Genomic DNA, 71,479 nt, shown 5'->3' with positions numbered 1-71,479 from the left:
TTCTCTTTATCATAAAAATACCAAAAATATTATCTTATCATATCTATGAGATCTCACTCTCGTAAGTGACCGTGAAGGGATTGACAACCCCTTTATTGCGTTGGTTGCGAGGTTCTTATTTGTTTGTGTAGGTGCGAGGGACTTGAGCGTGGTCTCCTACTGGATTGATACCTTGGTTCTCAAAAACTGAGGGAAATACTTACGCTACTTTACTGCATCACCCTTTCCTCTTCAAGGGAAAAACCAACGCAGTGCTCAAGAGGTAGCAGTGACGAACATGATAGCCCTGAGGAATTTGATAGTCAAATTTTCGACCGTTGTCGTGCTACGCGCCAGCTGTCCCAAAATATCTACCCACCTAACGGTCATATCATTGAAGGGCATTTATGTCTTATCATGTGGGGCTGCTCCCTAGGCTATAAATAGCCGCCCCCTACAACCACTAGCTGGTTGGCTGCTCCGAGAGAAACTGACACTTGTCATTTGAGAGCATCTCATCCTCCGAGGACTTTGAGCGAAAATCATCAAGTGAGGAAAACCCAAACCCAAACACCTACAAACCCAAAGTGATTGAGCATCACTGAAGAGTTAATCCTGCATGGATCCGACGTTTGTTAGCTTTGAAGACTGTGCATCTTCCAAACGGTTAGGCATCATGGTCTAGAGCATCCAAGAGGAAATTGCGGATCGCCGAGTGACCGAGTTTGTGAAGGTTTGGAAGTCACTTGAAGATTTACCACGAGTGATTGGACGAGGTCTGTGTGACCTTAGTTCAAGGAGAATACGGTGAGGACTGTGTGTCCTCAGGTTTAAATACCTAGCCTCTCCAACCAGACGTACAACTGTCGCACCAGTTGGAACTGGTCTACCAAATCATTGTCTTCACCAAGCCTACTGGTTCTATTTCCTCAACTCTTTCATGTCCTTATTACAGTTGTTGTGTGCTTGTTCATGTCTGTTTGAATACTTTGACTGAAGACTTTCTCAATTTCCTCAATTCAATTTCTTCAGTCTGTTTGTCTTCATTCTGTGTTATCCTCTGTTTACGCTTTCTGTACTCTGTGCTTGTTTTCATTTCATCATGATGACCATGTTTATGTTCTGCCATGTTTGCATCTGAGTACTTATTCCGCTGCAAGTAGTTCTTCGCTTAGGAATTTCCTCAGCCTGAAATTCCTCAGTGAAGAATTCATAAAAATCGCCTATTCCCCCCCCCCCCCCTCTAGTCAATATAACGCACTTTCAGATAGAGAGGGGAAAACACCATATGATCCGACTATATTAACAAAGCCTGTGATACATCAAGATCGTGACATCTCAAGAACACGAGAGAGAGAGAGAGAGAGAGAGAGAGAGAGAGAGATTAAACACATAGCTACTGATACAAACCCTCAGCCCTAAGGATGGACTACTCCCTCCTCATCGTGGTTGCCGCCAGGATGATGAAGATGGCCACCGGTGATGACTCCCCTCTCTGGCAGGGTGCCGAAACGTGGTCTAGATTGGTTTCTCGTGGCTACATATCCTTGCGGCGGTGGAATTTTAGATCTAGGTTAACCCCGAGGGTTTTCAGAATATTTGTTAATTTATAGGGTAAAGAGGGGGTGCGGGAGGCCACCGAGGTGGGCACAACCCACCTGAGCATGCCTGGGCCCCCAGGCGCGCCCTGGTGGGTTGTGTCCCCCTCAGGGCACCCCCCAGGTGTTGCTTTGGCCCATTGGTGGTCTTCTGGTCCATAAAATATCCACAAAAAGTTCCGCGGTGTTTGGACTCCGTTTGATATTGATTTCCTGCGATGTAAAAAAATGCAAAAAAAACAGCAACTGGCACTTGGCACTATGTCAATAGGTTAGTCCCAAAAAATGATATAAAGTTGCTATAAAATGATTGTAAAACATCCAAGAATGATAATAGAACAGCATGGAACAATAAAAAATTATAGATACGATGGAGACGTATCAGCATCCCCAAGCTTAATTCCTGCTCGTCCTCGAGTAGGTAAATGATAAAAACAGAATTTTTGATGTGGAATGCTTCCTAACATGTCATCTCATATTCTTTTCGTTGTAGCATGGACATTTGGACTTTTATATGGTTCAAAGCAATAGTCTAGTTTTGACATGAGACTTAAATAATCAAGCATATCAACAAGCAGCCATGTCTTTCAAAAAATCAATGCTAAAATAAGTTATCCCTAGCCCATCATGCTCGATCATTGATCCATTCATGAAACACATGAAGGAAATATGCCCTAGAGGCAATAATAAAGTTATTATTTATTTCCTTATTTCATGATAAATGTTTATTATTCATGCTAGAATTGTATTAACCGGAAACTTAGTACATGTGTGAATACATAGACAAACAGAGTGTCACTAGTATGCCTCTACTAGACTAGCTCGTTGAATCAAAGATGGTTATGTTTCCTAGCCATAGACATGAGTTGTCATTTGATTAACGGGATCACATCATTAGAGAATGATGTGATTGACTTGACCCATTCCGTTAGCTTAGCACTTGATCATTTAGTATGTTGCTATTGCTTTCTTCATGACTTATACATGTTCCTATGACTATGAGATTATGCAACTCCTGAATACCGGAGGAACACTTTGTGTGCTACCAAACGTCACAACGTAACTGGGTGATTATAAAGGTGCTCTACAGGTGTCTCCGATGGTGTTTGTTGAGTTGGCATAGATCGAGATTAGGATTTGTCACTCCGATTGTCGGAGAGGTATCTCTGGGCCCTCTCGGTAGTGAACATCACTATAAGCCTTGCAAGCATTGTGACTAATGAGTTAGTTGTGGGATGATGCATTACGGAACGAGTAAAGAGACTTGCCGGTAATGAGATTGAACTAGGTATTGAGATACCGACAATCGAATCTCAGGCAAGTAACATACCGATGACAAAGGGAACAATGCATATCGTTATGCGGTTTGACCGATAAAGATCTTCGTAGAATATGTAGGAACCAATATGAGCATCCAGGTTCCGCTATTGGTTATTGACTGGAGATGAGTCTCGGTTATGTCTACATAGTTCTCGAACCCGTAGGGTCCGCACGCTTAACATTCTGTGACGATTTGTATTATGAGTTATGTGATTTGATGACCGAAGTTTGTTTGGAGTCCCAGATGAGATCGGGGACATGATGAGGAGTCTCAAAATGGTCGAGACGTAAAGATCAATATATTGGAAGGCTATATTCGGACATCGGAAAGGTTCCGAGTGATTCGGGTATTTTTTGGAGTACCGGAGAGTTACGGGAATTCGTATTGGGCCTTAATGGGCCATACGGGAAAGGAGAGAAAGGCCTGAAAGGTGGCCGCGCCCCTTCCCCATGGACTGGTCCGAATTGGACTAGGGAAAGGGGGCGCCCCCTTCCTTCCTTCTCCTTCTCCCTTCCATTTTTCCTATTCCATGTGGGAGGTGGAATCCTAGTAGGACTCCACACTTTGGGCGCGCCCTATGAGGGCCGGCCTCCTCCTCCCTCCATCCTTTATATATGTGGCCAAGGGCACCCCATAGACACACAAGTTGATCATTGATCTCTTAGCCGTGTGCGGTACCCCCCTCCACCATAATCCACCTCGGTCATATCGTTGCAGTGCTTAGGCGAAGCCCTGCGCCGGTAGCTTCATCATCACCGTCATCACGCCGTCGTGCTGACGAAGCTCTCCCTCGACACTCTGCTGGATCGTGAGTTCGTGGGACGTCACCGAGCCGAACGTGTGCAGATCACGGAGGTGCCGTACTTTTGGTACTAGGTCGGTCGATCATGAAGACGTACGACTACATCAACCGCGTTGTCATAATGCTTCCTCTTACGGTCTATGAGGGTACGTGGACTACACTCTCCCCTCTCGTTGCTATGCATCACCATGATCTTGCGTGTGCGTAGAATTTTTTTTGAAATTACTGCGTTCCCCAACAACACACTCGCATATTAGCTACACCCAATGCTCAAGTACGATCATAGTGCCCCCTAGTTGGTGCTTTTATAAGAGAAGATGGATACTCAAATAAAAAAATAAAAATTGCATAAAGTAAAAGAAAGGCCCTTCGCAGAGGGAAGTAGGGATTTGTAGAGGTGCCAAAGCTCAAAGCGAAAATTGAGAGACAAAAAATTTTGAGAGGCATAATTTTCCCACCTACGAGAACGACTTAGAGCTCCCAACACTTTCCATGCTAGATATATCATAGGCGGTTCCCAAACAAAAAATAAAGTTTATTCCGTTTTCCACCATACTTTCACTTTCCATGGCTAACCGTATCCACGAATGCCCTCCATACCAACACTTTCCAAGGAATTTATTATTTGACAACATAAAGTAAATTCATTTTTCATTTCGGGACTGGGCATCCCTAATACCTTTGCCTTACTCTCGTGCAATGACAAGTGAATAAACACTCATCGTGAGAATAACACATCTAGCATGGAAGATATTGGCCACCCCGCACCGTCTCGCGAGCGGTACGAGCACACAAAAGAGAAATATATTTTGAAAATTAGAGATGGCACGTACAAATTTGCTTAGAACAGCAAAGGAATACCGCATATAGGTAGGTATAGTGGACTCATGTGGCAAAACTGGTTTAAAGGATTTTGGATGCACAAGTAGTGATCATATTAGTGCAAAATGAAGGCTAGCAAAAGATTGAGAAGCGAACAACCAAGAAACGAATAATCTCATAAGCGAGCATTGAGCATAATTAACACCGAATAATGCACCACAAGTAGGATGTAATTTCATTGCACAACTATTGACTTGCATGCTTGCATAGGGAATCGCAAACCTTAACACCAATATTCTTACTAAAGCACAACTACTCATCAACATGACTCACATATCACATCATCATATCTCAAAACTATTACAAGGAATCAAGTTTATTTTGTCCAATGATCTTCATGAAAGTTTTTATTATATCCTTCTTGGATATCTATCACTTTGGGACTAATTTTCATGTGTTGCTTTTGATAAGCTCAAATAAATATAAGTGAAGATCATGAGCAGAATATTCCTTTCTCTCAAATTAATTTAAGTGAAGCAAGAGAGAATTTCTTCAAAAATACTAAAGCACACCGTTCTCAAAAAGATATAAGTGAAGCACTAGAGCAATTCCATAGAAAAGAGCTTCATTGACGGGATGTGAGTGCCGCTTACCTAGCCTCCCTGGCAACTATTTGAGGACTCTATTTTATTTAAAAACTTTCATATCTAAGTACTTTATTAAAACAGCAAGCAAAACAAAACAAAATGACATTTCAAGAATAGCACACATCATGTGAAGAATCAAAAACTTAGGCTCAACCGATACTAACCGATAATTGTTGAAGAAGAAAGGTGGGATGCCTACCGGGGCATCCCCAAGCTTAGATGCTTGATACATCTTGAAATATAAATTTGGGATGCCTTGGTCATCCCCAAGCTTGAGCTTTTTTGTCTCCTTAATTCCTCTCATATCACGGTTTCCCTAAATCTCAAAAACTTCATCTACACAAAACTCAACAAGAACTCGTGAGATAAGTTAGTATAAACCAATGCAAAAACCTTATCATTCTCTATTGTAGCAAATCACTAAAATTATTATTCAACATTGCATAATAAATGCCCCTGCAAATTTAATACTCCTATCCTCAAATAGATTCATTAAACAAGCAAACATATGCAAACAATGCAAACATAACTACAATCTGCCAAAACAGTACAGTGTGTAAAGAATGCAAGAGTATCAATACTTATTTAACTCCAAAAATTATAAAATTTATCAGAGCTTATTGTGCAAAAAGTTTCAGCATTTTATCACATTCTGAATTTTCTCGGGAATTTTTGCAACAACGGTAAACTTTCTGTTTTGAAACAGCAACATGTATACTTGCAAAATAAGCATGGTGCGGGCTATCCTTGACATTTTTATTGAAATGAAAGATGCAAAAATTTATTATAAGTAACAGCAAGCAAATCCTAACAAAACAAAATGACGCTCCAAGTAAAACTCATATTATGTGATGAATAAAAATATAGCTCCAAGTGAGGTTACCGATAATGTTGAAGACAAAAGAGGGATGCCTTCCGGGGCATCCCCAAGCTTAGTTGCTTGGATCTTCCTTGGATATTAACTTGGGGTGCCTTGGGAATTCCCAAGCTTAGGGTCTTCTCACTCCTTATTCTCCTCATATCGATATCTCACCCAAAACTTGAAAACTTCAATCACACAAAACTTAACGGAACTTCGTGAGATAGGTTAGTATGGTAAAGAGCAAACCATTCACTTTGGTACTGTCAAAGACAAGATTCATAATTGTTCTCACACAATGCCTACTTTACCCTATCATTTCTAAAATTTATATTGAGCAATATAAGCCATAGAAACTAGAAAACAAGCAAATTATGCATTCAAAACAGAATCTGTCAAAAACAGAACATTCTGTAATGATTTGGAAAACAACCATACTTCTGGCACTCCAAAAATTCTGAAAAATTAGGACAACGTAGAGAATTTGTATATCTATCACCTGTAAAAATTCAGATCAAAAGCACGTTCCAGTGAATTTTCAGAATTCCTGGACTGAGCGCAAAAGTTTCTGTTTTTGCACAGATTCAAGTCAACTATCATCCACACTATCCCAAAAGCTTTACTTGGCACTTTATTGAAACAAAAGAAATAAAACATGATTACTACAGTATCATAATCGTGTGAACACACAAAAACAGTAGGTAAAAGTGTTGTGTTGTCTCCCAACAAGCGCTTTTCTTTAATGCCTTTTTAGCTAGGCATGATGATTTCAATGATGCTCGCATAGAAGATAAGAATTGGAACATAACAAGAGCATCATGAACCACATGGCAAGCAAATTTAAGTCTAACCCACTTCCTATGCATAGGGATTTTGTGAGCAAACAACTTATGGGAACAAGAATCAACTAGCATAGGAAGGCAAAACAAGTGCAACTTCAAGATTTTCAACACATAGAGAGGAAACTTGATATTATTGCAATACCTACAAGCATATGTTCATCTCTCATAATAATTTTCAGTGGCATCATGAATGAATTAAACAATATAACTATCACATAAAGCATTCTTTTCATAATCCACAAGTATAGAAAATTTATTAAGCTCCACACAAGCAAATTTATTCTCATGAATAGTGGTGGGAGCAAACTCAACAAAATAACTATCATGGGATTGAAAATTAAAATCATGATGACAAGTTTCATGGTTATCATTATTCTTTATAGCATACGTGTCATCACCATAATCATCATAGATAGCAACTTTGTTGTCATAACAAACTGAAACCTCTTCCAAAATAGTGGATTCATCAACAAATAAAGTCATGACCTCTCCAAATCCACTTTTTTCAATATTGTAACAAGATTCAACACCCTCCAAAATAGTGGGATCATTACCTAGAGTTGGCACTCTTCCAAACCCACGTTCATCAATATAATCATCATAAATAGGAAGCATGCAATCATTATAACAAATTTGCACATCAAATCTTGGGGGACTAAAAATATCATCTTCATCAAATATAGCATCCCCAAGCTTATGGCTTTGCATATTGTTAGCATCATGGATATTCAAAGAATTCATACCAACAACATTGCAATCATGCTCATCATTCAAATATTTTTTTCAAACATTTTATAGAATTCTTCTTCTATAAATTGAGCACAATTTTCCTTTCCATCATTTTCAAGAAAGATATTATAAAGATGAATAATATGATGCAACCTTAATTCCATTTTTTGTAGTTTTCTTTTTATAAACCGAACTAGTGATAAAACAAGAAACTAAAAGATTTAATTGCAAGATCAAAAGATATACCTTCAAGCACTCACCTCCCCGGCAATGGCGCCAGAAAAGAGCTTGATGTCTACTACGCAAGTTTATTCTTGTAGACACGTGTTGGGTCTCCAAGCGCAGAGTTTTGTAGCACAGTAGCAATTTTCCCTCAAGTGGATGGCCTAAGGTTTATCAATCCGTGGGAGGCGTAGGATGAAGATAGTCTCTCTCAAATGACCCTGCAACCAAATACAAGAAATCTCTTGTGTCCCCAACGCACCCAATACAATGGCAAATTGTATAGGTGCACTAGTTCGGCGAAGAGATGGTGATAAAAGTGTAATATTGATGGTAGAAATATATTTTTATAATCTGAATAAATAAAAACAGCAAGGTAACAAATAGTAAACGGGCACAAAAACGGTATTGCAATGCTTGAAAATGAGGCCTAGGGTTCGTACTTTCGCTAGTGCAATCTCTCAACGGTGCTAATATAATTGGATCATATAACCATCCCTCAAAGTGCGATGAAGAATCACTCCAAAGTTCCTATCTAGCGGAGAACATAAGAATAAATTTTTTGTAGGGTACGAAACCACCTCAAAGCTATTCTTTCCGTTCGATCTATTCAAGGGTTCGTACTAAAATAACATAAAGCTATTCTTTCCGTTCGATCTATCCTAGAGTTCGCACTAAAATAACACCAAAGCAAATTCATATTCATAATACTCAATCCTACACAAATAACTTCAAAGATTGCCCCAATATTTCTACCGGATAAATAAAGACAAGAACGTGCATCAACCCCTATGCATAGCTTACCCCAATGTCACCTCGGGAATCCGCGAGTTGAGTGCCAAAACATATATCAAGTGAATCGATATGATACCCCATTGTCACTACGAGTATTCATATGCAAGACATATATCAAGTGTTCTCAAATCCATAGAAGTATTCAATCCGATAACAACGAAATCTCAAAGGGAAAACTCAATTCATCACAACAAGATAGAGAGGGCAAAACACCATATGATCCGACTATATTAACAAAGCCCGTGATACATCAAGATCGTGACATCTCAAGAACACGAGAGAGAGAGAGAGAGAGAGAGAGAGAGAGATTAAACACATAGCTACTCATAAAAACCCTCAGCCCCGAGGGTGGACTATTCCCTCCTCATCGTGGTGGCCGCCGGGATGATGCAGATGGCCACCGGTGATGACCCTCCAGCAGGGTGCCGGAACGGGGTCTAGATTGGTTTCTCGTGGCTACAGAGCCTTGCGGCGACGGAACTTCTAATCTAGGTTAACCCCGAGGGTTTTCGGAATATTTGTGAATTTATAGGGTAAAGAGGGGGTGCGGGAGGCCACCGAGGTGGGCACAACCCGCCTGGGCGCGCCTGGGCCCCCAGGCGTGCCTTGGTGGGTTGTGCCCCCTTGGGGCACCCCCCATGTGCTGCTCTGGCCCATTGGTGGTCTTCTGGTCCATAAAAAATCCACAAAAAGTTTCGCGGTGTTTGGACTCTATTTATTATTGATTTCCTGTGATGTAAAAAAACATGCAAACAACAGCAACTGGCACTTGGCACTATGTCAATAGGTTAGTCCCAAAAAATGATATAAAGTTGCTATAAAATGATTATAAAACATCCAAGAATGATAATATAACAATATGGAACAATCAAAAATTATAGATACGTTGCAGACGTATTAGTCGCTAACATAGAAACTAAATGTGAATCATAAAGCATAGGTAACGTGGGGAACCCAACATGTAACTTTACTAGATACACATTTTTAAATGTTCACATATGTGATAAGCGTCGTCTGACCAAGAACTCACAATCTGTGTGCCCAAACTCAAATATGTAATCAATATCGGTGCACAAACCTTGATTTATCGATGTTTCGTTAAAATAGCACAAACATAACATGTTTCCACAACTATCGACGTTGGCAGCTAGTTACTTTTGTATAATGTGAATGAAAGCATGTTATCCTACTGAGTTGAGTAAACACAAGTTGGTAATTTCAAGACTAGCTGGAAACATAGGAGGTGTGCTCAACATAATCGGCACATTTGATAAAAACATAACATATTATCTACTAAGAAAAAATATCAACACCCATAAAAATTGACATAAAATAGGTAGTAAATTTTAAAGCATAACCTCACAGTGTTGGTGGGTGAAACAAATTTTTTTTGTTGTGGAAACATAATGGGATGCACCATGATATTTGTAGGAACCAACAGGGAAAGAAGAGAAAACTGATGAACATGACAGGCACATGGCAAAAACTATAAACATAGATGGTAAAAGACTAAAGGAGTAAGTGATAATATAGCTACACAATCGATAACATGACCATTTCCATGACTTAAAAGACTTATCAATGTGGCAACTTCGTAATAATAATCATAAAAATCACTCCATCTATGAAGGAATATAGAAGCGTTTAGATCACTACTTTAGTGATCTAAACGCTCTTATATTTCTTTACGAAGGGAGTACAAAACAATCTACAGCGGCACGAGTGTTAAAGAAAAGCACATAGTGGCTGATTAAAAGCTATCAACACAAATGATGAAATCATCAAAACGATTGGCAATCACATCACCCTGAGATGGAAAAGTGTGTTACCTACAAACAAAACCATGCATCAAGTCCCTAATCATGTACTATGCATGCTAGACTACAAACAGATCAGACGAAGAAACGATGAAGCACACATAAAAATAAATGGTGTGTAATCAACCAGGAAACCTAGCCCCATAATTCAAAAAAAATCCAATGCACCAAAAGGACCAAGAAAGGAATAAACAAATATAAAACACCAAATGCACTGCAAAACAATTGTCGATATCCAGCCAGTAACTCCCATAAAAATAACATGAGAATAAGAACAAATCCCACCCACCTCCTCTCCTCAATTAGTCCCGCTACAAGAAACCATCAAGAAAGATTCCACTTCCTCAAAGAACTGGCCCTCGTATGCACGAACAGTTGAACCAATTGCATGTTGTTCAACTGTGCGTGTGTGTTGTCGAGATGCATCAACTCCCCACCACCATGTCTCCCCTTAGGCTCCAAATGACCAAACATAAATCCAACCTCTCTATCACTTCATCCCCCACTCGCTCGCAAAAAATCCGGCAAAACCCCAACATCGTGCAAACCATAGCCTTCCTCTAATGGCCCTAACCCCATAGGCCTAGCATCAATATCCCTTGTGGAGAAATCTCATCTCCAAAACACAAGCGCGTCCCATGTCCTCAAATCTTCATATACACATTCGAGTCTATACGTGCCACACCACACAACCCATCCCCACCACCAAATTGTCTATAATAGGAAGGAAAGCATATCATCATGTTGAGTTGACTAGACACAAGTTGGTATTTGCAAGACTAGTAGGGAAGATAGGAAGTGCGCTCAACATACTAGGCACATTTGGTAAACACATAACATATTGTGTAGTAAGAAAAAAAAACGTCACACATAAAAAAAGGTGGCAAAATTTTAAGCATAACCTCACAATGCTAGACTACAAACAGATCAAATAAAGCAACGATGAACCACACATAAAAATGAATTGTATGTAATCAACCAGGAAACCTTGCCCATAATTCAAAAAGTAAAATTTCATTGCGCCAAAGTAACCACCAAAGGAAGAAACCAATATCATCAAACATCAACTGCACGCCAAAACAAATCTCGCATTCCAGCCAGTAACTCCCATAACAACAACAATAAGAAGAACAACAAATCCCACCCACCTCCTCTCCTCAATCATCCTGCTAGAAGAAACCATTGGGGAAGATTCCAGCTCCTCCAAGAAATGTCACTTGTATCCACAAACAGTTGAACCAATTGCATGTTGTTCAACTGCGTGTGTGTGTTGTCCACATGCATCAACTCCCCACCACCCTGCCCCCTTAGGATCCAAATGACCAAACATAAATCCAACCTCTCTATCACTTGATCCCCCACTTATGCGCCAAAAATCCAACACAAACCCAATGTCATGCAAACCATATCCTTCCTCGAATGACCCTAACACCACAAGGCTAGCATCCCCATCCCTTGAGGAGCAATCTCCACTCCAAAACACAAGTACGCCACATGTCCTAAAATTTTCATCTACACATCCGAATATATACAATCCACACCAAACAACCCCCACCCCCAAAAAACAACTCGAATCATCAGGAAAAGGGGCTCTTGTTTCTTACCTCGGTCTCGATGAATGGTTGCATGCACTAGGCTCGACTCCCTACCGGAGACGGCGTCGATGGTCGCCAAGTAATGAAGAGATAATGGGATTGGGGCGAGAGCGATGCAATGAAGAGGAGGAAAGTAAATGAAAGAAACTAATGCCTCCTAGGAATGGATTCGTCATCACTACGAGTCATAAATCAACAATCTCGCTCTTCTTCCGATAACTCTGTCCATTCCATTTGGCACACTGCGAATCACATGGTCCCTACACACCAATTAAAAGGACGACCACGAGCCATGCTAGTGTGTAGCCACGTGAAACGGCAACATAATAAATTTGCGTTCCTCAATGAAGGTTTGACCAATATACTATTTAGCTGTAGTGACCTCACAATTGACAATACATGGTCATCATCCACGAATGCAATGATACATACTAGATGATAGATGCGTTGCATATATATTCAAATACATACTTAAATCAAGCCTGGCATATATGCACTGTATTTATGTAACTCATTAACTTGTGGATGAATGCCATTCTGAAACATTATAAATCTTAAAAGGGCATGCATAGCGCACGAGCATATGCACTATAGGTCTTTAGTGTGACGGTCTGATGTGCGCGAGATGGGATCCGAACGAGCGATCGGACACACACAAGCACTAGATGGGACATGTAGATTTACCTCTCTGCTAGTGCATGTCTTTTTCACTACAGCGATGCAAGATACCGATACCCGCTCCCCCTTGCCAAACCAGAACGTGTTGAGTTGCCATGGAATAGCTTTACCTCACCAACTGCATGGTGGGAATTTGGCAAAAAAACTACCATAGAAAAGTTCGTGAATAGTATACCTCCCCTCGAAAATCACTTAATCCACACCCCTCCTCGTCTCTACTTTCTCGAAATCTTAAAGAGCAGAAAGAAAGGTAAAACACATTCAAATCATTTATACATAGCATAATCATATAATTTTTCATGCAAAAAATTCTAAACTGTTCACTAATGTTATGGAATGTAATTTAGTAAAAAATGAATAGCATATCCAAACCATCACACGCAAAAAAGGTGGGCACATAGATGCAAACAAATTCTTAGGAATGTACAAGCACTTTAATGTCACTAAAGAAAGTTGTCATATTGTAGGTGTTGAACAAGCTAAAATGTCATCTTGCTGGAGGTTCTTTATGCATGCCCCTTGTCCAAAAATCCACAATTAACATCACCTGATTATCAAGAACAACAAATAACACGTGTGTAGCAAGACATACGACAAACATATCGATTCGGTGTTGCTAAGGGTGATTGGGGCAACTGATCACTCTCACCATGGATGTATGTGCGTAAAATATCTTCACCTCGAACAGGGCCTCTCCCTTGAGCTTAAAGACCAACATGTCATTTTACTTGCCATGTATTGCTGCAAATTGAGGCTATCCATGGTTAAATACAAGGTCACCTGCAAATCTCCAAAACTCCACAAACCATGAGCACCTTTCGCATGTCTTCAGCTTGAAAGACCTGGGAATCAAGCCCTTGATCAGTGCCTTAACCCTCTTGGGATGACTTGCATGTAGAGGTCATCCTCGTCCATCAACACACATAACTGTGATGGACAAAATTCAAGTACAAAGTGCCCGGTCCTTGGCAGTTGGCATCTCCCTCTTGTCATTGCCACTTGCCTGCCCGGCGCCATCATCACTTCTACATCACTCTTTGCCTCTTGATGATCTTAGAAGAAAGAAGACTAAATTTTTTCATGTCATCCAATTCATCGGCATATCTCGCTAATATAGAAATTAAGGGTGAATCATAAAGCATAGGTAAAATGGGGAACCCACCATGTAACTTTACTAGATGCAAATTTTTAAATGTGCACATATGTGATAAGCGTCGTCTGACCAGGAACTCACAATCTATGTGCCCAAACTTAAATATGTAATCAATATCGGTGCACAAACCTTGATTTATCATCATGTCATTAAAACTGCACAAACAGAACATGTTTGCACAACTATCGACGTTGGCAGCTAGTTACTTTTGTATAATGTGAATGAAAGCATGTTATCCTACTAAGTTGAGTAGACATAAGTTGGTATTTTCAAGACTAGCTGGAAACATAGGAGGTGTGCTCAACATAATAGGCACATTTGATAAAAAAACATAACATATTATCTAGTAAGAAAAAAATATCAACACCCATAAAATTGACATAAAATAGGTAGTAAATTTTAAAGCATAACCTCACAGTGTTGGTGGGTGAAACTGACTTTTTTTGATGTGGAATCATAATGGGATGAACCCTGATATTTGTAGGAACCAACTGGCAAAGAAGAGAAAACTAATGAACATGACAGGCACATGGCAAAAACTATAAACATAGATGGTAAAAGACTAAAGGAGTAAGTGATAATATAGCTACACAATCGATAACATGAGCATTTCCATGACTTAAAAGACTTATCAATGTGGCAATTTCGTAATAATAATCATGAAAATTACTCCCTCTATGAAGGAATCTAGGAGCTTTTAGATCACTACTTTAGTGATCTAAACGCTCTTATATTTCTTTACGAAGGGAGTACAATACAGTCTACAGCGGCACGGGTGTTGAAGAAAAGCACATAGTGGCTGATTACAAGCTATCAACACAAATGATGAAATCATCACAATGATTGGCAATCACATCAACCCGAGATGGAAAAGTGTATTACCTACAAAAAAACAATGCATCAAATCCCTAAGCATGTACTATGCATACTAGACTACAAACAGATCAGACGAAGAAACGATGAAGCACACATAAAAATGAATGGTGTGTAATCAACCAGGAAACCTAGCCCCATAATTCAAAAAAAAAATTCCAATGCACCAAAAGGACCACGAAAGGAACAAACAAATATAAAACACCAAATGCACTGCAAAAACAATTGTCGTTATCCAGCCAGTATCTCCCATAAAAATAACATGAGAATAACAACAAATCCCACCCACCTCCTCTCCTCAATTCGTCCCGCTAGAAGAAACCATCAAGAAAGATTCCACTTCCTCAAAGAACTGGCCCTCGTATGCACGAACAGTTGAACCAATTGCATATGTTCAACTGTGCGTGTGTGTTGTCGAGATGCATCAACTCCCCACCACCATGTCTCCCCTTAGGCTCCAAATGACCAAACATAAATCCACCCTCTCTATCACTTGATCCCCAACTCGCTCGCAAAAAATCCGGCAAAAACCCAACATCGTGCAAACCATAGCCTTCCTCGAATGGCCCTAACCCCATAAGCCTAGCATCAATATGCCTTGTGGAGCAATCTCATCTCCAAAACACAAGCGCGCCCCATGTCCTGAAATGTGCATATACACATTCGAGTCTATACGCGCCACACCACACAACCCCCCCACCCCCCACCCCCACCACCAAATTGTCTATAATAGGAAGGAAAGCATATCATCATGTTGAATTGAGTAGACACAAGTTGGTATTTTCAAGACTAGTTGGGAAGATAGGAAGTGTGCTCAACATAGTAGGCACATTTGGTAAAAACATAACATATTGTCTAGAAAGAAAGAAAAATCGTCACCCATAAAAAAGCTGGCAAAATTTTAAGCATAACCTCACAATGCTAGACTACAAACAGATCAAATAAAGCAACGATGAAGTAGACATAAAAATGAATTGTATGTAATCAACCAGGAAACCTTGCCCATAATTCAAAAAACAAAATTTCGTTGCGCCAAAACAACCACCAAAGGAACAAACCAATATCAAACATCAAGTGCACGCCAAAACAAATCTCGCATTCCAGCCAGTAACTCCCATAACAACAACAATAAGAAGAACAACAAATCCCACCCACCTCCTTTCCTCAATTCAACCTACTAGAAGAAACCATCAGGGAAGATTCCAGCTCCTCCAAGAAATGTCACTTGTGTCCACAAACAGTTGAACCAATTGCATGTTGTTCAACTACATGTGTGTGTGTTGTCCACATGCATCAACTCCCCACCACCCTGCCCCCTTAGGATCCAAATGACCAAACATAAATCCGACCTCTCTATCACTCGATCCCCACTTGCGCGCAAAAAGTCCACCACAAACCCAATATTGTGCAAACCGTACCATTCCTCGAATGGCCCTAAACCCTACAAGCCTAGCATCCCCATCCCTTGAGGAGCAATCTCTGCTCCAAAACACAAGTATGACCCATGTCCTAAAATTTGCATCTGCACTTTTGAGTCTATATGTGCCACACCAGACAACCCCCCCCCCCCCCCCCCGCCCCCACACACACACACAAATTTCTATAATAGGAAGGAAAGCATATTATCCTGTTGAGTTGACTAGACACAAGTTGGTATTGTCAAGACTAGCAGGGAAGATAGGAGGTGCGCTCAACATAATAGGCACGTTTGGTAAAAATGTAACATATTGTCTAATAAGTAAAAAATATCATCACCACTAAGAAAATACAAATATGTCATAAATTTTCAGCATAACCTCACATTGTTGGTGAGTGAAACAAACAATTTTTGTTGTGGCAACATAATGGGATACACCATGCAATTTGTAGGGCCAACAAGCATTGAAGAGAAAAAACGGATGAACATTACAGGCACATGGCTAAAACTATAAGCATAGATGTTAAAGTACTAAAGGAGTAATTGATATATAACCACACAATCCATAACATGACAATGTCCATTATCAATGTGGAACTTCATAATAATAATCATGACAATTACAATACAATCTACAGTAGCACGGGCGTTAAAGAAAAGTACATGGTGAATGATAACAACCTATCAACACAAATGGTGAAATCATCACAACGACCGGCAATCACATCGCCTCGAGATGGAAAAGTGTATTATCTACAAACAAAATCGTGCATCAAATCTCTAAGCATGTATGCATGCTAGACTACAAACAGATCAGATAAAAAATGATGAAGGACGCATAAAAATGAAAGGTCTGTAATCAACGAGGAAACCTAGCCCCATAACTGGAAAAACAAAATTCCAATGCGCCAAAAAGGCCACCGAAGGCAGAGACCAATATCAAACACCAAGTGCACTACAAAAAAAATCTCGCCATCCAGCCAGTAACTCCCATAACAACAATAAGAAGAATAACACCAAATCCCACCCACCTCTTCTCCTCTATTCGCACTGCTAGAAGAAACCATTGGGGAAGATTCCACCTCCTCCAAGAAGTGACCCTCTTATCGACAAACGGTTGAACCAACTCCATGCTGTTCAACTTTGCGTGTGTGTTCTCTAGATGCATTAACTCCCCACCACCCTACCCACCTTAGGCTCCAAATGACCAAACATAAATCCAACCTCTCTATCACTTGATCCCGCACTTGCGCGCAAAAAATCCGCCACAAACCCAACGTCGTGCAAACCATAGCCTTCTTTGAATGGCCCTACCTCCCACAAGCCTAGCATCCTCAGCCTCATCCCTTGAGGAGTAATCTCTGCTCCAAAACACAAGTACGCCCCATGTCCTAAATTTTGCATCTACACATTCGAGTCTATACATGAACCCCCCCCCCCCCCCACCGCACACACACACACACACAAATTGTATAATAGGAAGGAAAGCATATTATCATGTTGAGTTGACTACACACAGTTGGTATTATCAAGACCAGCACAGAAGATAGAAGGTGTCCTCAACATAATAAGCACATTTGGTAAAAACATAATATATTGTCTAGTAATAAGCTAGTAAGTAAAAATATCATTACCCATAAAATAAAATAAAAATAGGTGTTAAATTTTTCAGCATAACATCACAATGTTGGTGAGTGAAACAAACATTTTTTTGTTGTGGCAACATAATGGGGTACAACATGCTATTTGTAGGAACCAACAAGAATTGATGAGAAAAGAAAAAGAAAAACTGATGAACATGACAAGCACATGGCAAAAACTATAAGCATAGATGGTAAAATACTAAAGGAGTAAGTGATATGTAGCTACACAATCCATAACATGAAAATTTGAACAAGTTAGAAAACTTATCAATGTGGAAACTTCATAATAATAATCATGACAATTACAATACAATCTATAGAGACACCGGTGTTAAAGAAAAGCACACAATGACTGATAACAAGCTATCAACACAAATGGTGAAATCATCACAATGACTGGCAATCACATCACCTCGAGATGGAAAAGTGTATTATCTACAAAGAAGACCATGCATCGAATCCCTAAGCATGCTAGACTACAAATAGGTTAGATAAAGAAACAATAAAGGACACATGAAAATGAATGGTATGTTATCAACAAGGAAACCTAGCCCTATAATTCACAAGACAAAATTCGAATGCGCTAAAGGGACCACCAAAGGCGCAAACCAATATAAAATACTACAAAACAAATCTCGAATTCCAGCCAGTAACTCCTATGACAACAACAACAATAATAAAAACAAATCCCACCCACCTCCGCTCCTTAATTCGTCTCGCTGGATGAAACCATCAGGGAATATTCCATCTCCTCTAAGAACTGGCCCTCGTATCCACAAACACTTGAGCCAATTGTATGTTGTTCGACCGCGCGTGTGTGTGTTGTCCAGATTCATCTAATCCCCACCACCCTGCCTCCGGATCCAAATTACCAAACATAAATCCAACCTCTCTATCACTTGACCCCCCCCCCACCCCGCGCGTGCTTGTGCACAAAAAATCCACCACAAACCCAACCCCGTGCAAACCATAGCCTTCCTCGAATTACCCTAAGCCCCACAATCCTAGCATCCTCATCCCTTGAGGAGCAATCTCTGCTCCAAAACACAAGTACGCCCCATGTCCTAAAATTTGTACCTATGTCTTGTTTTTTACATCGGTCTCGATGAATGGGTGGATGCACTAGGCTTGAACCCCTGCCGGAGACAACATTGATGGTCGTATAGTAATGGGGAGACAATTAATGGGGATTGGGGTGAGAGCGATGCAATAAAGAGGAGGGAAATTAAAAAGTAGCTGACACTCCTAGGAATGGACTCGTCATCACTGCGCGTCGTAAATCAGCAATCACACTCTTCTTCTGATCACTCTGTCCATGCACTTGGCACACTTCGAATCGCATGGTCCCTACGCACCGATCAAATGATGGCAACGAGTCGTGCTACCGTGTAGCCATGTGAAACACCATCCCGAAAATTTTGCGTTCCTAAAATAAAAGTTTACACAAAAATAAGGTGGCAAAGATACCCCTATTTTCTTGGGGCGCATGGTGATGACAGGGTCAGCCGACGAATAAAGTTTCCTCGAGCCGCCTCATCTCGAACGGGAGCGCTTGTAGCAGTGCCGATGGCACATTGGCATAGATTCTTGATCTTTCGCAGTTTGGTCGTGCGGCCTCTTCTATGTCGCACCGGTGTAGGCTTCGGTGCTGGCGTGAGGCCCGTGAATTCTTTCTTTTGGAGGTTAGGATATTTTTTTCCCTGACCACTACACATGGCAAGAGCACATCCTGGTAGTAGTAGAAGATATATGTAAGGTGTAAGGCCAACTCCAATGTTAGACCCCATCCGGTCCGGTTTCATCCCTTTGGGGCAAAACCTGGCCCAACAGGAGTACCCAAACAGACAAAGTTGTCCACAGATGTCCGTTTCGGTTCAGCCCAACCTTAGACCCAGACCAAACTTGGGCCACAATGCATCTGCAAGGACAAAAGCGGACGCTCTCCTCGCCCCCTCTCATCCGCTCGTGTCCGCTAGTGGCCCACAAATCAATGACAGCAACTTGACCCCGCCGCTTGCACTCGCCCGCCGCACTACCAGAAAAACTTGGGTTGCCGACGGCCCCCGTCGGCATATATAGACCTATCCCGACGGCCTAGGACAGGTCGTAGGCGTAGAAAAGCCGTCGGCATACGTCTATCTACGCCGACGGGGCCGTCGGCATAGATGAGGCCGTCGGGACCCTTCGAGATACGCCTACGGGGCCCGTCGGCATAGCCAAGGCCGTCGGCATAGCCCAGGCCCACCTACCCGGGTCAGCGCTGACCGTTTGACGGCGTTGAACCTACGCCGACGGGAGGTAACGGCGGCCGTCGGCATATCTATGCCGACGGCTATGCCGTCGGCATAGAGTTGCTGACATCACCGATCCGTATCGTCGACACGTCATCGATCCGAGCCGGGGGGGCGTTGTGTGGCAGAGATATGCCTACGGCATAGCCGTCGGCATAGGCCTGGCCCATGCCCCTCTGCCACGTCACCGATCCGTGTGCGATGCCGCGTCATCGATCCGAGGGAGTGTACCTCCCTGTGCGCAGCTGCCGTCGGCATACATTTTTTTTATTTTTTTTATACTTTATATTATTTTTTTGTTTTTCCATAAGATAATTATGCCTTATCTAAAAATACATACCCCGATGGTATATCGATTGCCCCCCGTTACGAACGTCGTCGCTGTCGCCGTGTCACGGAGGGGGGAAACGCTCGACACGGAGGGAATCTGGTTAGTGGGGGGATTCGGGGTGTAGCAATGTCACCGAAACATCGCACGGGTCCCGATGCATATGTGAAAGTGTTCAGGCATGCGTAGACGCCGTCGGCATAGACATGCCACGTGGCGAGCAGGCGTTGGTCAGCATTTGACGGCGGCCGTCGTTAGGCGATAACGTTGCCGACGGCCAGGGCCGTCGGCATAGATGTACGGACACCGTCGGGATAGGGCCTATGCCGACGGCCTTTCTATGCCGACGGCCTTTCTATGCCGACGGCCTTCCTGGCTACGCCGACGGATATGTTGCCGACTGAAGGAAATATGCCCTAGAGGCAATAATAAAGTATTATTTATTTCCTTGTATCATGATAAATGTTTATTATTCATGCTAGAATTGTATTAACCGGAAACATAATACATGTGTGAATATATAGACAAACAGAGTGTCACTAGTATGCCTCTACTTGACTAGCTCGTTAATCAAAGATGGTTATGTTTCCTAACCATGGACATAAGTTTTATTTGATTAACGAGATCACCTCATTAGGAGAATGACGTGATTGACTTGACCCATTCCGTTAGCTTAGCACTCGATCGTTTAGTATGTTGCTATTGCTTTCTTCATGACTTATACATGTTCCTATGACTATGAGATTATGCAACTCCCGTTTACCGGAGGAACACTTTGTGTGCTACCAAACGTCACAACGTAAATGGGTGATTATAAAGGTGCTCTACAGGTGTCTCCAAAGGTACTTGTTGGGTTGGCGTATTTCGAGATTAGGATTTGTCACTCCAATTGTCGGAGAGGTATCTCTGGGCCCACTCGGTAATGCACATCACTATAAGCCTTGCAAGCATTGTGACTAATGAGTTAGTTGCGGGACGATGTGTTACGGAACGAGTAAAGAGACTTGCCGGTAACGAGATTGAACTAGGTATCGAGATACCGACGATCAAATCTCGGGCAAGTAACATACCGGTGACAAAGGGAACAACGTATGTTGTTATGCGGTCTGACCGATAAAGATCTTCGTAGAATATGTGGGAGCCAATATGGGCATCCAGGTCCCGCTATTGGTTATTGACCGGAGACGTGTCTCGGTCATGTCTACATAGTTCTCGAACCCGTAGGGTCCGCACGCTTAACGTTATGAAGACAGTTTTATTGAGTTTTGATGTACCGAAGGAGTTTGGAGTCCCGGATGAGATCGGGGACATGACGAGGAGTCTCGAAATGGTCGAGACGTAAAGATCGATATATTGGACGACTATATTCGGACTTCGGAAAGGTTCCGAGTGATTCGGGTATTTTTCGGAGTACCGGAGAGTTACGGGAATACGTATTGGGCCTTATTGGGCCATACGGGAAAGAAGGAAAAGGGCCTCAAGGGTGGCCGCACCCCTCCCCTTGGTCTGGTCCGAATTGGACTAGGGAAGGGGGGCGCTCCCTTCCTTCCTTCTCTTTTTCCCTTCCTCTTTTCCTATTCCATATGGGAGGTGGAATCCTACTAGGACTAGGGAGTCCTAGTAGGACTCCACACTTGGTGCGCCCCCTCCTAGGGCCGGCCTCCTCCTCCCTTACTCCTTTATATACGGGGGCAGGGGCACCCCAGAGACACAACAATTGATCCTTGAGATCTCTTAGCCGTGTGCGGTGCCCCCCTCCACCATATTACACCTCGATAATACCGTTGCGGAGCTTAGGCGAAGCCCTGCGTCGGTGGAACATCACCATCGTCACCACGCCGTCGTGCTGACGAAACTCTCCCTCAACACTCGGCTGGATCGGAGTTCGAGGGACGTCATCGAGCTGAACGTGTGTAGAACTCGGAGGTGCGGTACGTTCGGTACTTGATCGGTCGGATCGTGAAGACGTACGACTACATCAACCGCGTTGTGATAACGCTTCCGCTGTCGGTCTACGAGGGTACGTGGACAACACTCTCCCCTCTCGTTGCTATGCATCACCATGATCTTGCGTATGCGTAGGAAATTTTTTGAAATTACTACGTTCCCCAACACTGACAGCCCTATGCCGACGGGGGCCGTCGGCATAAGCCTGTCCCGACGGCCAGTCAGGGCCTGGCCGTCGGCATAGGGTGCGATTCCGGTAGTGCGCCGCGAGCAAATGCGTCTGCGTCGTCGCCCTCCTGATGCTGGCACGTGCCTGCTGCCAGGGCGACGCTGCAGGGAGGCGGAGGAGCCCGTCCCTCCCACGCTCCTCGTTGAGGCCGCGCCAGTCGCCCGCCGCCGTCCTCCTCCTCCCCGCACCTCACCTCCGAGGCACGGCATCTGTCTGTCGGAGCTGCCGGATGGAGTTCGCGTGTGTTTGGCGGTTGGGGCCTCTCCTGTGTGTTGGACGCAGATGCGTCGCCCGACCGTCCGCCCCTGGTCGCCGCCCATTTCACACCCCAAACGGACAAATGTCCGCGCCCGTTTGGGTCTGCGTTGGAGTTGGCCTAAGCTACGTGCCTGCCTACGTAGTACTAACCCGGACACACGGGCCACGTACCCAACGCATACAGACACGCATATACATGTGGCATCCATCCGTCCGCGAAGATAAACTCAACTCTATCTATCACTCTCGAAAGAGAAGTTTAGCTTAGCTGTGTTGCACTCGCACCCAACACTGCACGCATGCATGACGACGTACCCTTAGGTAGGTAGGTACGGTAGGAACAAAGCTGCTGATGCAGTGCAGATAAACTTCTGACCGACCGGCCCGAAGCTAGCTAGCAGGGTCATGCATGCATGAACCGTCCAAACAAGTACAGCACGTACGTGAGGGAAATGTCGTGCACGGGAGCGCCAACAGCCGGCCGACCGCCGGTCGACGGTGGGCGTATACGAGTCACCAACACTCCCCACCACTACGTCTACGCCTTTTGTTTTTCTGTACGGAAATGTAAATGTGAAGATTTCATTTTGGCCATTCATTAGTACACTATATATTATGTTATTATGGCTAAATATATTATTTGGTACGGAATTAATACCGTATAACTCAGTATTCGATCTAGAAATGTGACTCATACGCGCTTTCAAAGATTTTGTTTTTGGCCATTAATTCATTAGTGCTATACATAGATTTTGTGACCCGCAAAAAAAATAGATTTTGTGATACAAAATCAATGCCACCAAATATTGTGTTTAATAGCGACATATCCACCAATATTAATACGTATCTTGTAACTCACGTATAACCCAAATAAATTCTTGGTAAATGATAAATCTTGGGAACCTCTTACGACTCTTCATTACTACTACTAGCTTCCTTGCGAAGGGAGTACGATCGAGAGTCGAAAGCAAAAAGAAATAGTCAAGTTTACCCACACAAAAAAAGTCATGTGTATCAACACAAAATCTTTTGGATATGCAACATCTTGTTGGTCTACTGTTTCCGAATAGTAATAACGAGTCCAGCGATATTAATACGTATCTTGTAACTCACGTATATATCGAATGAATCCTCCTTAAACAATAAATCTTGGAAATCTCTACCCGCAAAAAAAAATCTTGGAAATCTCTTACGCCTTTTACTAGCTTGCAGACGAAGGGAAGCGGTAAAGCACAAACAAATAGTCAAGTGCATCAACACAAAATCTTTTGGATATGCAACAACTTGTTGGTATATTGTTTTCGAATAGTAAAACGTCCAGCGATGTTAATATGTACTCCCTCCGTCCCAAAATTTTTGTCTTAAATTTGTCTAAATACGAATGTATCAACTCACGTTTTAGTATTAGATACATCCGTATCTAGACAAATCTAAGACAAGAATTTTGGGACGGAGGGAGCATATTGGAACTGACATATTGTATTTCGAATAAATTCTTGGTGAAAGACAAATCCTGAAAATCTTTGATGATTTACACTAGCTTTCAAATGAAGGGAGTCCGGCCGATCCAACGAACCTCGAGAGCGCGAAGAAATAGTCAGGTGAATCAACACGAAAGCATTTAGATCAGCTTGATATCTTTCTGCAGGTCGGAGACGGCAACGAATTTCTCCATAATTTTTACTTGTACCAAGGGTGTTCATGTAAGGCCTTTAAGAACATTCTAAATTAAGGCTAAGAAGCAAAATCAAGTGCATGTTATATGCATGGAAGAGAGGAGCAAGGATGGGACAGCGCAAGGCTGTCATGCATGCAATCCAATCGCCCTTCCCTCCCTCCATCTGTCGGGAGAAATCTGGGTCCCCTTCCCCTCTGCCTTTGGCATCTTCCATTCGTTTCAGGCTTTTCAGCTGTCCATCATGTACAGCTCACAAGGATGGGCAGGCATTCCATTCCATGAGAGAGAGCGCCCGGCTCCATCCATCCATTTGTCTCAAAACCCCAACTTAAAGCGACTCACAAAAGAACCCGGACCAAAAAAAAATTGGCAGGAACAAATTGGCATTTGGGGACTGCGAAATAATCCTCTGCATGCATGCATGCTTGTGAGCAGTGCAGTAGCAGCGGTACCTACGTATAGTAATAGTAGTAATGATTTTTAAAAGGTAAAAAAATACTACATTTTCATGAGATGGCAGTGAGGGGTAAAAATGTTGGTAGGGAGTGGTAGGGATGGAGGCGAAGAAAGAAACGCATGGTGACGGCGATGGCCGCGTACAGCTCACTGGTCACAGCGGCGGCCCACTCCACTCCAGTCCACTCCGGAGGGAGGAGCCTGCAGCAAGACGCCATGGATGGATGGATGGATGGATGCAAGTGTCACAGCGGCGATCCGTATCGCTTGGATCTTACTTGGATCGACGCGAGCTAGGCAGGCAGTACTACTGTAGCGCATGCATGCACGTAGAGCAGACTAAAATATACTTCCTCCGCTTCTAAATATAAGTCTTTTAGAAATTTCAATAAAGACTACGACATATGAAGTAAAATGAATGAATACACACTCTAAAGTATGTCTATATATGTACATCATAGAATCTCTAGAAAGATTATACTGTATTTAGGAACGGAGGGAGTAATGTACAAGCGGATCAAAGAATTGATTTAAAAAAGATTTAGCAATATTTGCTCATTCATTCACTCCGAGTTCCGAAGCGTATGCTTTCTGGTCTGGGGCTAGCTACTGCTAGCACTAGGTGACAAGTGACAAGGCCTCCGTGCGTCCGTCAGGCCAGGAAAGAAGAAGGGCGTGTGCAGCTTTTCTGCTCTGGTGCCTGTGAGTGTGAGGAGGTGTGCAGCTGCTGTCCGCCTGTGCTGTCTTCCAGCTCGGCCCGCTCATGCTACTCTGGGTAAATTTGACAATTTTGACCTTGAAACGAAATAAATTCACAGAATGAATTGGGTGCGAAACTATTTCACACCCCTAACCCTTTTGTGTAGCGCCCGTCACGCCGGCGCCACACCCTACGGTGCAGCGCCTAGCTCCGCGGCGTTGCACCTCTGTCCACCGTGGCAGCCCACGGGCCCGCACCCAGCAGTGCAACGCCTCCGAGCTAGGCGCTGCATCTGTAATGTGCAGCGCCTAGCCGCTAGGCGTTGCACGTGTAATGTGCAGCGCCTAGCGGCTAGGCGCTGCACTGTGACTTATATGCAAACGCGCCAGCCCTCTCCTCCCCCACCCTCCCCATTGGCAGTTACAGAAAAAAGGGCGGCGGCCATCTGCACTCCCCCTCTCAATCCCCTCTCCCAAATCCTTCCGATCCGACGATTTGGTCCGTGCATTTGTTCACCAATCCATCGTAGAAGGTACTCTCCTCCGATCCCCTTCTTTCTATCCATAGAAAATATTATATTTTGAAGATTTGGGGAACCCTTGTTTGAATCTTGCATGTATTAGATTTGGGCAACTTTTGTTTGAATCTTGCGTATATTAGATTTGGGGAACCCTTGTTAGATTAGAATGTGGTTTGGATAGATAGGTTGACATGTTATTTATATAGTTTGGATACATAGATTGACATGTTTTTTGTATGGAGAAGTAGATTGACATGTTATTTGTATGGAGAAGTAGATTGACATGTTATAGTTTGGATACATAGATTGACATGTTATTTGTATGAAGTAGGCCCAAGTAGGGGGAAGCACCATATGCTTTGGATCTTGCATGTAGTAGGCCTACTTTAGTTTTTTTGAATTGAAAAGATAATCGTGTTGACAAGAATGCTTTGTTGAAATTGTTAGGATGGTTTGGCTTCTCGATGATCACTGGGACCATCAACACCGGTCGTACGCTATGTCGGTGCAGCAGCGGGTAATACTGAAAGTGGCCGGTGTTATGAATTTCGTATGTTTGTTCAAACACAAATGCCCCATATGTAATGTTATGATTTGTTTGTTTGTAGGAGCTTGCACCTCTGAAGCTTCGGTCTCACGGGATCAGCCTTGGAGGGATGAGCTATGATGAGCGGTACACACCTTATGTTAGGGAGGCAGGACTTCTCCCTTTCATTGAGTTGGTCCGCCGGTCGACGCCACCCAACAATGCTGCAACACTCACCGCGCTTATTGATCATTGGAGGCCGGAGACACACACTTTCCATCTTCGGACCGGGGAGATGACCGTGACGCTGCAGGATATCGCTATGATCACCGGTCTTCCTATCGATGGCAATCCTTTATGTATGACCACCGATTCTGAAGGGTGGCGCGCGCAGATGCAAGCCCTTATCGGTATGGTTCCTCCGGAGCCTCGGGAGCCAGAAAGGGAAGATAAGAAGAAGGAAAGAGTCGCAGCGGGCGCTACTTTCACGTGGATATCATCGAACTTCGCTCATTGCCCCGATGATGCTAATGAGGACATGGTGAAGACTTATGCTCGTGTCTACATGTGGTACGTGGTATCGAGGACAATGTTTGCTGATGGCACAGGCAAGAATGCTCCATGGATCCTTCATGAACCGTTGTTTGGTGCCCATGAGGCTCGACCACATGAACCATGCCCGGGTTTGTCGCGGCCATGGCTAACAACAACCTAGGGATTCGGTTGTATGCTTCCTCCCATGTACCATACAACATCTTAAATGCGGCTTGCTTCGCCTTCCATGCCTTGCCGTATTTCACCTGGTAATGAAAGATGGCTTTCACAAGGTCAATGACATGTTGGACGCTCATTGTTGGAAGTGTGGATATTGAGTTCGAGAGCCTGTAAGCGATGAATTCGGACGTGAGTTGTTTGTGGTCTTGGGACACAATCTTGCCATCCACCCTTTTGCCTTGGCACATGTGAGTTGGCACACAACTCACTACATGCCAAGTAGGACCTCCTTTCCATGGTCTTGCACGCACAATCCACGGACAACCGCCACGGCGTCTTGCCACTCCTTGTTGGACCTCCTTTCCACGACCTCTACCACCACCACGGCCTCTTGTAAGTCCAAGTTGGACCTCCTTTTCATCTTCACATGCACATGCAACCGTGTAGCGCACATTGACGTCCGAGTGCACCACCTTGTGTGGACGATAATGCGTAACCGAGTAGTTGTCGAGCCACATCTTCAAATCCAACAAGCTGTCGAACTTAGAACCTTTAGCAATCCGGTTCTTGTCGTCTACCAAATCACGGTGAGAGCTTGGCCTAACCCCAAGAGCTACACATTGGCCACCATCTACCACGGCTTCATCCGCGAGACTAACATCCTTGAACAATGTAGTCCGATGATCCCGACCAAATACCTTCTCGAAAGCTTCGGCCTCCTTCATCGTGAACCCCTCCGCATCAACTTGTTCATCGGGACCATCGTCATCCGAGTCCGATGCATATGCACGGGAAAAAGGGATGGAATGGTCCATTGTCTCTTGCAAATGATATTTGTCGAGATCACCCACATTGTTGTCATGGAGATCAACTTCATTGTCATCGTCCGCATACTCATCGTTGTCCTCTTGCAAAGATTCATCTTGGTTGTTTCTACACGGGCTCAATGTTGGCCTCACTTCTTGGGTCAAAAGAGGTTCAACAATTTCATCTTGCTTCAAGGGTGGGGGGCTACTAGCAACCAAAGGGGAGGGGTTCCGGTTCAAGTCCAAATGCAAACTTGACTCAACCTTCTTCGTTGCAAATAACTCAAGAGCCTTGTCTAGTGATTCGGCCACCGTCTCCTTGTATGCAACCCAACGTTGCTCCGAGTTTACACGCATTGTCTTCCAACGGATGTGCATTCCAAAACCAACATTATGCCTTCCCTCCAACTCAATGATATCACTAGGGTCCATCCAATTCAAATCTTTCCTAACTTGTTGCAAGAGCTCCGCATAGCTAGGACTACTATCAAACACAATGTCAAGCTCATCCGGGTCCGGTTCTTTATTGCCTTTCAAAAAGGCGTCTTTGTCCCCATGATGAACAAACACACATGTTCTTCCCATCCCTATAAGCAATGAACACAAGGTAACATTGCTTCCATGAGTACTAATCCATGGATTAACACCGAATACAAACCCTAATATATATATGAAACAACAACCCTAACCCTAACCATAACCCTAACCCTAACCCTAACCCTAACCATAACCCTAGCCCTAAACCTAACCCTAGCACCAACATAAGAACACCCATAAGAATAACCCTAGCATACTAAGAAAGCCTAATCATAGAAATTGGCAAACAAACATCTCACATCTCCATGCAAATCTCTAGATCCAAACAAAACTAGGGTTTCACCAAACTACCAACAAATGAGCAATGGGAGAACTTTACTTCGATCAAAACAAGGGGATCGGAGATTATTACCTTGAGGGAGGGTTTGACTTCGAAATCCACGGACAAATTCTACAAATTTGCAAGATTTGGAAGAAGATTTGAGAGGGGGGGAGAGTGGGAGAGGGGGCAAAGCTCGGGGAGAGAGTGAGAGAGTGTGTAGTGGGGGGGGGGGGGGGTGGGGGAGGGGGCCCAGCCAAGTGGCTGGATAAGTCACAGTGCAGCGCCTAGCCGCTAGGCGCTGCACATTACACGTGCAACGCCTAGCGGCTAGGCGCTGCACATTACAGATGCAGCGCCTAGCTCGGAGGCGTTGCACTGCTGGGTGCGGGCCCGTGGGCTGCCACGGTGGACAGAGGTGCAACGCCGCGGAGTTAGGCGCTGCACCGTAGGGTGTGGCGCCGGCGTGGCGGGCGCTACACAAAAGGGTTAGGGGTGTGAAATAGTTTCGCACCCAGTTCATTATGTGAATTTATTTCGTTTCGAGGTCAAAATTGTCAAATTTGCCTGCTACTCTGCTCCGCGCCTTCCCAGCAATCATTGACGCCTTCTACGCCATTTCTTGTTAAGCTCGACCGATCGACAGAAAGATTCATCCGTTCCATTCATCGGATGATACAATAATTTAACAACACGATACGATGCAACTAATTGCCCAATAGTAAAATATGCTGCGAAAAGGAACAAAACAACGAATCGGGAGAATGGGTGGCCGCGTCGCCGCCCGTCGTCGGCGCGGTGTCGTGTCGCGATCCCCACGAACTGTCGCCTCGCCTTTGGGGGCAATCATTGGGCCTGCGCTGGGAGATGCCTCCATCCCTCTCATTCTTTTCTCTCTCAGCAGAGGCGATCTTGCTAATTAAGGAGGGATTAAGAGCAGTGGCAGCTTATGCGACGTCAGCATGGACCATGGCGGACCTGCTCAGCCCCGCTTACAGAATCCTTTTTAGGCAGTAAGTAAATTTCTCGCTGCCTGCAATGCCAATACAAGCGGCGGGCGGCTCACGTTTTTCCTAGGCACATTTTGATGCGGCGCCTCTCGCAGACCATTATATATACTTGGCCTGCTGGTTCCCTCCCGCTGGTGTTGGCTGGCTGTGCTGGCTCTCCTGTCCCCTCTCCCCTCCCCCGTCCTCCCCCAAACCCCTCCCCCCTCCCCAATCTTCCCAATCATAGGCACCTGAGCAGGAGGAGGAGGAAGAAGAAGAAGCCACAGGTGAGTTTCCTGCCTCCCCTGTTTCTCCACCTCCCCTGTTTTTCTCATGCGTGGATTCTTGCCACCCTGCTCTCCCTGCAAATGTTTCTTCTCATCTTCCAAGATGATGTTTCTGCTAATCAAACATGCTTCTTCTGATCTTCCGTGATAGTGATCTGAATGTTCCTTGCACATTTTTCATGCTTGATTTTGGTTTTCTCCTCTGTTGATTTCTTTTCTCTTGCCATGAACCAAGCAGGAATTTTGTCCTTTGTTGTTGATGGCAGGATAGGGACAAGGAGGGAGAAGAAGGGGATAAAAGTCTTGCGATATGGCTTCAGCGTTTGATCCTGCTCTTGTGCCTGGAGGGAGATGACGCCGGGAGACCTCGTCAATCTTCAGGTATGTATGCCATGGATTCTTCGGACATTCTCTCTACTCTGGGTGATTGATAGTCTTTGCATGCTCCTGCTCCTTTCTTGCACCAGGATCAGATGGGCTTGATGTGTGCTCTGGGGATAAGATAGATATTATCTGCATGATTGCTGTGGAATTTGTTGATATAGCTTATTTGTTATAGATCATACTGCGTGCTTGTTATTCTTATTTATGTACTGTAGCACGTACATATGGAGCAACAGTTGTGCTTCTGTTTTTTTTTCATACTAGGAGCAATTCTTGTCCTACTGCATGATTTCCTTCAGCGCCCATAAGGCCAATGCCATACTGCTAGATAACAAAAGTTGAAGAATTCTGCATTCTTCTTTTATTAAATTTCGATTTAACATGTAGTACAACTGGGGATTGTTAAAGGCATTGGACATTGGTGGTTTGCAAGCACTACTACAGAGGAAGCTTTCGCATAACCTTTTGTATGGGCGACGAAGCGTTCCTGTTATATATAGTGCTGTAGTGGACTTTTTTTTGTGTCTGTATATGATCATGCATTGTCAACCAAATAGAAGAATATGCAGCACAGATTATTGTATTTGAGAGGCTCTTTGCATACCATGGGAATTTTATTAGTAATAGTCATGGCGCGAAATATTTGAATATTGCAATGGTCTGGGAAATAAAAGGCAAAAGGCGCAAGACGCAACACCACACAATTGTATGAGAATTCACGAGGCTCATTGTATTGCATGAGAATTTAGTACGTGTTATAGCCCGGAAGTCCTCTGATGGCGCGGAATTTCTTAATATTGCAACGGTCGTGCACGTTATCTAGGAAATAAAAGGAATGCGATAAATGGCAAAAATGAGCGAACTGCCAGGCCACTCAATATTCAGTTCTGAATGTCAACATGTTTGCATTGTTCCATCTGATAACTTAGTTGTCCCCCGCAAAACAAAAGATAACTTAGTTGTCCTTTCTCTGTTTTATGCGCTAATAATTGCTTGGCCCATCCGTGCTGCTTACGTCATTGGCGGAATGCGCTTTCCTAGTTTACAACTGCTCACATTCATCTCTCATTTAACCGGTCCATCCATATATGGCACATATGCTCCATTTTGTATTCTGCAACTGTTTAGTTTGCTTTGTATTGCTGCGCTGTCGATTCAGCAATCTGTCGGTTACTGTTATTGCTACTTCAATGTTAAGTCCAGAAAAATTAAAATGTACTAATATTTAGGTTATATCTGTCTGCATCGCCGCTGCTACAAAAGTTACTATCCTATTCTGAAGGAGGAGATTGCATACTAGATGTCAGACATTCTTGCAGTAGCTCTAGGAGGAGCTGCAGGAGGTTTGGCATTAGTTGGTGCCATCACACTCATTGTAGTGCTATGCCTACGGCACGGCAGACGGAATTCAGATTCTTCAGAGAGTAATTCGTCCGGTCAAGCTCTTCCAGGTACCGCTCAAATTAGTATTCGAGGGGCTTTTAATTTCAGTGTTTTTCAGCTAGTGTCAAATTAGCATTTTAGCTTAACAGACTGCTTTTATTATGTACTCTAGACATGCAAGGAGCAAGATGTATGACACTGGAGGAACTAAGGTCTGCTACAAATAACTTCAGCAGCTCGAATCTCGTCGGACATGGAATGTTCGGAGAGGTATACAACGGTTTGCTCCAGGATGGCACAATTATAGCGGTTAAAAGGCGGCATTCTCCTCCTAGCCAGGAATTTCTCCATGAGGTGCCAAAATTTTCTCCTAGAGTAGTGGCATGTTGTAAGAAATCAAAACCTTCCTTCCTGAGATCAAAACCAATACATGAACTCATGGTTGTTGTTGGCCTTTTCTCCCCAGGTTAATTACCTGTCTTCTATCCGTCGTCATCCCAACCTTGTAAATCTCTTGGGGTATTGCCAGGACAATGGCATGCAGATGCTTGTTTATCAGTATGTCCCCAATGGCAGCATTTCTGCGCATTTGCATGGTGATTTTTCCATTGTGTATTTCCTATTTATAGTTCTGATGTACAAGAAGAGCATCAGAAGTACTAATTTTATCTATCTTTCTACCATCCCTCTACAGGCAACGGCAATTCTCCAACTGTGAGGCTAGAATTCAAGCAGAGACTTGCTATTGCTCATGGAACCGCTAAGGGTAAGTATACATCGGCACCAACTCCTAATTTCCTTTATTGGCAGAAGCTTATTCTCTTATGGATTGCCTCATTTTCAGTCACAATAGTTATGCAATGAATCTTAATATAATGACCTTTCCTGTTACTGTTACTCAGGCCTGAGTCACCTGCATTCCATGACCCCTCCTGCTGTTCACATGAACTTCAAAACTGCTAATGTCCTGGTGGATGCGGATTTCTTACCAAAAGTTGCTGATACTGGCATCCGAGGCCTACTTGATCGACTAGGCAATGCTGGCCCGCCTTCGATGATATTCAATGATCCATTCGTTGATCCTCGGTAATGACTGAGCTTCTTCTTTGGGGGGGTTAAAACTTAAAAGTTGTTAATTACATCCCTTGACTTCCATTAGTGAATAGTACAAACTATATGCTTTCAGTGTGCTGCCTGTGATAGTAGCAAATTTATCGGCATCCCGTGTCTGTTTTTAATGGAGATTTGTTGCATGAGCAGGGGGAAGGAGTCCATGATTTTTTCCATACAAAGTGATGTATACAGTTTTGGTGTGTTCCTTGTGGAGTTGATCAGTGGAAGGACGGCTGCGTCTGATCAAGGCATTATTGAATGGGTAAATTCTACCGATTCCTGATGATTGTTCAATTCCTCTTTTCCATATTATTCTCATAATATCTATCATCATACCAGAGCCAAGGTTTCAGTTTGCTTACTATCCATCTCTGATATGCAGGTTCGGAACTTTCAAGAATCAAGTGAAATCTCTGCAATAGCAGATAGGAGAATGACCAGTGGCTTTACCCCACAAGGCATGAAGGAATTGTTGCGCTTGGCATCGCGGTGCGTGAACCCGAGAAGCGAGGATCGTCCGTCGATGAGCCTGGTGGAAGCCGAGATACACCGGATACGCGAGCAGGAGATCAGGAGGACGACAGCCATGCCAGTGGGCGACACAACTGTGACCCTAGGCAGCCAGCTCTTCACATCATCAAGATGAAGAAGAATGGAAAGTTATAGCATTTCAAAGGCTAAGCTAGTTTTCCTCTTTCAGGGTTATAGATTAGCTATTCTAGCTCCAATTTTGCCCCATTAGTTTCTTGTCATAGCGAGCCAGCTCATCATCAGCTGTGCAACTCAAGTGTACAAAAAAGGAGGAGCTGTTAGGCTTCCCTTTTCACCCTTGGTTTATTTTCTTCGTTATTCGACATAGGGTTTCAACTTGTACAAAAAAGAATGACAATTCTTTTTTGCTAGACTTTTGTAACATCGAGAGGGTAGTGCCAAACAGGCAACTTTATATATCTCTACAATTTTAGACATTTGCCATCCTTAGTAGCATAGTGTTTTCTGACAATTTGCTCTGCATTTTTTACAAGGATGCTTTATTTGAAGATCCTTTTCTTGGAGCTATGCCATCCCTGATTTCCTTAGAGAGTGCTTATATCACTATCATACATGTCATCTGAACTGGCCTCCATTTCTGAATCTAGCCAACGCGACCACCATTTCTGAATGGCACCTATGGTTGGATGAGGTCATCTCTGTTGACGGTGAAGTCCCAGAGCTCGCCGTACTTCTCGTTGAAGTCCCAGATGTCCATGGAGTTGTAGTCCGCGATGAGCTTGTCGCGCTTGGACCTCTCCATCATGTAGATCTCCGGCTCAAAGTTGTGCGGTTTGTCCGGCTTGTCCATCTCGATGACGCAGAACACGACGATGAAGATAGCTGCCCCAATGTAAAGGTACTCCCCCTAGTGACACAAATAGACCATGAGTCTTCCTCCGTTCAGTAAGCCCAAGACAGATAGATGATGCATGTAAATAGGAGGAATAGGGGTTAATGGAACTACTCGATCCGTACCGGCACATCGAAAGCCATTCCGAGGATGACTGCGGGAGGGAATGCCCAGGAGATGAGTGCTGCAAGAGATTGCCATTGATGCTAATGAGAAAGATTCAAGGACATGTATACTGTTTCCAGATAGCAAAAGGCACCATGAGTGAGTGTACCTTGGAAGCCCTGAGGAGGCTCAGCTTCTTGGTACCACTCAGAGACATCCTCCCAGAAGCCCTTCTTTTCTTCAGTTGAATGATTGGTTTCACCACATCACATTAGAATCAGCACAACTTTTAGCTAAAGAAACGCATGCATATAATTTGTTCTGTATACAAGATAATACACAAGATAAGAGACCTTGGCCTTCATCATAGGTGTGGTGGCCGTCATACACTCCATACACAAAGTCCTCCTGCAAAACAATTTCACTGCAGCGTCATCCCAATTCCTCAGACAACACAGCAGCAAGAACAAGAAAACCAAGGAAATCGCTCCAGACCGGGAGGACGCCGTTGGTGCGCCACTTGTCGATGGGGTCCTCCTGCAGGTCCGGCTCAATCTCCGTCAGCGGCCCGGGCCCAGCCCTCGCCACCACAGCCCTGCTGCTGCCGCTGCCACTGCTCTCCCAGCAGCCTGCAGCATGCTTCTGGTGTGGCTTCACCCTAGCGCTCAGCTGCTGCTTCACCGCGCCATGGCGAGGACGAGCAGCAGTGGCTGCTGCAGAAATGGTGGACGCCAAGCTGCTGCTGCTGCTGCTCATTATCTCACCCCCAGACGCTGTGCCCCCTCTTCTCCACACCCTCTTCGCTTGTTTCTCCTGCACATGTACCTCCCTGCAAACAGACAAGGGCAAGTGGATATGGTTTGGACATGTACCGTCCAGAAAATTCTGCCGTCTTTCTTTCTCCTTTTCCTTGAAATCTGCAAATTAGACGAATGTAAACTCACCAGTAATCAACTCACAGAAACTGTTACATGACTGCAGTCTTCTGGTCGTCGACTGCCTGCTAAATTACTGCATCCTCACAGGGGTTTATGTTTGCACATAAGGGGAAGGAAAATAGCACAGCGGGTCTTTATGTGGAGCAGAACAGATCCAGCCAAAGCAACGCAGGGAATTCTTTTCATTATTAACTTGACCAATGTACAAACAGAGCAATTCCTTGAACATTTCTCCGCATTTGTTCCAGAGGGAGATTTAAAATTCTTACAACACACTTCCACGCAAAAGAAAAAACTTCTTACACCACACTTCTACGCAAAAATAATTCTTCACCGCACTTAAAATACTACATAATACAGAAGAATCTACGACCAAATCACAGCCGCGTCTCTCCTCAACTCCCGTAGGAGAACTATTCCGCTTCCAGCCAGGATGTACTTGCCCCCTTGAAATGAAACAAATTAGTGTCAGCATGTCAGCACTTCTTGGAGTAATCCAGAAACATTAGAATGCGAACAGCTGGTCAAGAGTTTACAAGAAGATTACCTGGTTCAAACTGAGTTGACTAGCTTTGTCTGGCTTTCATAACCAGCTCCTCGGTAGTAGCACCAATGATCTCATTGGATCGCTTTAGAGGAACGCAAACAATTCTTCCTATAGAATCCTGAATACACCATCGAGTTTATTAATATGAAAAAAGATAAAAGGGATAACAATATGATGGGTAATGCCATAAAAAACTTTTGGATTCTGTCAATGTTTTAGTGCAAAATCTGCAAATTATGATTGTAAGAACCTTTCATATGACTGCCAATGCAAGTATGAAGCAATACAAGAAAAGGCTGTAAGAACTCACTCTTGTAACAATACCAAATCTCTCTAACTTTTGAACAGCATCCATCACCTCAAAATTACATTGCAAACCAAACTCTTCCTGGATTAGCTCCTCGCATTGCAAATCAAGATCCTAACATGTTGGGAAACAAAGAACATTCTAACTTAACAAAGCATAATATAACTTAAGAAGAAAAATAGTGGTTTGAAGTAGCAAAAGATCTGACATACCTCAATAGTAGCCTTTCCATTTTCCATCAATATATAGTATGCGATTATGACCTCCTTGATCTGAACATCAGAAATCGCAAATATGTAAATAAATTGTGAGTTGAAATTTCCTATGAACACAAGCCTCTATTTTGCTGATTCTTAGGACCTACTTCCTGTTGAATCACATCATCACAGAGGTGCAGAAGTGTGCCTTTCCCACTATCTAGTTGTTTGTCATACATTGACTGAGTGATTAGGTTTTGATAGGTTGCCATGTTCTTTTGAAACCTGCAGCAAAGGTAAATTCCATCAACCCGGAAAGCAATACATGAGTGTCCTAATTAAGAAGGGCTAAAAGAATTAAGGAAGCAAAATCACATTTTGTGACTGTTCTACAGTAATCCTAGCAGGTCAAAAGAACAAAAAAAAGGGCTCCTGGTTAGGTCATACACAAATAATCCAAATTACTGACGGCATGAATACCCTGTCAAATAATACATCGAGTGGGACTCACGAGAAATAGATCTTAGCACAATATCCAGCCAGAGCAGAAAGGATGGCAATCACAACCCAGAAATCAGCTTTAGGTATTTCGAGTGAACCGACGAGTGTAACCTGGGTAATGTGATAGAGGCAATCATCAACTGATGAAACACAACAAAATCAATGGATCAAGTCAAACCAATTTCACTGGACTTACAAGCCCAATAACAACAGAAACAATGAACTGAACCCAGTCCATTGGCGTGAGGCTCGGGTTTTTCTTCTCAGGCTGCAAATACCATGATTTATCTTCAGCATAGGTCCAGATGAATAAATGAGTATAGATGTGTTCTCAAAGAAAAAACTTTTGGACATAACCACATCTTTTTTTTTAGAAAACGTAGATCGTCCAGCACTAACCAGAACCAACTCCATATCTGCCATCGGAATATTTTTGAAGTGTTTAACCTGAATTGCTCTATCATCCTGGCCCTTCGGGCTTTTCTTCCTGAAATCAAACATGTGCCATCAGAAATTAGTTCGGGCATGGTGGTTTGTAGGAATCATGCAAGTGACCATTTCACAACTAAGGCACCAGAAACTGTTGTCTACAACCTCAAACCAAAATCATTATGAGTTCTACCTGTACAAGACAATCACCTCTTCAAATGTAGGCTCCTGAATTGCAACCTTGCCAATTAAATTGCGCAGGCTACAATGAAAGTAGGAAAGTATGAGAGCATAGAAGACGAAAAGATGGCAGCTTATTGGGATTGTGATAGTGTAACAGGGTAAGAACAGCACAAACCTCAAGTTCATTGTTTCAAGTCGTATACGTTCAATGTATAGCTCCTTGTCGTCCCCTTCACCAACTAGATCATCATTTTTCTTGGAATCTATCACTGGCTTGACCTTTTTCTTTCTCAAGAAGAGCCTTTGCAGTCTGAAATTACAGTATGAAAATAACTAACTTGTGGAATGAGCAAGATAAACTTTGAAGGAAAATAAATGAGTGGTGGATAGCATACCTCGTCTTCTGTAACAGCCATCGCCATGTACGAGTTATGACCATATCCACTTTCTCCATGAAGAAAAAATCGCTAGTGCGGTCCAGTCCTATGCCCCTCCGAAATATGACGTACTGGAACATAGAAGATTATGCTGGGTAAGTATAAGGTTTGCACGCAGAACAATCAGTTGTATATGAATAATATGAGGAAAACCGAGCCATGGCTACTAAGAGAGGAAAAGGTCTAGGGTACCACATCAATAATACATGAAAACCTATCCTTCAATTATCTCTTAAAACTATAATTTGATGAAACAACAGTGAGTGCATGCAGCCAGAATATAAGAACAGCCAGCTGAATATGTTTCAAAATGAGGGTGCATCAGTATTGCATATAAGAGCCAGAGCATTCTCACCTTATCACAGAACTCAGGTAGGTTGTCATGATGGTGCTCCTTGAAATACTTTGACAAAAGTTTGCTATCTAACTGCACCAGCAAACAACAAAAAATGTAATGGCACTGAAATCTAGTAATTTTGGATAAGGAGCTGCATTCTGGAGTGAGTGGACATTAACCTTTGCTTCGTCAACTTTAATTGGAAGATTCAATAGGTATTGTCCAGAATGAGCAAGTTCAACCTCATCGTCAGATAATATGTTGAAATTGCTTTTTTCCATCACCTGCACCGAATTGGGCACTTAAATCTGCAACGCTACATAACATATTAGTAACGCTTTCTCCCAAACAAGTCCTATACCTGAAAGAAATAGGTCAGGAAGTTCTGCTCGAGTGTATCGATTTCCTCGGACGAGAAGTTCTGCTGCTGCAGTTTTTTGGCACCCTGCACAGGGTCGAAGAGAGCATACAGCTCCTGTACAAAGATTAACATACTGAATACATCAAATCTGCTTCAATTTCAAGAACTGCCAGAAATGAGCAGCTCTTTAAGATGGCTGTACAGATCAGTCTGAACCAGCAAATGCATGAAAATGTATGAAGAACAAGTCTCTACAAAGGCGTCCAAGTTCTCACCATCATATCATCAAACTGGAGATGATACCAAGCTCTGATGGTGTACTCCACCCTCTTGCAGAGCTTCAGGAATTCCTCCCTGTCGTTTCCGTGCTCTTCATGAAACAGGTAGCAGAGTTTGCTTTCAGTTGCACAGTCCCATAAACCCGAAACAATATCTTTGCTTCGGCATGTAGAAACTAAGACAGGTGAACACATAACATGGTGTACTACTTGATAGCCACATTAGGAAAGACCCCGCTAGTATGTGTGTTAGGTAGGTGGTATGAAATGTACAAGCACACATGCCTACAGTTATTAGGATTTCTTTGAGCACAATCTTTCTAGTTTATTACAGGTAAAACATGGATCAGTCAAACCAATATTCGTGCTTTCCTTCAGAACAGGCAAAGAATCCAATCTTCAAAGTTAGGAATAAGTTCAAGTACTGAACAAACGCCGTACGGTGAAATCCGTTCTGTGGCGAAAGGGAATCAAGAAACGCACAGCGCTCATGGCGAACGCCCGACCGGAATAACAGAGGGGGGAGTCAGAGACAAACCAATGAGGTAAGCGAGCTTCATGATGAGCTTGGGCTTCATGACGGGGATCACCGACTCGCGCTCCAGCCGCACCACGTCCCTGTCCTTCCCCATCTGGGCCTCCGCCCCCACCCCCGCCGCCGTCATTGCCTTCTCGCCTAGCGAGCAAACGCAGACGCCAGCACCGCCGCCGCCGCCGCGTCGTCCCTGTGCTGACCACTTCTTGGGGGGGAGGGAGGGGGGGACTGGCGGGGAAGACGAGGACGCGAATTGGAACGGCTCGATGCTTCCTTCCTTCCCTCGATTAGTTATGGCGAGCGGTGAAGGAGTGGAAACGCAGTACGGTTACAGATCCAAGCACACCAAGCTGTTATGTTGTCTTCTTCCTCGAGCCGGCGAGGGAAACGCGAAACTTGGGAATACGTCTTCCACAATAGGATACGTAGTTACAAGTCACACCAGGATACGTTTTTATATTGTCCCGTTTCGATGCCGCTGCCACGGTCTCCTCTTTCCTTTTTCTGTTCATTACCGCCCGCATCTTTCACTACGCTACCGCGTTGACAATGATATCCGCTGCCATCGATAGTGATGACATCGAGTCGATTCACTGGTAAGACAGACACCGAGCATGACCATCGTCGTCGAGGTCCGCCCCTTCACTCCTCCTCTTCCTTCATCCCCTTCTCACTAACTCTTCTCTCCTCCCCCTCTTCATGTATCCCCTTCTCATTAACCCTTCTCCTTCCTCCTATGTTCCTCCTCCCTCCTAGTCGCATGGTCACCGACTGATGACGCAATACGACCGACGTGTGACAATATAAAAACTCTTGGTGAGATTGTTGATTCAAAATTGAGCTTGTTTGCCAGAAATTCCTTACGTGTACTGATAGGTCAACTTTTTTTTGTTTAGTTTTTTTTTTGTGGTTCATGCACGCCAACCTTAAAAGTTAAAAGCGTATATGTTCAAATTAAAAATCAAGACATTAGGTATTATGTGTGCGGGGCGGATTAATACCGGTAGGTCGACTTTTTTTACATGGTAGAGCTCATTTTATTTATGGCTCATGCACACCAATATTGAAAGTTTTTATTTTATTTAGAACACTGTCGTGGAATTGTCACGGCAGATGTCCTTAGTGTCAGGACTTAGTCGTGAGGCCAACGCACCTATGTGATAGCTTGAGAGGGGTTGAGTGGGACGAGAAACGCGAGGTTTTACCCAGGTTCGGCCCCTCACGGTGGAGGTAAAAGCCTACATCCTGCTTCATTGATATTGATGATGATGATCACGATTACAAGGGTGCTCTATCTCGAGAGCTGTAGACTTGTCTGTCTAACCTAACTTGTGAAACTTGTCCCTCTTGGGGTGCCCTGGCCCTTCTTATATAAGTTGGAGGGGCGGGTTACATGATTAGTCCTAGTAGGATTAGGATTACTCTATTACAAGTGGAGTCCTAGTCTTACTTCCTTTATAGGTGAATATTCCTTATGCCTTTCATCTTAAGCCGGCCTATCATAACATAAGCCGGCCTTCTGGGCCTTGAGCCTTCTGGGCCTCCGGGTCTTGTCGGTCCTCTGACCCGCCTGCCGGGTCACCAATGAGTCACCTGGCTCTAACGGGTCATCAGTGAATGGAAGATCCGGGCAGGTCATCAGTGAGCCGCCAATTCAGGGCGGGTCACCAATCAATCGCCAAGTCCGGTCGGGTCATACTTCCGGCCGGGTCATACCGCGGGGTATATCCCCGACAAACACCAATATTGAAAGTTGAAAATGTAGATGTTTAACTTAAAAGCCAAAGGATTATGTGTGCAGGGCCCGGAACTTTGACAACTAGGTGATTTCTCCGCGCGTTTCACGGGATTTAAAAGATTAATTTTGGATAAATTTTGTAAGAACCAAATGACCTAAACCAAAAGCTATTATTTTCGAAACTAATTGGCGGGGACAACTGCTAATGCATAGATGAGGTTTGCATTGGCAATGTATGATGACAGTGGTTTGTCCCAAATTCGCTCAGTGAATCAAGATGCAAATTTGAAGTTGTGCTCTTTAATGATCGGGGCGTCGGTCCTCTGCCTCCCAGCCATTGCGTGCACTTTCCTTAAAGTTTCCTCGTGATCCTGCAGCCAAGGAGTGATTGTATCTATGTGTTGTAACACTACCGTGTGCGCTCTGTTAAAGTCGTCTCAACGGTTTTGTGTATCAACAATTAAATCATGCATCAATTGTGAGTGACCTACTCCTTCGAGCCTATCAGCATGCTTCTTAACGGGAAGACCAACAGATTGGTTAGCCTCAATATAATTATTGCAGAATGATATACACTCCTTGGTCAGATAGGCCTGGACGATGCTTTCATACGTACGGGCCTTGTTATGAATGTATCCCTTTAGTGTTCCATTCATCCTTTCAAACAGGAACATGGTATGCAAGAATGTCAGACGAAGGTCTATAACCTCCGGAACAATATGAACTATGTGTGCTGCTTTGGTGTTGCCAAACGGATTTAGTCCATCCGTACTGATACCCAACCTGGGGTTTCTTGGTTCTGCTACGAATTCTGGTTCTATGAAGTCTAGTGCATTCCACTTGCAATTGTCTACAATGTGTCTTCGAATGGCATCATTTTTAGACGAGAGCTTCCTAGTCTTGTGCCAAGTCATGTGTTTTGCTTCCTTCTCGTTTGCAAAATAATGTTGCAGGCGAGTAATGAGTGGAAAGTACCATACAACCTTTCGAGGATCATTCTTTCCACGCTTGAGTCGGGGTTCCTCGCAAGTTGGACACTCTTATTTTGTGCTCATGCTCATTCTAATATACGATGAAATCATTTTATGCATGTGTGACATCTTATGTTCGGCAAACCAAGAGGGCACACGATCCTCTTAGCCTCATCGACACTACGAGGCAACACATTCCCCTTAGGCAAAACTTTGTGTAAATATTCCAATGTAGAATCTAGACTTGCGTCTATGCTCTTTGTATCTTGCCTTGATGTCTAGAAGTTTGAGTGTGACGTGCAGGCAGGTGTGCTCGGGATCGTAACATTCATACAGTGGAGTTTTGGTGTCTATTTCCAGTTGTGCGAACTTTAGAGCCTCTTTAATAGCAGCTATATATCGTTACTCATCTTCTTTCAAAGCAGATCTTTAACATGAGGGTCCTGGAGCATTGTAGCCAACGACGTCTCCTTCGTCAAAGGATGATCATCACTTGCTCTTCTCAGTGCCTGTTCATTGTTGCCTCCTTCCGGTACCTATTCACTGTTCCTCCTTTCGGCGCCTCTTCATTGAAAGGGTTTTCCGCTTCTACATGATCCGCCGCTCCTTCGCCATCGCTAACATCCTCCTCCTACTCACCATGCTTTGTCCATTGTGTATACCCTGGCATGGAATCATGACGGAGCAAGTGCGCCAGCATGCTATCATCAAAGGGGTCATGGAAACTGTTGGGAATCGTAGCATAATTTAAAATTTTCCTACGTTCACCAAGATGCATCTATGGAGTCTACTAGCAACGAAGGGAAGGGAGTGCATCTACATACCCTTGTAGATCGCGAGCGGAAGCGTTCCAATGAACGTGGATGACGGAGTCGTACTCGCCGTGATCCAAATCACCGATGACCAAGTGCCGAACGGACGGCACCTCCGCGTTCAACACACGTACGGTGCAGTGACGTCTCCTCCTTCTTGATCCAGCAAGGGGGAAGGAGAGGTTGATGGAGATCCAGCAGCACGACGGCGTGGTGGTGGATGTAGCGGGTCTCGTGCAGGGCTTCGCCGAGCTTCTACGAGAGAGAGAGAGAGGTGTTGCAGGGGAGGAGGGAGGCGCCCAAGGCTGTAGGTTGCTGCCCTCCCTCCCCCCACTATATATAGGGCCAAGGGAGAGGGGGGGCGCAGCCTTGCCCCTTCCTCCAAGGAAGGGTGCGGCCAGGGGGAGTCCTTCTCCCCCAAGGCACCTCGGAGGTGCCTTCCCCCTTTAGGACTCTCCCTTTTTTTTCTTATCTCTTGCGCATGGGCCTCTTGGGGCTGGTGCCCTTGGCCCATATAGGCCAAGGCGCACCCCTTACAGCCCATGTGGCCCCCCGGGGCTGGTGGACCCCCTTGGTGGACCCCCGGACCCCTTTCGGCACTCCCGGTACAATACCGATAAAGCGCGAAACTTTTCCGGCGACCAAAATAAGACTTCCCATATATAAATCTTTACCTCCGGACCATTCCGGAACCTCTCGTGACGTCCGGGATCTCATCCGGGACTCCGAACAACTTTTGGGTTTCCGCATACATATATCTCTACAACCCTAGCGTCACCGGACCTTAAGTGTGTAGACCCTACGGGTTCGGGAGACATGCAGACATGACCGAGACGCCTCTCCGGTCAATAACCAATAGCGGGATCTGGATACCCATGTTGGCTCCCACATGTTCCATGATGATATCATCGGATGAACCACGGTGTCGAGGATTCAATCAATCCGTATGCAATTCCCTTTGTCAATCGGTATGTTACTTGCCCGAGATTCGATCGTCGGTATCCCAATACCTTGTTCAATCTCGTTACCGGCAAGTCTCTTTACTCGTACCGCAATGCATGATCCCGTGACTAATGCCTTAGTCACATTGAGCTCATTATGATGATGCATTACCGAGTGGGCCCAGAGATACCTCTCCGTCACACGGAGCGACAAATCCCAGTCTCGATCCGTGCCAACCCAACAGACACTTTCGGAGATACCCGTAATGCACCTTTATAGTCACCCAGTTACGTTGTGACGTTTGGCACACCCAAAGCACTCCTACGGTATCCGGGAGTTGCACGATCTCATGGTCTAAGGAAAAGATACTTGACATTGGAAAAGCTCTAGCAAACGAAACTACACGATCTTTTATGCTATGCTTAGGATTGGGTCTTGTCCATCACATCATTCTCCTAATGATGTGATCCCGTTATCAATGACATCCAATGTCCATAGTCAGGAAACCATGACTATCTGTTGATCAACGAGCTAGTCAACTAGAGGCTTACTAGGGACAGGTTGTGGTCTATGTATTCACACATGTATCACGATTTCCGGACAATACAATTATAGCATGAATAATAGACAATTACCATGAACAAAGAAATATAATAATAACCATTTATTATTGCCTCTAGGGCATATTTCCAACAGTCTCCCACTTGCACTAGAGTCAATAATCTAGTTACATTGTGATGAATCGAACACCCATTGCGTCCTGGTGTTGATCATGTTTTGCCCTAGGGAGAGGTTTAGTCAACGGATCTGCTACATTCAGGTCCGTGTGCACTTTACAAATATCTATGTCTCCATTTTGAACACTTTCACGAATGGAGTTGAAGCGACGCTTTATATGTCTGGTCTTCCTGTGAAACCTGGGCTCCTTCGCAAGGGCAATAGCTCCAGTGTTGTCACAAAAGAGAGTCATTGGGCCCGACGCATTGGGAATCACCCCTAGGTCGGTAATGAACTCCTTCATCCAGACTGCTTCCTGTGATGCCTCCGAGGCTGCCATGTATTCCGCTTCACATGTAGATCCCGCCACGACGCTTTGCTTGCAACTGCACCAGCTTACTGCTCCTCTATTCAAAATATACACGTATCCGGTCTGTGACTTCGAGTCATCCAGATCTGTGTCGAAGCTAGCGTCGACGTAACCCTTTACGACGAGCTCTTCGTCACCTCCATAAACGAGAAACATATCCTTAGTCCTCTTCAGGTACTTCAGGATATTCTTGACCGCTGTCCAGTGTTCCTTGCCGGGATTACTTTGGTACCTTCCTACCAAACTTACGGCAAGGTTTACATCAGGTCTGGTACACAGCATGGCATACATAATAGACCCTATGGCCGAGGCATAGGGGATGACACTCATCTCTTCTATATCTGCTGCCGTGGTCGGGCATTGAGCCGTGCTCAATTGCACACCTTGCAATACAGGCAAGAACCCCTTCTTGGACTGATCCATATTGAACTTCTTCAATATCTTGTCAAGGTATGTACTCTGTGAATGACCAATGAGGCGTCTTGATCTATCTCTATAGATCTTGATGCCTAATATATAAGCAGCTTCTCCAAGGTCCTTCATTGAAAAACACTTATTCAAATAGGCCTTTATACTTTCCAAGAATTCTACATCATTTCCCATCAATAATATGTCATCCACATATAATATGAGAAATGCTACAGAGCTCCCACTCACTTTCTTGTAAACACAGGCTTCTCCATAAGTCTGTGTAAACCCAAACGCTTTGATCATCTCATCAAAGCGAATGTTCCAACTCCGAGATGCTTGCACCAGCCCATAAATTGAGCGTTGGAGCTTGCATACTTTGTTAGCATTCTTAGGATCGACAAAACCTTCCGGCTGCATCATATACAACTCTTCCTTAAGGAAGCCGTTAAGGAATTCCGTTTTGACGTCCATCTGCCATATCTCATAATCATAGTATGCGGCAATTGCTAACATGATTCGGACGGACTTCAGCTTCGTTACGGGTGAGAAAGTCTCATCATAGTCAACCCCTTGAACTTGTCGATAACCCTTAGCGACAAGTCGAGCTTTGTAGATGGTCACATTACCATCTGCGTCCGTCTTCTTCTTAAAGATCCATTTGTTTTCTATGGCTCGCCGCTCATCGGGCAAGTCAGTCAAAGTCCATACTTTGTTTTCATACATGGATTCTATCTCGGATTTCATGGCTTCTAGCCATTTGTCGGAATCCGGGCCCGCCATCGCTTCTTCATAGTTCGAAGGTTCACCGTTGTCTAACAACATGATTTCCAGGACAGGGTTGCCGTACCACTCTGGTGCGGAACGTGTCCTTGTGGACCTACGAAGTTCAGCAACTTGATCTGAAGCTTCATGATCATCATCATTAACTTCCTCCCCAGTCGGTGTAGGCACCACAGGAACATTTTCCCGTGCCGCGCTACTTTCTGGTTCGGAAGGGGTGACTATCACCTCATCAAGTTCCACTTTCCTCCCACTCAATTCTTTCGAGAGAAACTCCTTCTCTAGAAAGGACCCGTTCTTTGCAACGAAGATCTTGCCTTCGGATCTGAGGTAGAAGGTATACCCAATAGTTTCCTTAGGGTATCCTATGAAGACGCATTTTTCCGATTTGGGTTCGAGCTTTTCAGGTTGAAGTTTCTTGACATAAGCATCGCATCCCCAAACTTTTAGAAACGACAGCTTAGGTTTCTTCCCAAACCATAATTCATACGGTGTCGTCTCAACGGATTTAGACGGTGCCCTATTTAAAGTGAATGCGGCAGTCTCTAAAGCATAACCCCAAAATGAGAGCGGTAAATCGGTAAGAGACATCATAGATCGCACCATATCCAATAGAGTGCGATTACGACGTTCGGACACACCATTTCTCTGAGGTGTTCCAGGCAGCGTGAGTTGTGAAACTATTCCACATTTCCTTAAGTGTGTACCAAATTCGTGACTTAAATATTCTCCACCACGATCTGATCGTAAGAATTTTATTTTCCTGTCACGTTGATTCTCAACCTCTCTCTGAAATTCCTTGAACTTTTCAAAGGTTTCAGACTTGTGTTTCATTAGGTAGACATACCCATATCTACTTAAATCATCAGTGAGAGTGAGAACATAACGATATCCTCCGCGAGCCTCAACACTCATTGGACCACACACATCGGTATGTATGATTTCCAATAAGTTGGTTGCTCGCTCCATTGTTCCGGAGAACGGAGTCTTGGTCATCTTACCCATGAGGCATGGTTCGCACGTGTCAAATGATTCGTAATCAAGAGACTCCAAAAGTCCATCTGCATGGAGCTTCTTCATGCGCTTGACACCAATGTGACCAAGGCGGCAGTGCCACAAGTATGTGGGACTATCGTTATCAACTTTACATCTTTTGGTATTCACACTATGAACATGTGTAACATCACGTTCGAGATTCATCAAAAATAAACCATTGACCAGCGGGGCATGACCATAAAACATATCTCTCAAATAAATAGAACAACCATTATTCTCAGATTTAAATGAGTAGCCATCTCGAATTAAACGAGATCCAGATACAATGTTCATGCTCAAAGCTGGCACTAAATAACAATTATTGAGGTTTAAAACTAATCCCGTAGGGAGATGCAGAGGTAGCGTGCCGACGGCGATCACATCGACCTTGGAACCATTCCCGACGCGCATCGTCACCTCGTCCTTCGCCAGTCTCCGTTTATTCCGTAGTTCCTGTTTTGAGTTACAAATATGAGCAACCGCACCGGTATCAAATACCCAGGAGCTACTACGAGTACTGGTAAGGTACACATCAATTACTTGTATATCACATACACCTTGGGTGTTGCCGGCCTTCTTCTTGTCTGCTAAATATTTGGGGCAGTTCCGCTTCCAGTGACCACTTCCCTTGCAATAAAAGCACTCAGTCTCGGGCTTGGGTCCATTCTTTGACTTCTTCCCGGTAACTGGCTTACCGGGCGCGGCAACTCCCTTGCCGTCCTTCTTCAAGTTCTTCTTACCCTTGCCCTTCTTGAACTTAGTGGTTTTATTCACCATCAACACTTGATGTTCTTTTCTGATCTCTACCTCAGCTGATTTCAGCATTGAATATACCTCGGGAATGGTCTTTTCCATCCCCTGCATATTGTAGTTCATCACAAAGCTCTTGTAGCTTGGTGGAAGCGACTGGAGGATTCTGTCAATGACCGCGTCATCCGGGAGATTAACTCCCAGCTGAGACAAGCGGTTGTGCAACCCAGACATTCTGAGTATGTGCTCACTAACAGAACTGTTCTCCTCCATTTTACAGCTGAAGAACTTGTCGGAGACATCATATCTCTCGACCCGGGCATGAGCTTGAAAAACCAGTTTCAGCTCCTCGAACATCTCATATGCTCCATGTTTCTCAAAACGCTTTTGGAGACCCGGTTCTAAGCTGTAAAGCATGCCGCACTGAACGAGGGAGTAATCATCAGCACGCTGCTGCCAAGCGTTCATAACGTCTTGGTTCTCTGGGATTGGTGCTTCACCTAGCGGTGCTTCTAAGACATAATCTTTCTTGGCTGCTATGAGGATGATCCTCAGGTTCCGGACCCAGTCCGTATAGTTGCTGCCATCATCTTTCAGCTTGGTTTTCTCTAGGAACGCGTTGAAATTGAGGGCAACGTGGGCCATTTGATCTACAATACATAGTGTAAAGATTTAGACTAAGTTCATGATAATTAAGTTCATATAATCAAATTATTTAATGAACTCCCACTCAGATAGACATCCCTCTAGTCATCTAAGTGAAACATGATCCGAATTCGACTAGGCCGTGTCCGATCATCACGTGAGATGGACTAGTCAAGATCGGTGAACATCTCCATGTTGATCGTATCTTCTATACGACTCATGCTCGACCTTTCGGTCCTCCGTGTTCCGAGGCCATGTCTGTACATGCTAGGCTCGTCAAGTGAACCTAAGTGTATTGCGTGTGTTCCGAGGCCATGTCTGTACATGCTAGGCTCGTCAACACCCGTTGTATTCGAACGTTAGAATCTATCACACCCGATCATCACGTGGTGCTTCGAAACAACGAACCTTCGCAACGGTGCACAGTTAGGGTGAACACTTTCTTGAAATTATTATAAGGGATCATCCTACTTGCTACCGTCGTACTAAGCAAATAAGATGCAAAAACATGATAAACATCACATGCAATCAAATAGTGACATGATATGGCCAATATCATCATGCTCCTTTGATCTCCATCTTCGGGGCACCATGATCATCTTTGTCACCGGCATGACACCATGATCTCCATCATCATGATCTCCATCATTGTGTCTTCATGAAGTCGTCACGCCAACGATTACTTCTACTTCTATGGCTAACCCGTTTAGCAACAAAGTAAAGTAATTTACATGGCGTTATTCAATGACACTCAGGTCATGCAAAATAATAAAGACAACTCCTATGGCTCCTGCCGGTTGTCATACTCATCGACATGCAAGTCGTGATTCCTATTACAAGAATATGATCAATCTCATACATCACATATATCATTCATCACATCTTCTGGCCATATCACATCACATCGCACTTGCTGAAAAACAAGTTAGACGTCCTCTAATTGTTGTTGCATGTTTTTACGTGGTTTGTAGGTTTCTAGCAAGAACGTTTTCTTACCTACGTATGACCACAACGTGATTTGCCAATTTCTATTTACCCTTCATAAGGACCCTTTTCATCGAATCCGTTCCGACTAAAGTAGGGGAGACAGACACCCGCTAGCCACCTTATGCAACTAGTGCATGTCAGTCGGTGGAACCTGTCTCACGTAAGCGTACGTGTAAGGTCGGTCCGGGCCGCTTCATCCTACAATGCCGCCGAAACAAGAAACGACTAGTAGCGGCAAGAAGAATTGGCAACATCAACGCCCACAACTTCTTTGTGTTCTACTCGTGCATAGTAACTACGCATAGGCCTGGCTCATGATGCCACTGTTCGGAATCGTAGCATAATTTAAAATTTTCCTACGTTCACCAAGATGCATCTATGGAGTCTACTAGCAACGAAGGGAAGGGAGTGCATCTACATACCCTTGTAGATCGCGAGCGGAAGCGTTCCAATGAACGTGGATGACGGAGTCGTACTCGCCGTGATCCAAATCACCGATGACCGAGTGCCGAACGGACGGCACCTCCGCGTTCAACACACGTACGGTGCAGTGACGTCTCCTCCTTCTTGATCCAGCAAGGGGGAAGGAGAGGTTGATGGAGATCCAGCAGCACGACGGCGTGGTGGTGGATGTAGCGGGTCTCGTGCAGGGCTTCGCCGAGCTTCTACGAGAGAGAGAGAGGTGTTGCAGGGGAGGAGGGAGGCGCCCAAGGCTGTAGGTTGCTGCCCTCCCTCCCCCCCACTATATATAGGGCCAAGGGAGAGGGGGGCGCAGCCTTGCCCCTTCCTCCAAGGAAGGGTGCGGCCAGGGGGAGTCCTTCTCCCCCAAGGCACCTCGGAGGTGCCTTCCCCCTTTAGGACTCTCCCTTTTTTTCTTATCTCTTGCGCATGGGCCTCTTGGGGCTGGTGCCCTTGGCCCATATAGGCCAAGGCGCACCCCTTACAGCCCATGTGGCCCCCCGGGGCTGGTGGACCCCCTTGGTGGACCCCCGGACCCCTTTCGGCACTCCCGGTACAATACCGATAAAGCGCGAAACTTTTCCGGCGACCAAAATAAGACTTCCCATATATAAATCTTTACCTCCGGACCATTCCGGAACCTCTCGTGACGTCCGGGATCTCATCCGGGACTCCGAACAACTTTCGGGTTTCCGCATACATATATCTCTACAACCCTAGCGTCACCGGACCTTAAGTGTGTAGACCCTACAGGTTCGGGAGACATGCAGACATGACCGAGACGCCTCTCCGGTCAATAACCAATAGCGGGATCTGGATACCCATGTTGGCTCCCACATGTTCCACGATGATATCATCGGATGAACCACGGTGTCGAGGATTCAATCAATCCGTATGCAATTCCCTTTGTCAATCGGTATGTTACTTGCCCGAGATTCGATCGTCGGTATCCCAATACCTTGTTCAATCTCGTTACCGGCAAGTCTCTTTACTCGTACCGCAATGCATGATCCCGTGACTAACGCCTTAGTCACATTGAGCTCATTATGATGATGCATTACCGAGTGGGCCCAGAGATACCTCTCCGTCACACGGAGCGACAAATCCCAGTCTCGATCCGTGCCAACCCAACAGACACTTTCGGAGATACCCGTAATGCACCTTTATAGTCACCCAGTTACGTTGTGACGTTTGGCACACCCAAAGCACTCCTACGGTATCCGGGAGTTGCACGATCTCATGGTCTAAGGAAAAGATACTTGACATTGGAAAAGCTCTAGCAAACGAAACTACACGATCTTTTATGCTATGCTTAGGATTGGGTCTTGTCCATCACATCATTCTCCTAATGATGTGATCCCGTTATCAATGACATCCAATGTCCATAGTCAGGAAACCATGACTATCTGTTGATCAACGAGCTAGTCAACTAGAGGCTTACTAGGGACAGGTTGTGGTCTATGTATTCACACATGTATCACGATTTCCGGACAATACAATTATAGCATGAATAATAGACAATTACCATGAACAAAGAAATATAATAATAACCATTTATTATTGCCTCTAGGGCATATTTCCAACAGAAACTTCCATTTTTCGCACTTCTTACATGGACATAACATCTGCACGTCACCCTTTCGCATCATTTCTTTCATCGCAAACTTGAGGAAGCCATCAACACTTCGATCCATATGGAATCTTTCAATAGATCGAGCTGCCTGCAAAGGGTATAAGTAAAAAAGAATTATATGTTACCAACGAGCGCACAGAAAATTTCGGCATGACCTTTGCAAAAATGGGACATATTGAGTGCCAGAAATTTGAAAAAACGAAAATGAATCAACATTTCGCCAAAAACATTGGCAACTCTAGACATTCTCTGCAAAAAGAAACATAGTGCAAAGCAATTCGCGAGCAACATAATGCAATGTATAAAGTAATCACACACACCCACCACATATATCATCATGCATATAATTAGGGAGAAGCTAGTTCTCTTTACCTAGAGAGAGACGAGAAGATGATATGAGCTAGTCGTCGGTTGATCGAGAGAGAGAGGTCGGCCGGCCTTATGTAGGTTGGTGGGCGCCGTTAATGGAGAGTGATGGAAAAACTAATGCAAGTGTGTGTGAGTAGGTGGAGGAGAGTGCTAGCTTAGGAATGTATGTGTGTGTAGGATAAGCTTAATTAATGCATCACCTAGCTAGATCTAGCCACCTAATTAAGAATCATGAACAAGAATTTGGTGTTCTTTCAAGAACAAGAAGAGAGGAGGCAGAGGAAGAGAGAAAGAAGAAGAGGATAGCTAGATGGGGATGCATAAGGGTCACATGGGAATAGTGTTTCACGATGTCATTAGTGGTGCACCTGGTTTATCCAACACCACCACTATTTACAATAGCGGTGGTGTGCGAAGTTCCGCCACACGTGGCATGATGACCCACAAGTATAAGGGATCTATCCTAGTCCTTTCGATAAGTAAGAGTGTCGAACCCAACGAGGAGCAGAAGGAAATGACAAGTGGTTTTTAGCAAGGTATTCTCTGCAAGCACTGAAATTATCGGTAACAGATAGTTTTGTGATAAGACAAATCGTAACGGGTAACAAGTAATAGAAGTAAACAAGGTGCAGCAAGGTGGCCCGATCCTTTTTATAGCAAAGGACAAGCCTGGACGAACTCTTATATGAAGCAAAGCGCTCCATAGGACACATGGGAATTGTTGTCAAGTTAGTTTTCATCATGCTCATATGATTCGCGTTCGTTACTTTGATAATTTGATACTAGATCAGTAACGCGCCTTGGCACGAGGGTGCCGGTCCAACCAACATGGCCAAACAGCGGAAGATCAAATCGCATGATGCATTAGTAGGAAGGCAAGTTTAGCACATGTAACAGAACAACCGATTTTCTGGTTCATGAAAAAGAACAAACATTTCAGAAGTGTAACATCATCGAGTTCAACAAAGTCATGAGATTATAAAAACTAACCGGCCCCAGAAGTAAGGCAACATCAAGTTTAATGCAGCCATGAGATTGCAAAAGCTCATTAGTTGACATTAAGTTCAGTAGTACAAGAAGGAACATTAGCGAGAAAATGCCAACACAGTGGCCGTGGATGCGCTAAAACTACGAAGCCATAGTTAGGCGCACTGATAGATAGCTTTGGTTCAACTACCGCCATGAGTGCCATTCCATATGAATCTGGTGTGAATAGTTCGTAATATGGATGACCACATGATGGTTTGGTATAGAAAATACACTTGTGATTTCCTTCTAAAGAGTATGGACAGGACAGTGAGCAATAATTTCCCCTTATAATCTTGAAGGCGAAGATCCTTATCTGAGTATATGTTATTCTTCTATTCCTGCTGCCTTGACAAAGTCTGCCCAATTGGTACTGTGGCCCTCTTCTCCGTAGGAAAATATTCCAGAGCAGGCATGGAAATGAGCTCAGGATGGAAAATAATTATTGTATTTTTGGGTGACATTGGCAAACATGACTTCATCTATTAATCATGAAATACAAAAACTTTGTTGATCTGGTTATAAAACACGATTTATGAAGAAGAGTATGCCTAGCTTTCAATTTGAGACCTCTTTAGCAAATATATTAGCGGCATTAGTATGAAAAATCCATATCTTTAGGAATTGCAATGACAGTGATGCCTACAGCACATGAACTAAATTATAGTGGTAGAATAGGATCAGTGTATTTCTGTTAATAAGGAGACTAATTTTTGTTAAAGGTGATAAATACTTGTTGTTATCTAATGTCTTCCACTAAAATTATCACTAAGAAGGCTAGGTTGAGATACAAATTTTGAAGAAGTACACGATATAACAGAAATACAAAACATGATATGAACCATTAATTTCTGATATGCGGTGGAAGACACTAATTTAGAAGATACGAGCTAAAACACATTCACTTCTCGTAGATATAATATGATAAGGCATAACATCTAAAACTATTATGAGGGCAAAAATATTTAACGGCTTCAAAAATGAATAACAAAGAGAGCATTACTTTCCACATACCACAAAAGAAGAGCATTACTTTGCCAGACCACATAAACACACATCCTGTGATATGGTTTGGTTACCTGATCATCACTGGATGCCTGGAAAAAAGATTCCTGACCGTGACACCTTTTGGAGCCTTTTCATATTGTGACAACTCTTGTAGGGGGCTAACAACCAACCGAAAGATAAAACCAGCATAACCACCTGTAGACAACACATACATAAACATGCATAACTGGGACCATATTGGTGATTGAGAGGAAGAGTACATAAATAGAAGACATATTTTATCACTAAGTTGCGTTAAATTGTTTAGCAAAACAAAAATACATTTTGGGGCATATCCATATCGAACTCGACAGGGACAGAAGTAGTATTACAAGTGTAGAAATATGGGGCACGGGATATCTTTTGGGTCCTCGGCTGAAAAGTGCATCAAGACCAGCCAGAAAAAGGGAAAGCAAAGCAAGGGGTGGAATAAGCAGTACAACAATGAAAGCTCCACCAGATATCCAATAGTACTGTACAAACATAAGCAAGGTACTGGTAAAATCACCCAAAAGTATAGAATACAAATAAGCAATTAAAATGTTTCTGAAATGCCAAAGCAAGGTCACGGTTAAGATAAATAGGTAACCAGCTCTGAGAAATAAATAAACTATGAGAAATCAACAAATATAACTCGTGGTAATGATTTCAAGAGCATGACTGACGCCAGTTTTTGCAAACCGAAATAAAAAATACAACTGAATATACTTGCAGTTAAAATAGATGGAAATGGTAAAAGCCCCTTCAAATCCGTACAAATTAAAACAGATTCGTGTAACTGAGTGATGATTCCATCAAGAACTCAGGGAGCAAAATGATAGAAGTTCAGTTTAGTCACCAGAAATAGGAATGAGAAAGAAATACTAAAATATAGGGAATTTAACTATTTGTCAAATTGTGAGATATGTATATGCACCACTATCTCTTTGAGGTTGCCACTATCAAATCTTGAGTTTCACATGAATGAAACAGTGCTTGGCTAAGTATTCAAAAGGAAATAACAAGAAAATCGTTAGGTGGAGAAAATTTAAAGTGCCACTCGATCTATTTGTGCATCAGCCACATAAGATTAGCCATGCTAGCTAGCTAGCTACACAAATCCATGACCCACCTAATCATGTGTACACAAGTCCTGCTCACCTCCCTTTTTTGCTTCCTATTCTTCCTGTACACATGAAGAACTGAAAAGGAGTAGCGAGAACAACCGGTCAGCAAAAAAGGTAGAAGAAAGACACATGTGAAGGAGACGTCCGTCAAAGAGCCAATTAAGTAAATAGATCAGCAGCACAATAATATATATATATATATATATCCATTTGAGCTATACATTTTCCAGATTGTTTAGGATATTTCACTGGTAGCAAAGAACTTTGTTAAGTAATATAAAAGGAGATGCCATACCAAAGGAGATAGATAACAACATGTCCAGGAAGAAAAGAACGGCTCTCAGTTCATATATTTCAGGTATTAGGCATAACCGTGTATCTCATATACATGTAAACAAAACAATATATGAACTTATATATGAACCGTACATTGTAAAAGGAGAAAAATTTATTAGTCACCTTAATAGTGTATCTCCAAACACAAAAATGACTAATAATTTCCTAGGGAATTAGGAAAACACTGTCGAACAGATTACGGTTCAAGATGGACAACCTTTTTTAAAAACCCCACACAATTGACTAACCGAGCGGATGCGTAACGGTGGTGGCGACGGCGATGATGGCGCCGCTGGTGCCGAACTGGTACAGAGCGTAATCTGTCACAGGCGAATCAACTTCCATGAAACTATCCTGTAGAATTAAACCAGACATTACAAACCCAAACATGTTTGCTGAATAGACCTTAGGTGGAATGTAACCAGCTCTACAAGAAACAGAACAGAGGATACTCCAAAATCACAGAGCCACGTGCATGAATTATATTAATCTGACAAAGCATGTTAGGAAAACTTTACTCCTTATAAAGGAAAATACATAGCCTGTCATGCAGTAGAACACTATAACCTACCTTCTGGGGATCACTTGGTGCATGAGAAGTGGTACTTTTTCTATCTACAGCTTTATCAAATTCAGAAATTGTATGCTTAGCTTGAACTGAACTTCTCTTGGCCATTTTCTGTAGAAGTAATATCCCTTCTAAAAGATAACAACAATCACCAGACTGCAACTATCAGCAATATCCCTTGGAAAAGATACCAAGAACTACCAGACTACAACACATATCCCTTTATAGTATATACGGAACGGCGAAGGCCAGGCGAGAGAGAAGAATCACCTGCAAGGAAACCAGCGAGACACCCCGCACTCCAGCAGCGTCACGACCCACCAGCTAGATAACCAGAACCACGGACAAGTCCTAATCAGGACGGATCAACCAGCAAAACCTAAGGAGATCCATGGAAAAAACTCAATCCAGCACCCATACAACACAGCACAAACGAACAGGCAAACAACGGATCAAATAACTACCTGGGCCATCTCGAAGGCCTCTCCGGCAACTCCGAAGACAGGTCCTCCACCGCGCCACCGACCCAGCTGCAAGACAGGCAGAAACGTAAGAGAAGAGGTGAAGAGAACAGGTGAAGAGAGAAGGGGGAAGACCACATGAGAATGGCGCACCGAGGAGGACGAACGGCAGCTAAAGGAGGAGGACGAGATCCAGAGCAGGAGCGCAGGGGGAGCGATGAAGGGGGAGCGGCAGAGGCGAAGCGAACATGGCGAATGGGAGGAGCAGTGCGGCGGAGGGGAAGCGAACGAGGCGAATGGGAGGAGGAGACAGCCATGCCATCCACCGCGGGACCAATCCACGGGCGCCACGCAGCGCCACAGAAGATGAAATCCCGAAATTACCCTCCGCGGGGCGACGAATTAACAGGCGGTGGCACGGGCGGGGGGAGGAGATATTTACCGCCCGCGCGGCCGATCGGCGCAGCAGCCCACGCCCAGTCACGGCGACCGAAGAAGATGAAATCCCGAAATTAACCCCTCTCGCAAGCATCCACAACTACAAAAAAAGAATTAAGGTAAACCTAACCATAACATGAAACATATGGATCCAAATCAGCCCCTTACGAAGCAACACATAAACTAGGGTTTAAGCTTCTGTCACTCTATCAACCCATCATCTTCTTATTACTTCCCAATTCCTTCCCCTAGGCCCAAATAATGGTGAAGTGTCATGTAGTCGACGTTCACGTAACACCACTAGAGGATAGACAACATACACCTCATCAAAATATCAAACGAATACCAAATTCACATGATTACTTATAACAAGACTTCTCCCATGTCCTCAGGAACAAACGTAACTACTCACAAAGCATATTCATAATCAAGATCAGAGGAGTATTAATTATCATTAAGGATCTGAAAATATAATCTTCCACCGGATAAACCAACTAGCATCAACTACAAGGAGTAATCAACACTACTAGCAACCCACAGGTACCAATCTGAGGTTTTGGGACCAGGATCAAATACAAGAGATGAACTAGGGTTTGAGAGGAGATGGTGCTGGAGAAGATGTTGATGGAGATTGACCCCCTCTCGATGAGAGGATCGATGGTGATGACGATGACGATGATTTCCCCCTCCCGGAGGGATGTTTCCCCCGCGGAACAGCTCCGCCAGAGCCCTAGATTGGTTTTGCCCAGGTTCCGCCTCGAGACGGCGGCGCTTCGTCCCGAAAGCTTCCTCTGATTTTTTTCCAGGGTGAAAGACACCATATAGCCAAAGATGGGCACCGGAGGCCTGCCAGGGGGCCCACAAGGTTGGGGGCGCCCAGGGGGTAGGGCGCGCCCTCCACCCTTGTGGCTGGCTGGTGACCCCCCTCTGGTCCTTTCTTCGCCCAATATTTTTTATATATTCCAAAAACATGCTCCGTGAAGTTTCAGGACTTTTGGAGTTGTGCATAATAGGTCTATAATATTTGCTCCTTTTCCAGCCCAGAATTCCAGCTGCCGGCATTCTCCCTCTTCATGTAAACCTTATAAAATAAGAGAGAAAAGGCATAAGTATTGTGATATAATGTGTAATAACAGCCCATAATGCAATAAATATCAATATAAAAGCATGGTGCAAAATGGACATATCAACTCCCCAAGTTTAGACCTCGCTTGTCCTCAAGCGAAAGCCGATATCGATAAATATGTCCACATGTTTAGAGATAGAGGTGTCGATAAAATAAAATACGGACATGAGGGCATCATGATCATCTTTAGAACAACAACATATAATGCCATATAATTTCTTATGCCAAAGTAACAATTTGTTCACAAATTAAAGTATGAATCAGAAACTTCATTGAAAACTAACAAACTATGATCCCAGTCATTGAAGCAATTGCAATTTATCATAACATCGGAAAGATTCAATATAAGAGCTTTTCAGCAAGTCCACATACTCAACTATCATTTAATCTTTCACAATTGCTAACTCTCACGCGATATTTATGGGTTCAAAGCTTCAATCGGACACAGAGAAAGCTAGGGGCTTATAATTTCGCCTCCCAACCTTTTACCTCAAGGGTAATGTCAACAATAATACTTTATGATAACCTACATCCGAGTGGATATATATATCCGGATCTCTCCAACATATAGTGCTTGCCAAAGGAAAAAGTATAAAAAGGAAAGGTGATGATCACCATGACTCTTGTATAAGGGTAGAAGATAAAAGTAAAAGATAGGCCCTTCGCAGAGGGAAGTAGAGGTTGTCATGCGCTTTTATGGTTGGATGTATAAAATCTTAGTGCAATAGAACGTCACTTTATATTGTCGCTTGTGATAAGGACCTTTATTATGCAGTCCGTCACTTTTATTTCTTCCATATCACAAGTTCGTATAAAGCTTATTTTCTTCACACTAATAGATCATACATATTTAGAGAGCATTTTTTATTGCTTGCACCGATGACAACTTACTTGAAGGATCTTACTCAATCCATAGGTAGGTACGGTGGACTCCCATGGCAAAACTGGGTTTAGGGATGTTTGGAAGCACAAGTAGTATCTCTACTTGGTGCAAAGAATTTGGCTAGCATGAGTGGGAAAGGCAAGCTAAACATGTTGGATGATCCATGACAATATAACTTCTATTCGGATATAAGAAAACATAACCTATTATTTTGTCTTCCTTGTCCGACATCAACCTTTTAGCATGTCAAATTTTAGTGAGTGCTTACAATTACAAAAGATGTCCAAGATAGTATATTTATATGTGAAGCCTCTCTTTCTTTATTACTTCCTGTTAATTGCAACAATGACCAAAACTATGTTTGTCAACTCTCAACAACTTTTATTCATCATACTCTTTATATGTGAAGTCATTACTCTCCATAAGATCAATATATGATCTTTTATTTCTTTTTATTCTTTCTTTTATTTAATTCCCTCAAGATCATAGCAAGAAAGCAAAGCCCTTAACTCAAAACTACTATTTATTATATATATATATATCTCACGGACTCGATTACATAGAGGGAACATAAAGCAAAACTCAAGGCTAGATCATACTAAAACTTTATTCTACTAGATCAAGATATAACTAAAAGGATCGAACTAAGAAAAACAATAAAGATAAAGATGTGATGGTGATACGATACCGGGGCACCTCCCCCAAGCTTGGCAGTTGCCAAGGGGAGTGCCCATACCCATGTATTTATGTCTCTTTCTTCGGAGGTGGTGATGATGGAGTCAGCCATGTAGCTCTCCCCCTCTGAATGCTGGGATGACATCTTGCTCCAAATCTGCTGCAAAAACAACTCAAAAACAAAAACAGAGGATTTTGTCGTGGTACGGTGGTTGAAACCTTCGGGAGATTATATAATGAATTTTTACCGACCAAAAGAAGTACCGTGCAAGAAAACGGAGTTCGGAGGGCACACAAGGTGGACACAAGGATGGGGGGCGCACCCTCCACCCTTGTGGTGGCCGCGTGTCTCTTTCGGACTACTTTTAATTTTCCTAATTTTTTAAATATTCCAAAATAGAGAAAAATTATCATTGGAAACGTTTTGGAGTCGGTTTACTTACTGTACCACATACTTATTCCTTTTCAGAGTCTGAAACATTTTGGAAAGTGTCCCTTATGTACTCCTCCGGTGTTACGGTATTAATTATATTGGTCTCAACATTTATGTGAGTACCTGAGATATAATGTTTGATTCTTTGACCGTTTACCACCTTCGGATTTGTGCCTTCGGCGTTGTTTATTTTTATGGCACCGGAACGATAGACCTCCTCGATAATGTAAGGACCTTCCCATTTAGATAGAAGCTTTCCTGCAAAAAATCTTAAACGAGAGTTGTATAGCAAAACATGATCACCTACATTAAACTCACGCTTTTGTATCCTGCTGTCATGCCATCTTTTAACCTTCTCTTTAAACAACTTGGCATTCTCATAAGCTTGGGTTCTCCATTCATCAAGTGAGCTAATGTCAAATAACCTCTTCTCGCCAGCAAGTTTAAAATCATAATTGAGCTCTTTAGTAGCCCAATACGCCTTATGCTCTAGTTCAAGAGGTAAGTGACATGCTTTTCCATAAACCATTTTATATGGAGACATACCCATAGGATTCTTATAAGCAGTTCTATAAGCCCATAATGCATCATCAAGTTTCTTAGACCAGTTCTTTCTAGATCTACTAACAGTCTTTTGCAAAATTAATCTGATCTCTCTGTTGCTCAATTCTACTTGACCACTAGACTGAGGATGATAAGGAGATGCAATTCTATGGTTAACATCATACTTAGCAAGTATTTTACGGAAAGCACCATGAATAAAATGTGAACCACCATCAGTCATTAAATATCTAGGGACTCCAAACCTCGGAAAAATAACTTCTTTAAGCATCTTAATAGAAGTGTTATGATCAGCACTGCTAGTTGGAATAGCTTCTACCCACTTAGTAACGTAATCAACAACAACTAAAATATGTGTATACCCATTAGTGGAAGGAAAATGTCCCATATAATCAAAGCCCCAGACATCAAATGGTTCAATAACAAGTGAATAGTTCATAGGCATTTCCTGACGTCTACTAATATTGCCAATCCTTTGGCATTCATCACATGACAAGACAAACTTACGAGCATCCTTGAAGAGAGTGGGCCAATAGAAACCTGATTGCAATACCTTGTGTGCAGTTCTGTATCCAGCATGGTGCCCTCCGTAAGACTCAGAGTGGCACTTGCGTAGGATCTGTCCCAGTTCATGCTCAGGTACACAACATCTAATAACACCATCTACTCCTTTTTTATAGAGGTGTGGATCATCCCAAAAGTAATGTCTTAAATCATAGAAAAACTTTTTCTTTTGCTGGTATGTGAAACTAGGTGGTATAAATTTAGCAACAATATAATTAGCATAATTAGCATACCATGAAGCATTTATGACATTTACACTGGTACAACGACGTCCTAAACAAACGGTTTAAAACCCCTTTTCGCGACGGCATTTGGAACCGTCGCCAAGTGAGTGTGGGCGATAGGGGGGGTCCTTCCCACACGACCCAAAAATCGTCGGGGATAGGCCCTCGTGGGACCCAGGCTGGGGCCATGTGCGGTCGGGCGAGGCATGGAAACCCAATCATTTCCGTAGGTATGTACATCCCACACGGTGAATCCCAGAAATCATTTTCGTAGGTATGTACATCCCACACGGTGAATCCCAGAAATCATTTCCGTAGGTATGTACATCCCACACGGTGAATCCCAGAAATCATTTTCGTAGGTATGTACATCCCACACGGTGAATCTCAGAAAATTATTTCCGTAGGTATGTACATCCCACACAGTTCTTTGTGTGGAAACGTTTGTTCAAGGTGGCCTAACGCAAACAGTCCGCTGCCGAAAGCCGTGTGTGATTGTTAGTTGATCGAACACGCCTACTTTCTAGAAACCGTGCGGGTTGTTTGAGTTCATCGCCCACGGTGTTGTCTGAGTAACCGTTTGCAATAGAAAACCCCAATAAGCAGGGTAATTAGCCTATTATTGAGAATCCATGTACTAATCAAACTGATATTTCTTATAAAACACGCCAGATGTTTCATATCCGTATAAAAGCAACCAGGATTTCATAATCGAATTACATCAGATAGCTTCGGCACTCAGTTACGCCATTACACAACAGCACCAAGTTTCACATGCAGCATCAAAAACCTTTGGAAAGTAGCATCATACACGGTAAATAGGCAGATGAATCTCATCTGGGAAACTGCAGAAGCGGAAGGCAAATATTGAGCCTTCAGTGATGTTGAATGTCCTTGCGACTTTAGGCCAGTGGCTATGGATAATTGCCCGCCCAACCTTCGTCCTCTTCAGCAAGACTTAAATATTGTACCGTGGGTGTTGAATGAATAGCTTCCTTGCCTCTTGACCATGCAGGTGGTTTGAGAGGTAATCATCGGTGAACTTCTTTGAAAAGTATTGAAAACAAAGCTATGCATAAATCGCTGTTGTAAATTTTGAAATGGCGCATGGGGTAAAAACAAGGTAAAAGAGTTGGTACCATCCTATAGTTGACTGATGTCTTCTTCATTGTGCAAACAAAGATCTTGCTGTTATTCGTCGCATGTTTCTTCATCCTAACAATCTTCCTGAGTTTCTTGACTTGACTGATAATCATGGACATCTCATTTCCCCATATGCAAAATGGGTCGAACAGTGGGTCTAAGCCTCTGACAGCAGGACCTACATGTGCAAGACCAAATTGTAAGAAACCTAAATATTAGAATGATTCCTGCAACTGCACAATAATGTGCTATTAGCCAAAGGACCCTGCTTGAACAAACCTCGATGCTAAATCGCAGTGTCCCCATTGTTTCCCTGCAACACACATAAGGAAGATCTTGATCAGGTTAACTGAGAGTTGCCATACTATCAGTAGAATATGTATTGAGGACAGCCAAATTCTATTAGTGTCACATGCATAACAATACAAAATTGTACCCACAACAAATGAAAATCAAATTGCAGAACTGAACCAAACAATTAAATGGACAGCAGACCAAATGAACCAAAATAGTTAACTAAGCATGACATTGCAGAATAGAAACATGTACTAGAAGATAAGATAGTTAACAAAACAAAGAATGCTTGAGAACAGTACTAGGAAATGTAGCAATTGTTGGACCAAAGTGTTAACTGAACATTACATTTCAGAGGACCAAACTGTTAACTAAACATCAGATTGCATATTTACATTACAGAGGACAAATCACTAGAAGGCACTGGCGGTGGCCTCGAGAAAACATCACGAACTATATTTTAAAGTAGACAACCGTGCGGCGGTGTCGAAGGTGGCCTCGAAGACGAGGTGCTCCTCCAAGATGTGGCGGTCGACACGCATGTCAGCCATAGCGACCTCATTCGCGCGTGCGGCCGCATGCTACTCAGCTCCATGTTATACTGCGTGTAAAATGGCTGTGGGCGGCGCTTAATTGGAGGAGGGGGCAGTGATTTCGGTGGAAGGTGTCACTCCGTCAGTCGGGGCATGTGGGACGGGAAAGGAGGAGGATGGTGTGGGTGGGGTGTGGATTACCTGACCATATCGACGAGGCCGCGCAGCAAGAAGAAGGATCGGCGGCGAGGAGGCCGCGCAGCAAGAAGAAGGGTCGCCGGCGAGGAGGCAGCGCTACAAGAAGAAGAGTCGCCAGAGAGGAGGCGTCACTGCAAGAAGAAGGGTAGCCGGCGAGGAGGCGGCGCTGCAAGAAGAAGGGTCACCGGCGAGGAGGCTGAGCTGCCAGTAAGCAGCAGTGAAGGTTTGAACTTGGAAAGCAAGGAGGAACAGTGGAAATGTGGCTTTTGGTAGGAGGGAGGGGGCGGGGAGATAGATATTTCCGCGGTGGCAAATAAATTTCGCTCGGTGCCGCGAGAAACTGGCGCGCAAGTGTGGTTCAAGCGGGGGCGGTGGACTGTAGACGACGAAGCTTCCTGCGTAAGCTAGACAAGACGGTGCGCCAAGATATTTTATATCGCATCCCACACGATTCTTTCTAGTAAACTGTTTGTGGTATACCTGATTTTTTCATTATGTTTTGAAAGACAAAATGGTGTTACGGAGGGAAAGGTGTTGGGGAACGTAGTAATTTCAAAAAAATTCCTACGCAAACGCAAGATCATGGTGATGCATAGCAACGAGAGGGGAGAGTGTTGTCCACGTACCCTCGTAGACCGACAACGGAAGCGTTATCACAACGCGGTTGATGTAGTCGTACGTCTTCACGATCCGACCGATCAAGTACCGAACGTACGGCACCTCCGAGTTCTACACACGTTCAGCTCGATGACGTCCCTCGAACTCCGATCCAGCCGAGTGTTGAGGGAGAGTTTCGTCAGCACGGCGGCGTGGTGACGATGATGATGTTCCACCGACGCAGGGCTTCGCCTAAGCCCCGCAACGGTATTATCGAGGTGTAATATGGTGGAGGAGGGCACCGCACATGGCTAAGAGATCTCAAGGATCAATTGTTGTGTCTCTGGGGTGCCCCCCTGCCCCTGTATATAAAGGAGCAAGTGGGAGGCAGCCGGCCAAGAGGAGAGGCGCGCCATAGGGGGGAGTCCTACTCCCACCGGGAGTAGGACTCCTCCTTTCCTTGTGGGAGTAGGAGAAGGGAAGGGGGAAGGAGAAAGAAGGAAGGGTGCGCCCCCTTCCCTAGTCCAATTCGGACCAGACCATGGGGAGGGGTGCGGCCACCTTTTGAGGCCTTTCTCTCCTTTCCCGTATGGCCCATTAAGGCCCAATACGAATTCCCATAACTCTCCGGTACTCCGAAAAATACCCGAATCACTCGGAACCTTTCCGAAGTCCGAATATAGTCGTCCAATATATCGATTTTTACGTCTCGACCATTTCGAGACTCCTCGTCATATCCCCGATCTCATCCGGGACTCCGAACTCCTTCGGTACATCAAAACTCAATAAAACTGTCATCGTAACGTTAAGCGTGCGGACCCTATGGGTTCGAGAACTATGTAGACATGACCGAGACACGTCTCCGGTCAATAACCAATAGCGGGACCTGGATGCCCATATTGGCTCCCACATATTCTACGAAGATCTTTATCGGTCAGACCGCATAACAACATACGTTGTTCCCTTTGTCACCGGTATGTTACTTGCCCGAGATTTGATCGTCGGTATCTCGATACCTAGTTCAATCTCATTACCGGCAAGTCTCTTTACTCGTTCCGTAACACATCATCCCGCAACTAACTCATTAGTCACAATGCTTGCAAGGCTTATAGTGATGTGCATTACCGAGTGGGCCCAGAGATACCTCTCCGACAATTGGAGTGACAAATCCTAATCTCGAAATACGCCAACCCAACAAGTACCTTTGGAGACACCTGTAGAGCACCTTTATAATCACCCATTTACGTTGTGACGTTTGGTAGCACACAAAGTGTTCCTCCGGTAAACGGGAGTTGCATAATCTCATAGTCATAGGAACATGTATAAGTCATGAAGAAAGCAATAGCAACATACTAAACGATCGGGTGCTAAGCTAACGGAATGGGTCAAGTCAATCACGTCATTCTCCTAATGAGGTGATCCCATTAATCAAATGACAACTCATGTCTATGGCTAGGAAACATAACCATCTTTGATTAACGAGCTAGTCAAGTAGAGGCATACTAGTGACACTCTGTTTGTCTATGTATTCACACATGTATTATGTTTCCGGTTAATACAATTCTAGCATGAATAATAAACATTTATCATGATATAAGGAAATATATAATACTTTATTATTGCCTCTAGGGCATATTTCCTTCAAAAGGATGGTGTTTGAATTGCTAGAACATTTACGTACAGTGAACATGCAACTAGTACATGAGTGTCGTGTTTAAATTTGGAATTATTCCGGGTTCGTTTGGCATTTTTATGCATTAATTGAGTTTCTGGGCATTTAATGTGCATAATTCAAATTTGAACTACAAGCACATGCTCCAATGCACCAAAGTTTTCTGAAAAATCACATGTGTATCTTTGGGTGAATTTATAGGTCCCATGCGAGAAATGAGAATAAAATTCAAACATCTGGGTGTCGTGGCTCAGCCGGAATGATTGAGAAACTTGGTTTTTTAATTCTTGTAAATCAAAAAACGGCTGAAAATCATGAAACTTGGCATGGTGTCATGACATGGCACCAACATGCTGTAGTAATTTTTTTGGCCGAATTGGGACAAGCTTTGGTGTAAGCTTCTTGCAAACCGGAGCTTCCCTCAAGAAGGCTCCTCGTTTCGAGAGGGAACGTGTCACCTCCGTGTGCGAAACGACATAACGTACACTGCCTTCTCCCGCCTTAATTTTTTTACGCAGCCAGATTAGACCAAATAGAAGTATCATGCTAAATTTTGGAATTATTTCATGTTCGTTTGGCCTTTTTATACATTAATTGAGCTTCTGGGCATTTAATGTGCATAATTCAAATTTGAACTATAAGCACGTGCTCCAGTGCACCATAGTTGTTTGAAAAATCACATGTGTGTCCTTGGGTGAATTTCTAGGTCCCATGCAAGAGATGGGAGTGAAATTCAAACATCTGGGCGTCGTGGCTCGGCCGGAAAGATTGAGAAACTTGGTTTTTTAATTCCTGTAATTCCAAAGCACAGTTGAAAATCATGAAACTTGGCATGGTGTCATGACATGGCACGAACATGCTGCGGTAATTTTTTTGGCCGAATTGGGACAAGCTTTGGTGTAAGCTTCTTGCAAACCGGAGGTTCCCTCAAGAAGGCTCGTGGTTCCGAGAGGGAACGTGTCACCTCCGTGTGTGAAACGACATACGTACACTGCCTTCTCCCGTCTTAATTTTTTTACACAGCCAGATTAGACCAAATAGAAGTACCGTGCTAAATTTTGGAATTATTCCGGGCTCGTTTTGCCTTTTTTATACATTAATAGAGTTTCTGGGCATTTAATGTGCATAATTCAAATTTGAACTATAAGCACATGCTCCAGTGCACCAAAGTTGTTTGAAAAATCACATATGTGTCCTTGGGTGAATTTCTAGGTCCCATGCAAGAGATGGGAGTGAAATTCAAACATCTAGGCGTCGTGGCTCGGCCGGAAAGATTGAGAAACTTGGTTTTTTAATTACTGTAATTCCAAACATGCCTGAAAATCATGAAACTTGGCATGGTGTCATGACATGGCACAAACATGTTGCGGTAATATTTTTGGCTGAATTGGGACAAGCTTTGGTGTAAGCTTTCTTGCAAACCGGAGCTTCCCTCAAGAAGGTTCGTGGTTGCGAGAGGGAATGTGTCACCTCCGTGTGTGAAACGACATACGTACGCTGCCTTCTCCCACCTTATTTTTTTTACACGGCCAGATTATACCAAATAGAAGTAATGTGCTAAATTTTGGAAGTATTCCGGGCTCGTTTCGCCTTTTTATACATTAATTGAGTTTCTGGGCATTTAATGTGCATAATTCAAATTTGAACTACAAGCACATGCTCCAGTGCACCAAAGTTGTTTGAAAAATCACATGTGCGTCCTTGGGTGAATTTCTAGGTCCCATGCAAGAGATGGGAGTGAAATTCGAACATCTGGGCATCGTGGCTCGGCCGAAAAGATTGAGAAACTTGGTTTTTTAATTCCTTTAATTCCAAAACACGCCTGAAAATCATGAAACTTGGCATGGTGTCATGACATGGCACCAACATGCTGTAGTAATTTTTTTGGCCGAATTGGGACAAGCTTTGGTGTAAGCTTCTTGCAAACCGGAGCTTCCCTCAAGAAGGCTCCTGGTTCCGAGAGGGAACGTGTCACCTCCGTGTGCTAAACGACATACGTACACTGCCTTCTCCCACCTTATTTTTTTACACAGCCAGATTAGACCAAATAGAAGTACCGTGCTAAATTTTGGAAGTATTCCGGGCTCGTTTCGCCTTTTTTATACATTAATTGAGTTTCTGGGCATTTAATGTGCATAATTCAAATTTGAACTACAAGCACATGCTCCAGTGCACCAAAGTTGTTTGAAAAATCACATGTGTGTCCTTGGGTGAATTTCTAGGTCCCATGCAAGAGATGGAAGTGAAATTCAAACATCTGGGCGTCGTGGCTCGGCCGGAAAGATTGAGAAACTTGGTTTTTTAATTCCTGTAATTCCAAAACACGCCTGAAAATCATGAAACTTGGCATGGTGTCATGAGATGGCACCAACATGCTGCGGTAATATTTTTGGCCGAATTGGGACAAGCTTTGGTGTAAGCTTCTTGCAAACCGGAGCTTCCCTCAAGAAGGCTCATGGTTCCGAGAGGGAACGTGTCACCTCCGTGTGCGAAACGACATACGTACACTGCCTTCTCCCGCCTTATTTTTTTACACAGCCAGATTAGACCAAATAGAAGCACTATGCTAAATTTTGGAATTACTCCGAGTTCGTTTGGCCTTTTTATACATTAATTGAGTTTCTGGGCATTTAGTGTGCATAATTTAAATTTGAACTACAAGCACATGCTCCAGTGCACCAAAGTTGTTTGAAAAATCACATGTGTGTCCTTGGGTGAATTTCTAGGTCCCATGCAAGAGATGGAAGTGAAATTCAAACATCTGGGCGTCGTGGCTCGGCCGGAAAGATTGAGAAACTTGGTTTTTTAATTCCTGTAATTCCAAAACACGCCTGAAAATCATGAAACTTGGCATGGTCTCATGACATGGCACCAACATGCTGTGGTAATTATTCTGTCGGATTTGCGAAGGCCCACACATTAACAATCAACAAAGTCATTTTGGAACAAGTGCTGTCACGTTACAAATCGAAAACAAAAGTATTATTGAAACCGTGGGTGTTCGACTTACCAATTACGTGCGGCCACGCGTCCCTTTTTCTATTGGCTAGGAGGTGCCGTGCGGGGTAGCTATTTGAGTACGGGAGGCGTGCGATCAGACCCCTGCGGGTGCTCATCGGGAGGAGAGCCCTTTGACCGCTACCCACCGTGCACCTCCCTCCAACCGTCTCTATTAATGGCGCCCAAGCACCTGTTCTACGGCGTGGCTATATGTCTCACTGGACTGAGATTTAAGAGAGAAAAATGAAAATCTGAAAAGAAAGTTTTGCACGGATCTTGATGTAAGATCCGATGGACCTATATAGCATCGACTGCGACTTATAGCAAGCTTGATGAATATAAGGACGATGACAGTGGATAATAATTGTCTCACATATTTAGAAACATAATAAAAAAAGCCACATGCGGCAACGCCCGAAATACACAAGGGCAAAAGAAGAAGGAAGACAACGATCTGGCTCGCTGATCTCTACTTTCTTAATGCGTTGCTGCAGGCCGCGGGAACTAGTCTCCGTGGCGAGTGGCGACGAGCTCTTTCTTGTCCTCAAGATGCTGCTTGAGAGCATCCACGGATTCCTCCACCAGCCTTCCGCGCTCGATGCGCAGCTTGTTATTCTCGTCCATAAGTTTCTTGACGACGACGCCGGTCCTCTTCAACAAGGCAGTGGTCTGCTCCTGCTGCTCCGCACTTCCTACGATCTTCGCCCTCAGCAGATCGCGCTCGGCCCGGAGCTTCGCATTGCTCTCATTTAGTTGCCGGATGACGTCGGTAGACTGTTCAAACGAGGCTGTCAGGTCATCCTGCAACCTCTCCCACCTGGAGATCTGATCCATCTGCCTAAGGACAAGGGCACGCATGCGCCTGTAAGATTCCTCACCTGACCGCGAGGCATTTTCCCAGGCCGCCGCGGTAGGGGAGGACATCTCTGCTGCATTCGCCGCGCGGCGGGACATCTCTTCTGCTTCCGCGGCGCGGCCGGACCAGTCTGCTGCATCAACGGCGCGGCGGGTCCTCCGTGCCGCTTCGGCGGCGCGGCGGGACCTCTCTGCTGCTACGGCCGTGCGGCGGGACATGTTGGCTGCTTTCGTGGCGAGGCGGGACATCTCTCATGCTCCCGCTTCCAGGCTCGCCTCTCCCTGGTGGCAATCTCTCGACCCAGAACTCATGCTGGCCATGGCGGACACAAGGGAACGATGATGAATGACTTGTTTGTTTTTGACTTTTTGTGGATGAGGAGTTGAGGAGGAATGTGCAGTCATCTTGGAGTAGTAGTATTTATAACCGCGTAGTAATACGCTCCTAAGTGGGAAACCGTTTAGGTTTTGATCGTTGTGAACAGGTTTGCAATTTGGAATGTGACGGGACGCGGCCTCCCCATTCTTCTAAAAAAATTGTGACGGGACGCATGCTCAAACTTTACTGACAGTTATAAGTGCGGCACTATTCCCGGAAGGCGTAACGTGCGCACGTACGCCTTCTCGGCCGCGTACGTGGAGTTTGCACGATAGGGTGCACCGCAATAAGCAATGTCAACACACGTCTTGTTCCAACAATCGTGTGCGCTCGTTATTACCATCGCGCATGCTTCTTTTAATTAGAATGGGTGTGCCCATCTAGCGCACACACGTTGATCTATCTAACTGTTTCAGTTTGTTGTGGCTAATCGCTAACAGTTCATTCATGTGAAGTGTATGCCATCAATCGCAGATACTTTGATCTGGCTTACCCGTTTCTGTTCTGTTGCCTAATCGCAAACAGTTAATCCTTCTGAAGCGTATGCCCTCAATCACACACACCTTGATCTGGCTGACCGTTTCTTTTGTGTTTCCTAATCACAAACAGTTCATCTGAGTGAACCGCATGCTGTATATCGCACACACCTTCATCTGGCTACCTGTTTGTTTTGTGCCGCCTAATCACAAACAGTTCATCCGAGTGAACCGTATGCTCTATATCGCACACGCCTTCATCAGGCTGCCCGTTTCTTTTGTTCCGCCTCATCGCAAACAGTTCATTGGACTGAACCGTATACCCTGCATCGCACACGCAACTAAAATCTAAACCGTGTTTGATGCATCCTGCATCGAAAACGTTTTCACCTTTTTTGACGGTTGTCATACACCACCGTTTGCGATTATTGCATCGCACACAGTTTCTCAAAGGGTCTCTGATCGTAGT

At 44.0% G+C, this 71,479-nt stretch overlaps 4 protein-coding genes across 24 annotated transcripts; 1 reads left to right on the top strand and 3 right to left on the bottom strand.

Moving 5' to 3' along the window:
- The first annotated feature begins 30,244 nt into the window (after positions 1-30,244).
- LOC109748423 (serine/threonine-protein kinase-like protein ACR4) lies at positions 30,245-34,225 on the top strand. 3 transcript variants are annotated; one of them, XM_020307450.3, is made up of 9 exons: positions 30,245-30,377; positions 30,644-30,758; positions 32,025-32,212; positions 32,317-32,498; positions 32,611-32,740; positions 32,839-32,910; positions 33,047-33,230; positions 33,405-33,519; positions 33,640-34,225. In XM_020307450.3, the coding sequence occupies exons 3-9, from the start codon at positions 32,062-32,064 to the stop codon at positions 33,901-33,903; spliced, it is 1,098 nt and encodes a 365-aa protein (XP_020163039.1). In that variant the 5' UTR covers positions 30,245-30,377; positions 30,644-30,758; positions 32,025-32,061; the 3' UTR covers positions 33,904-34,225. The 3 variants fall into 3 exon arrangements, with proteins under 3 accessions (XP_020163039.1, XP_040260622.1, XP_020163038.1); XM_040404688.2 differs by having other exon boundaries at positions 30,845-32,212; XM_020307449.4 differs by having other exon boundaries at positions 30,276-30,377; positions 31,991-32,212.
- Positions 34,182-35,782, bottom strand: LOC109748425 (photosynthetic NDH subunit of subcomplex B 5, chloroplastic). Of its 2 annotated transcripts, XM_073511081.1 has the most exons (6): positions 35,691-35,782; positions 35,242-35,575; positions 35,100-35,154; positions 34,916-34,984; positions 34,767-34,825; positions 34,182-34,656 (listed from the first exon to the last, which is right to left on the bottom strand). In XM_073511081.1, the coding sequence occupies exons 2-6, from the start codon at positions 35,500-35,502 to the stop codon at positions 34,426-34,428; spliced, it is 675 nt and encodes a 224-aa protein (XP_073367182.1). In that variant the 5' UTR covers positions 35,503-35,575; positions 35,691-35,782; the 3' UTR covers positions 34,182-34,425. The 2 variants fall into 2 exon arrangements, with proteins under 2 accessions (XP_073367182.1, XP_020163040.1); XM_020307451.4 differs by lacking the exon at positions 35,691-35,782 and having other exon boundaries at positions 35,242-35,607.
- Positions 35,783-35,837: 55 nt separating this feature from the next.
- Positions 35,838-40,221, bottom strand: LOC109748427 (uncharacterized). The gene is made up of 16 exons (XM_020307453.4): positions 39,800-40,221; positions 39,259-39,353; positions 38,984-39,097; positions 38,802-38,906; positions 38,641-38,712; positions 38,244-38,356; positions 38,024-38,158; positions 37,859-37,927; positions 37,636-37,723; positions 37,433-37,504; positions 37,247-37,347; positions 36,903-37,020; positions 36,751-36,810; positions 36,542-36,652; positions 36,232-36,349; positions 35,838-36,130 (listed from the first exon to the last, which is right to left on the bottom strand). The coding sequence occupies exons 1-15, from the start codon at positions 39,924-39,926 to the stop codon at positions 36,251-36,253; spliced, it is 1,479 nt and encodes a 492-aa protein (XP_020163042.1). The 5' UTR covers positions 39,927-40,221; the 3' UTR covers positions 35,838-36,130; positions 36,232-36,250.
- Positions 40,222-51,940: 11,719 nt separating this feature from the next.
- On the bottom strand, positions 51,941-57,294 carry LOC109748422 (uncharacterized). Of its 18 annotated transcripts, none has more exons than XR_012205608.1 (8): positions 57,113-57,277; positions 56,963-57,028; positions 56,769-56,877; positions 56,502-56,629; positions 56,179-56,284; positions 55,600-55,669; positions 54,521-54,644; positions 51,941-52,134 (listed from the first exon to the last, which is right to left on the bottom strand). XR_012205608.1 is itself a non-coding variant. In XM_073511079.1 (8 exons), exons 4-7 carry the CDS (start codon positions 56,604-56,606, stop codon positions 54,528-54,530), a joined length of 369 nt encoding a protein of 122 aa, XP_073367180.1. In that variant the 5' UTR covers positions 56,607-56,629; positions 56,769-56,877; positions 56,963-57,028; positions 57,113-57,277; the 3' UTR covers positions 51,941-52,134; positions 54,521-54,527. The 18 variants fall into 18 exon arrangements, 6 of the variants coding, with proteins under 6 accessions (XP_073367180.1, XP_073367177.1, XP_073367178.1 ...); XM_073511079.1 differs by having other exon boundaries at positions 55,629-55,669; XR_012205606.1 differs by lacking the exon at positions 51,941-52,134 and adding an exon at positions 53,451-53,923.
- Between the last annotated feature and the right edge of the window lie 14,185 nt (positions 57,295-71,479).

This window comes from Aegilops tauschii, chromosome 3 (assembly GCF_002575655.3).
Source record: "Aegilops tauschii subsp. strangulata cultivar AL8/78 chromosome 3, Aet v6.0, whole genome shotgun sequence".
Classification (NCBI taxonomy): domain Eukaryota; kingdom Viridiplantae; phylum Streptophyta; class Magnoliopsida; order Poales; family Poaceae; genus Aegilops; species Aegilops tauschii.
This window is presented reverse-complemented; position numbering and strand designations above follow the sequence as displayed.

Bases quoted from the DNA above. Each gene is read 5' to 3' on its own strand.
- LOC109748427 (XM_020307453.4), bottom strand. From the start codon at position 39,926: ATGACGGCGGCGGGGGTGGGGGCGGAGGCCCAGATGGGGAAGGACAGG. The intron at 39,098-39,258 runs GTGAGAACTTGG...ATCTTTGTACAG, and splicing joins TCCAGTTTGATGATATGATG to GAGCTGTATGCTCTCTTCGA. The intron at 37,021-37,246 runs GTGAGTCCCACT...CCTTTGCTGCAG, and splicing joins TGTGCTAAGATCTATTTCTC to GTTTCAAAAGAACATGGCAA.
- LOC109748425 (XM_073511081.1), bottom strand. From the start codon at position 35,502: ATGAGCAGCAGCAGCAGCAGCTTGGCGTCCACCATTTCTGCAGCAGCC. The intron at 35,155-35,241 runs GTCTGGAGCGAT...ATTGTTTTGCAG, and splicing joins GCACCAACGGCGTCCTCCCG to GAGGACTTTGTGTATGGAGT. The intron at 34,657-34,766 runs GTACGGATCGAG...TTGTGTCACTAG, and splicing joins GAATGGCTTTCGATGTGCCG to GGGGAGTACCTTTACATTGG.
- LOC109748422 (XM_073511079.1), bottom strand. From the start codon at position 56,606: ATGGCCAAGAGAAGTTCAGTTCAAGCTAAGCATACAATTTCTGAATTT. The intron at 56,285-56,501 runs GTAGGTTATAGT...TTAATTCTACAG, and splicing joins CACCAAGTGATCCCCAGAAG to GATAGTTTCATGGAAGTTGA. The intron at 55,670-56,178 runs GTTAGTCAATTG...ACTCCTTTTCAG, and splicing joins CACCGTTACGCATCCGCTCG to TTCTTCATGTGTACAGGAAG.
- LOC109748423 (XM_020307450.3), top strand. From the start codon at position 32,062: ATGTCAGACATTCTTGCAGTAGCTCTAGGAGGAGCTGCAGGAGGTTTG. The intron at 32,499-32,610 runs GTGCCAAAATTT...TTTTCTCCCCAG, and splicing joins GCCAGGAATTTCTCCATGAG to GTTAATTACCTGTCTTCTAT. The intron at 33,520-33,639 runs GTAAATTCTACC...TCTGATATGCAG, and splicing joins ATCAAGGCATTATTGAATGG to GTTCGGAACTTTCAAGAATC.